Genomic DNA, 72,089 nt, shown 5'->3' on the forward strand with positions numbered 1-72,089 from the left:
GGTGGGGAGGCTTGCATGCCTCAGCGATACAGATGGCCATACCGTAGGTGCAACCACAACGGAGGGGTATCTGTTGAGAGGCCAGACAAACGTGTGGTTCCTGAAGAGGGGCAGCAGCCTTTTCAGTAGTTGCAGGGGCACCAGTCTGGATGATTGACTGAGCTGGTCTTCTAACACTAACCAAAACGGCCTTGCTGTGCTGGTACTGCGAACGGCTGAAAGCAAGGAGAAACTAAAGCCATAATTTTTCCCGAGGGCATGCAGCTTTACTGTATGGTTAGATGATGATGGCGTCCTCTTGGGTAAAATATTCCGGAGGTAAAATAGTCTCCCATTCGGATCTCCGGGCGGGGACTACTCAAGAGGACGTCGTTAACAGGAGAAAGAAAACTGGCGTTCTACGGATCGGAGCGTGGAATGTCACATCCCTAATCGGGCAGGTAGGTTAGAAAATTTAAAAAGGGAAATGGGTAGGTTAAAGTTAGATATAGTGGGAATTAGTGAAGTTCGGTGGCAGGAGGAACAAGACTTTTGGTCAGGTGAATACAGGATTATAAATACAAAATCAGATAGAGGTAATGCAGGAGTAGGTTTGATAATGAATAAAAAAATAGGAATGCGGGTAAGCTACTACAAACAGCATAGTGAACGCATTATTGTGGCTAAGATAGACACGAAGCCCATGCCTACTACAGTAGTACAAGTTTATATGCCAACTAGCTCTGCAGAGGATGAAGAAATGGATGAGATGTATGATGAGATAAAAGAAATTATTCAGGTAGTGAAGGGAGACGAAAATTTAATAGTCATGGGTGACTGGAATTCGAGAGTAGGAAAATGAAGAGAAGGAAACATAGTAGGTGAATATGGATTGGGGTTAAGAAATGAAAGAGGAAGCCGCCTGGTAGAATTTTGCACAGAGCATAACTTAATTATAGCTAACACTTTGTTCAAGAATCGTAAAAGAAGGTTGTATACATGGAAGAATCCTGGAGATACTAGTAGGTATCAGAGATTTAGGAACCAGGTTTTAATTGTGAGACATTTCCAGAGGCAGATGTGGACTCTGACCACAATCTATTGGTTATGAACTGTAGATTAAAACTGAAGAAACTGCAAAAATGTGGCAATTTAAGGAGATGGGAGCTGGATAAACTGACTAGAGGTTGTACAGAGTTTTACGGAAAGCATAAGGGAACAATTGACAGGAATGGGGGAAAGAAATACAGTAGAAGAAGAATGGGTAGCTCTGAGGGATGAAGTAGTGAAGGCAGCAGAGGATCAAGTAGGTAAAAAGACGAGGGCTAGTAGAAATCCTTGGGTAACAGAAGAGATATTGAATTTAATTGATCAAAGGAGAAAATATATCAATGCAGTAAATGAAACAGGTAAAAAGGAATACAAACGTCTCAAAAATGAGATCGACAGGAAGTGGAAAACGGAGAAAGCAGAGATGGCTAGATGAAAAATGTAAGGGTGTAGACGCTTATCTCACTAGGGGCAATATAGATACTGTTTACAGGAAAATTAAAGAGACCTTTGGAGAAAAGAGAGCCACTTGTATGAATATCAAGAGCTTAGATGGAAACCCAGTTCTAAGCAAAGAAGGGAAAGCAGAAACGTGGAAGGAGTATATTGGGTGTCTATACAAGGGCGATGTACTTCAGGACAATATTATAGAAATGGAAGAGGAGGTAGATGAAGATGAAATGGGAGATATGATACTGCGTGAAGAGTTTGACAGAGGACTGAAAGACCTGAGTCGAAACAAGGCCCCAGGAGTAGACAACGTTCCATTAGAACTACTGACAGCCTTGGGAGAGCCAGTCCTGACAAAACTCTAGCATCTGGTGAGCAAGATGTATGAGACAGGCGAAATACCCTCAGACTGCAAGAAGAATTTAATAATTCCAATGCCAAAGATAGCAGGTGTTGACAGATGTGAAAATTACCGAACTATCAGTTTAATAAGTCACAGCTGCAAAATACTAACGCGAATTCTTTACAGACGAATGGAAAAACTGATAGAAGCCGACCTTGGGGAAGATCAGTTTGGATTCCGTAGAAATGTTGGAACACGTGAGGCAATACTGGCCCTATGACTTATCTTAGAAGCTAGATTAAGGAAAGGCAAACCTACGTTTCTAGCATTTGTAGACTTAGAAAAAACCTTTTGACGATGTTGATTGGAATACTCTCTTTCAAATTTTGAAGGTGGCAGGGGTAAAATACAGGGAGCGAAAGGCTATTTACAATTTGTACAGAAAGCAGATTGCAGTTATAAGAGTCGAGGAGTATGAATGGGAAGCAGTGGTTGGGAAGGGAGTGAGACAGGGTTGTAGCCTATCCCCGATGTTATTCAATCTGTATATTGAGCAAGCAATAAAGGAAACAAAAGAAAAGTTCAGAGTACGTATTAAAATCCATGGAGAAGAAATAAAAACGTTGAGGTTCGCCGATGACATTGTAATTCTGTCAGAGGCAGCAAAGGACTTGGAAGAGCAGTTGAACGGAATGGACAGTGTCTTGAAAGGAGGGTATAAGATGATATCAACAAAAGCAAAACGAGGATAATGGAATGTAGTTGAACTAAGTCGGGTGATGCTGAGGGAATTACATTAGCAAATGAGACACTTAAAGTAGTAAAGGAGTTTTGCTACTTGGGGAGCAAAATAACTGATGATGGTCGAAGTAGAGAGGATATAAAAGGTAGACTAGCAATGGCAAGGAAAGCGTTTCTGAAGAAGAGAAATTTGTTAACATCGAGTATAGATTTAAGTGTCAGGAAGTCGTTTCTGAAAGTATTTGTATGGAGTGTAGCCATGTATGGGAGTGAAACATGGATGATAAATAGTTTAGACAAGAAGAGAATAGAAGTTTTCGAAATGTGGCGCTACAGAAGAATGCTGAAGATTAAATGGGTAGATCACATAACTAATGAGGAGGTATTGAATAGAATTGGAGAGAAGGGAAATTTGTGGCACAACTTGACTATTGGAAACATTTTCCTGTTTAGGTGATTGGAGGCATCTGTTGCTAAAGAAAAGAACATGAAACACTTCTTGGGGTCATTTAAAACTTCCAGAAAATCGTTCACACTTTTTGGAGCCAATACGTTCATTATCATCATTTCAGCTTTAGTTCGCCCGCAAGATATTTTCTTTGACACATTAGATTTACTGAACACGGTTTTCGAAAGTTTGATAGCACAGTCCAAGCTCCTATAGCTTAGATTGCGTTGCACTGTGTGATAGATTAATGAAAGTTCACCAGCAATGGTTTTCACATCTTCGTTTGTTAAGCCTTTGCTCAGGGCTTGAGGGATGAAGAACGTAGTTATTTTGGATGAAGTAATTACATCATTTGCCTTGCATTTGTGACCTACAAGCAAATACAAGATGTTAACTCAGAAAGTTATATATATAATTTATTACCGTACCTGAAGTATTCATGTGCTGTAAACAATCGTTCTTGCCGCCATGCGCGATGCTAAACTCCAGTTTGCAAATTGAGCAGTTTGCTTTATAAGCATTTGATCGTGCTGGTCCAATCCAGGAATATAAAGCTTCCCATTTCGTAAGAAATGTACACTTTTTTTGTGGCGTTTTAGCTTCGTCTTCGCTGCCCATCATAAAATCTTGAAGAAGTTAACGACGATTCACAGTAAGCACTGGCACAGAAACAAAGTCACATCTAACCGCCAAGCCTCGGTCGATCATTCCAAAGGTATTCGATAGACATAATGTCGACATCTATGGTCGAAGGTCGATATAGAATCGGGAGGAGATAAGTGTTTAACGTCCCGTCGACAACGAAGTCATTAGAGACGGAGCGCAGGCTTGGGTGAGGGAAGGATGGGGAAGGAAATCGGCCATGCCCTTTGAAAGGAACCATCCCGGCATTTGCCTAAAGCGATTTAGGGAAATCACGGAAAACCTAAATCAGGATGGCCGGAGACGGGATTGAACCGTCGTCCTCGCGAATGATATAGAATCAGTGGCTCTGCTGTCTACGAACGAATCCTGACTGTGCGTGCATAATTTAAATGATTGAAAAATATTTTTACATACCGTTACGTGATAAGATAAATAAAGTTAAAAACGGGAGATAAACGGCCACTGAGCCTGAAAATACGGGAGCCGGGAGATTATGAAAAAATGTCTCTAAATACGGGAGATCCCGGGCAATACGGGAGAGTTGGTCACCCTAAGTGTGTTAGCACTAGCAACAGAGACGTTCAGTTGAGCAGCGAGGTGTTCGACTGTGAACTGTCGATCACTTCGAACGAGAGTGTCCGCACCTTCCAACGTTGCAGGAGTCACAGCTGTGTGCGGACAGCCGGCACGCGAAAAACCGGAGAGATCTGCACGGTCTTGTTACGGTAATGACAGACGCCTCACCCAGTGACTCACGTGCTTTGTTCACTGCCAGATCTCCGTAGGCGTTCTGAAGCGCGTATGAGTGTCTGCGATGTTCTGGTTTTCGCCAAAAGAAACCCAAAAACAGCTATGTGCTTGGAACGCACCTCTGTTACAGACGTCTTTTTGAAGGCTACGTATTGGCCGCCAGCTATCGGAACTTCACGAAACTTTCTCAAAGACGGGATGTTAACTCCTAATGATAGTTTTTTTTTTTTTTTTCGATAGAGTCAGAGGTAAAACAGAAACAGCTGTTCGCCAATCGCTTGCGTCAGGCTTTCTGGGTAAATCAAACGGCTCGTTATGCCAGTGTTGATCCGCCGCAAGGACGAACTCATTGTGGTGGCCGGGCGCGCTCTCTGCAGCAGAAGCGTCCAGAAGTGCAGGCTGGGCCAAGGCCGCGGCTGCAGCTGGCCCGAACCTTCCGCTGGCTTTTTCCCCGCCGGGCGCCCACACTTCTTGCGGGCTAATGTAGTGTAATGTAAGCGATACGGCCGCACCAGACGGCGGGCTTTTCGCTGACACGAGGACACTTCTCAGAAGGCGTCCTCCGCAATGTGACACTGGACGACCTCTTCGCTCTCAGTATTTCGCCCTGACAAACGATATGATTTTCCCCTTTCCGAAAACCGTGATACAACCTTCCGTCTAAAGTTTCCTCCAATATACTGCATACTTAACTTACTTAATTTCTTTGACCCCTATGTGGGCATAGGGTATCCAGGAGACCTCGCTATCCGTCTGTCTTTGGCCATTTGCCTCGATTCTGCCCAGGCCTTGCCAACTCCTTTTGCTTCCCCTTCCACTGTCCTCTTCCATGTGCCCCTTGGACTTCCTCTCTTCCTTGTTCCCTGGGGATTCCATTCCAATGCTATTTTCCCGATGGCTCCCTCTGGTTTTCTCAAGGTGTGCTCCAACCAACCCCACTTTCTCGTAACTGGTCTTCTATAGGTATCTGGTTTGTTATTCCGCAGAGCTCCTCATTACATATTTTTTCTGGCCACCAGATATTCATGATGCGTCGAAGACACCTATTTATGAAGCTTTGTAACTGGGATGTTACCTTTTTATCCATTTTCCAGCTTTCACTGGCGTACAGAAGGACAGCCTTCACATTTGTATTCAAAATACGGATTTTTGTTTTGTACGTGATATTTCTATTTTTCCATATTGGATACAATAATGCGGTTTTCCACGTCATCTCCAGCTCCACCATCTTCCGTCACTATACTACCCAGGTACAGGAATGAGTTGGCAGTCTCCACCCGCTGCTCACCTATTAACAGTGGCACCTCCATGTTCCCTGAATTTACTCTCATTTCCTTTATTTTGCCTGAATTTATCTTGAGGCCAGCAGTCTCTGCTTCTTCTTTCAGCAAATTTAATTTAGCTTGCATATCAGTCAGCCTTTGAGCTAATAAAAGTATATTGTCTGCAAAATCGAAATCCTCCAGACGTTCATGGATCCCCCAATTGATTCCTCGTCTCCTGCCTGCTGTGACTCTTCTCATAACAGAGTCTAGAACAAGTGGGAAAAGTGTTGGTGATAAAATGCAACCCTGCCGGACTCCAGTTGTTACTTTTATGGGCTCTGTCATATTTCCCTTGTAGAGTATGCAACATTTGTATAGATCTTTTATGATGTTTAAGATCTTCTGTGGCATGCCATACTTCCGCAACACCTGCCAGAGCACTTTGATTTTCAAAAGGCCTTCGATTCCGTGAAACATAATGAATGCCAGGTACATGGTTGCTTGGAATTCTCTGCTTTGCTCTAAAATGATCCTAAGCAATATACTGCATAATAAGTATAAAATGAAACATAGGAACATACACTCTAACACAAAAAAGACGCACCACGAAGGTGTTATGCAAATTGGTCACGAATTAGTATTCATATAGATAGAGAGAATATAAAATGTAGACTGGCAATGGCAAGGAAAGCGTTTCTGAAGAAGAGAAATTTGTTAACATCAAGTATAGATTTAAGTGTCAGGAAGTCGTTTCTGAAAGTATTTGTATGGACTTAGCCACGTATGAAAGCGAAACGTGGACGATCAATAGTTTGGACAAGAAGAGAATGGAAGCTTTCGAAATGTGGTGCTACAGAAGAGTGCTGAAGATAAGATGGGTAGATCACATAACTAATGAGGAAGTATTGAATAAAATTGGGGACACGAGAAATTTGTGGCACAACTTGACTAGAAGAAGGGATCGTTTGGCAGGACATATTCTGAGGCATCACGGGATAATCAATTTAGTATTGGAGAGCAGCGTGGAGGGTAAAAATCGTAGAGGGAAACCAAGAGATGAATACACTAAACAGATTCAGAAGGATATAGGTTGCAGTAGGTACTGGGAGGTGAAGAAGCTTGCACAGGATAGAGGTGCATGGAGAGCTGCATCAAACCAGTCTCTGGACTGAAGACCACAACAACAACTTCAAGTGCTGGGATTAAAAAGGGCATAAGGTAGAGATGCAGTCTTTCTCTTCGACTGTTCAACTTGTGTATCGAAGAAGTAATAACAGACCTAAAAGAAAGATCCAGAAGTGACATTAAAATTCAGGATGAGTGATAAGAATCTGTGACGATATTGCTGTTTTCACTGAAAATGAGAAATAATTACAGGACTTGTTCAGTGGAATTGTCTGAACACAGAATATGGATTGAGAGTGAACTAAAGAAAAACGAAACTAATAAACTGAACTGAGATTAGCAATAAATTTATCATAGCTAAAGAACTAAACTAGACGATGTGATGGTATTCTGTTGCTTTGGAAACAAAATAGCACATGATAGTAAGAAGGATGTAAGGAATAGACTAGAAGAGGCAAAGAGAGAACTGCTGGTCAAAAAGGAATCCACTACAATCAAACATAGACCTTTCGAATTTGGCCAACTACAGACTTTATAGAACTTAACTCTTCTTGGCCCCTTCTTTTGCCCTTTCTTTCACACCTTCTCGGGTATGTTTGTGTGAACCTGCTTTTTAATGGTTTCTCTTCAAATTATTTTATGCTGTTGGCTTTGTTTCTGCATTTCTTCTGTTTTGGATCAGCTCTATTGTAATACCACTCTCTTGTGAGTCTCTTTTGACCTCTCCTAACCTCTTAAAGATGGACTTTAATAATGTCATGTCACAAAATATTTTTACTCAGTCGGTTTCCGCCGATTCTTACTAGGCGTCCATAAAATACTTGTATCAATCGTCGTTTCCGCTTTATGTTCGTGATAAGTCTCATTACTTGATTACTTGTTTTCCGGGATCCCCAGAATTTTCTGTAGAATCTTAGAATCTTTTTTTTTTTTTTTTTTTTTTTTTTTTTTTTTTTTTTTTTTTTTTTTTTGTCAAGTGATTCCAACTGTCCCCTGTTAGACTAACTAGATCACGCACAGAGCATTTACATTCTTCCCATGTTCCCATGCTCCACACACGCATATGTAGAGAAATATCCCTAATGCAAGGAAGGAGAAGTATCCTATTTCATGCACGTCACATGATTATCAGAGCATAAATGTATCTGCAGAATATTCACCACTGAAGATTACGTGAATGGTAAATTGTGTTTAACAACGTCCATGTAAACTGACAAATGTACCATCATTCAAAGAACACCTCGTCTGGCATCGAACAGTGTCAGCTACACCTTCCATACGAGGTCCGGATTATCTGCAAATTCTTTCAGCTGCTCATAGCGAGACGTTGCCAAAAGACGAAGCTTTCGCCGAGCAGCTGTCCCCTCCGCACACAAGGAAGTTATTCAGTTACTAGTCTGCGTTTTTGTGCGACACATTGCTCTTGGCACCCTGTGGGCTGTGTTCTTATCGCCTAGTAATATTAGACACTGCAAAACAAGTAACTCAGCCTGCAGGAGCAAGGAAAGACGCAAGAGAAGCCTATAACAGAAGTTTCTGGTACTTTGTCGGCTAAGATACAACTGAAAAAGAAACTTAAGAAGGATACAGCTGCGCTCATCTTCACAGCGACCGAAATAAGCTTCCTTTTTCTCCCCGGCCACTGCCTACAAGAAATTACTCAACAACAGAAGTGGGGATGGTCCTCACATAATCAGGAAGCGATCAGATGTAGGTTTTTTTCGTTACGAAATGAGAATATTATTTTAGACAGCAGTAATTATAGCATAAACAAGAATCTACTTATTTGTATCGCTGTCACGTAGTTTCCCTCAACAGAGCAACATAAGCTGAGCTAAAAAATTCTCCTGTTCGACGTACTCTGTTTTCAAGCAGAAATATAGCAACAAGACTGTCGAGAAATAACGTTTCGTTTATTACGACAAATATCTCACCGATTCTTTTTTTTTTCTTTTTTGCTAGATGACATCTTACTGACTTCTCAGCTGGTATTACTGTTCTCAATCCAGCATTGAACGTGAAACGGGGGAAGAATTACAGGATGTTTGAATGGAATGGACAGAGTGATTGGCATAGATTATGGACTGAACGTAAGCCAAAGAAAGATGAAAATAATGAGGAGCAGTAAAAATGAGTTTAAAGATAAAGTCAACGTAAAAATTGTGGACCATGGAGTAGACGAAGCGAAGTTCTGCTTCCTTGGAAGCAAAATGACGCATGACGGTCGGAGCAAGGTGGTAAAAGAACGGACCCGCCAAGTTACAGACCAATATCCTTAACTTCTGTTTGCTGCAGAATCCTTGAACATATCCTCATTTCAAATACAATAAACTTTCTTGAGACTGAGAAGCTTATGTTCACGAATTAGCATGGTTTTAGAAGGCATCGACCTTGCGAAACTCAGGTTCCCCTTTTCTCACATGATATACTGTGAAATATGGACGAAGGGCAACAGGCAGTTTCCATACTTCTAGATTTCCGGAAAGTATTTGACACGATGATCCACCGTTGGCTGTTAACGAAGGAATAAGTTCACAGATATGTGAGTGGCTCGAAGACTTCTTAAATAATAGAACCCAATATGTTGTCCTCGACGGTGAAAGTTCGTCAGAGACATGACTATCGTCAGGAGAGCCTCAGGGAAGTGTGATAGGACCACTATTGTTCTCTACATATATAAATGATTTGGCGAACAGGGTGGGCAGCAATCTGCGGTTGTTTGCTGATGCTGCCGTGGTGTACGGTAAGCTGTCAAAGTTGAGTGACTGTAGGAAGATACAAGACGACTTAGACAATATTTCCAGTTTGTGTGATGAATGGCAGCGCAAGTTGATGCGGATGAGCAGAAACATCAAACCTGTAATGTTCGGATACAATATTGCTAGTGTCCTGTTTGACAATCACGCCGTTTAAATGCGTAACGTTGCAAAGCGATGTGAGATGGAACGAGCATGTGAGAACTGAGGTAGGGACGGCGAATGGTCGACTTCGGTTTATTGGGAGAATTTTAGGGAAAAGTGGTTCACCTGTAACGGAAACTGCATGTAGGACACTGGTGCGACCTGTTCTTGAGTACTGCCCGAGTGTTTGGGATCCGTACCAGGTCGAATTGAAAGAGACACCGAAACAATTCAGAGGCGGGCTCACCTGTAACGGAAACTGCATGTAGGACACTGGTGCGACCTGTTCTTGAGTACTGCCCGAGTGTTTGGGATCCGTACCAGGTCGAATTGAAAGAGACACCGAAACAATTCAGAGGCGGGGTGCTAGATTTGTTTCCGGTAGGCTTCAACAAAATAAGTCTTACGGAGATGCTTCAGAAACTCAAATGGCAATCACTGGAGGGAGGAGAAACACTATTGAAAAAATTTAGAACGGCTTTTGAAGCCGATTGCCGAACGATTGTACAACCACCAACATACACTCCTAGAAATTGAAATAAGAACACCGTGAATTCATTGTCCCAGGAAGGGGAAACTTTATTGACACATTCCTGGGGTCAGATACATCACATGATCACACTGACAGAACCACAGGCACATAGACACAGGCAACAGAGCATGCACAATGGCGGCACTAGTACAGTGTATATCCACCTTTCGCAGCAATGCAGGCTGCTATTCGCCCATGGAGACGATCGTAGAGATGCTGGATGTAGTCCTGTGGAACGGCTTGCCATGCCATTTCCACCTGGCGCCTCAGTTGGACCAGCGTTCGAGCTGGACGTGCAGACCGCGTGAGACGACGCATCATCCAGTCCCAAACATGCTCAATGGGGGACAGATCCGGAGATCTTGCTGGCCAGGGTAGTTGACTTACACCTTCTAGAGCACGTTGGGTGGCACGGGATACATGCGGACGTGCATTGTCCTGTTGGAACAGCAAGTTCCCTTGCCGGTCTAGGAATGGTAGAACGATGGGTTCGATGACGGTTTGGATGTACCGTGCACTATTCAGTGTCCCCTCGACGATCACCAGTGCTGTACGGCCAGTGTAGGAGATTGCTCCCCACACCATGATGCCGGGTGTTGGCCCTGTGTGCCTCGGTCGTATGCAGTCCTGATTGTGGCGCTCACCTGCACGGCGCCAAACATGCATACGACCATCATTGGCACCAAGGCAGATGCGACTCTCATCGCTGAAGACGACACGTCTCCATTCGTCCCTCCATTCACGCCTGTCGCGACACCACTGGAGGCGGGCTGCACGATGTTGGGGCGTGAGCGGAAGACGGCCTAACGGTGTGTGGGACCGTAGCCCAGCTTCATGGAGACGGTTGCGAATGGTCCTCGCCGATACCCCAGGAGCAACAGTGTCCCTAATTTGCTGTGAAGTGGCGGTGCGGTCCCCTACGGCACTGCGTAGGATCCTACGGTCTTGGCGTGCATCCGTGCGTCGCTGCGGTCCGGTCCCAGGTCGACGGGCACGTGCACCTTCCGCCGACCACTGGCGACAACATCGATGTACTGTGGAGACCTCACGCCCCACGTGTTGAGCAATTCGGCGGTACGTCCACCCGGCCTCCCGCATGCCCACTATACGCCCTCACTCAAAGTCCGTCAACTGCACATACGGTTCACGTCGACGCTGTCGCGGCATGCTACCAGTGTTAAAGACTGCGATGGAGCTCCGTATCCCACGGCAAACTGGCTGACACTGACGGCGGCGGTGCACAAATGCTGCGCAGCTAGCGCCATTCGACGGCCAACACCGCGGTTCCTGGTGTGTCCGCTGTGCCGTGCGTGTGATCATTGCTTGTACAGCCCTCTCGCAGTGTCCGGAGCAAGTATGGTGGGTCTGACACACCGGTGTCAATGTGTTCTTTTTTCCATTTCCAGGAGTGTACATTGCGCCTAAGAACCACGAAGATAAGATACGAGATATTAGGGCTCATAAGGAGGCATATAATTAGTCGATTTTCCCTCGCTCTATTTGGGACAGGAAAGTAGTGGTGTAGGGTACTCTCCGTCACGCACCGTAATGTGGCTTGTGGAGTATCTATGTAGATGTGGATGTCGATGTAGCTATGAGAAACACAACTGCAAAAGCAAACAGAGCACACCTCGCTAAAGGAAGGAATATAGCGCTTAGTATGAGGAACGATTGAACAATTTTAATGAGGTGTGCTTCTTATCTATTTCCATGCTTCAGTGTCTCGACACTGAAGTATATTGTTGCCAATGTTCCTCTTCTTCTTTGCAAATTCTCCAGACAGATTTCGGAAACGCAAAAAATTGCTTGACGCACATATTGCTTTCATTTTACTGTGGAATATAATCACATTCAGGTAATTTTCAGTGCTGTTACTGTGTATGCGCCAAATGCACTTAGCGTGAAAATATAAATATGGCAAGAAGACAGCCCCCTAGCATCGAATTGAGTTGCTGTTACGAGCCTTGCTTGCACACAGCAACTATACAGATCTGTCACAAGGGCCAAAAAGGGTAAGGCAACGGCTGTGGTGTAGATACATGGCAACGCAGATTATCAGCGATTTACAAAGATCTGTTGGCGACGGCCTTGCCGCAATGGAAACACCGGTTCCCTTCAGATCATCGAAGTTAAGAGCTGTCGGCCGTCCAGGCCGCCATGCGCTGTTGCCATTTTTCGGGGTGCACTCGGCCTCGTGATGCCAACTGAGGAGCTACTCGACAGAATAGTAGCGGCTCCGGTCAAAGAAAACCATCATAACGACCGGGAGAGCGGTGTGCTGACCACACGCCCCTCCTATCCACATCCTCACGTGAGGATGACACGGCGGTCGGATGGTCCCGATGGGCCACTTGTGGCCTGAAGATGGAGTGCAGTGCCGTAGGGGACCGCACCGCCACTTCACAGCAAATTAGGGACACTGTTGCTCCTGGGGTATTGGTAGTGGAGTATGAAGTCTGTACGTGGAAATCAGTGTTCACTTGCATTCATCTGTCTTGTCAGTAGGATATACACCTATCCTACTGACAAGACGAATAAATGCAAGTGAGTGATGAAGAACATCACTTCTATCACGTCGGGTTCGGTTCTTCTTGGCGGTGACTGTTGATGAGCCCTGCGACACTCACTGAGATACTGTTCTGAGGTACCATTCTGAGGTGCTAACCGTTGAGTGAAGCCGTTTGTCCTCTTACGTTCATGCTTCGAGGATGAATGTCCACTTTGGAACTACTTGTGTGACGTAAAGCAGATGCGTAACGTATCCCATGCCAAGTGCACCTTCGCTAGCAAGCATTACCTTCATTTTGACCAGTAAAAGTTCTGTATTAAAATCCTTTTCTGTTTCTATTGCTGAATGAAATTGGAAGTTGAAGCTTCTACGTTATTTAATTCTGAAACAGCTGAGTAAAACAGAACGTACTGAGCCTACTTTCTCTTTACTTATTCTTATCATGTCAACACTGACCCACAATATTCTAGTGCAACGCAATCTGATTGCTCAAAAAAAGTATAACCTGACTTCAAATAATTAATTCAAAAGAATGGCCCTGACTAAAAAGAAATCCTAATAATAACCTACACATTTCATTAAGCACTTACCTCACAAAAATCTTCATTACGCAAACGATGGCAATACAGCTAGCATCAATACTGCCAGCTAAATAAAAGATTCTAACTACTAATAGGCATGTGGTTAGCATAGGAAAGATTTTGTTGCAAACCAAATAATGTATTTCTTTTACCTTAATAATGTGACATCCAGTTCAGACACGAGTATAAATCGCCATTGACATCTAGTACAAAGGTATATTATCATGAATAATATTCAATCTCCAAGTCGAACGTGTACAGATCGTTAGCCTATGCTAACACTTCAGACCTCTACCCTCCATCAATGCCAACTACTCACATCTAACATCAATCACTGCTGGCTGTTCACCTCCAACTGCCCAACAGTATTTCCATCACTGCTGGCGACTAACTTCCAAGAAAGAGTCTAGCCAGCCACAGAGTCTCTTGCAAAGAAAGTGCAGTCAGAGACCCAATGCAAAGCGCTACACAGCGCTACCAACACAGAACCATCCCACTTACACAGCCCCCCCTGCTCCCCAAAAAAAAATTTGCTAATTATTTTGGGCAGTGGCCAGGATCAATTTGTTAAAATTTTTTATATTAACAATCTCAAATAGATCAAATGCACACAATTATTAATAGCAAAAATTGTACTCACAGTCTTTAAAGACAGTCCTAATCATTTATCAGAGTGATAGTCTATGACAGTTTTATGCATAAAGTCTGAGCAGTAAAAGAAAATGGACACACAAGTAGTGGATCTCCATGCAGTCTTGAAGAATTGTTGTCCTCCCAACGGAAACACACTGCTGACTCTTGACATGAAGATTGGCAATAGACTACAACAGAGCAAACCCACAGCAGAGTCAGTCGAAGTCTTGAAGAATATTGGTAGAATTAGGTCACCAAAGAGCAGACCTACAGTATTTCTTGTAGAGATTATGGTAGTAGTGGGCCACCAAGGGTGCAGACCCACTGTAGTCCTTGTAGAGATGGCCAGCAGCCATCCATTGCGAGTGTGCGGGTGCACAATCACAATTGAATAGTCTTGCAGATAATAAAGCAAGTCCATAAACCACCACTTGTGCACTCACTATTTTTTTTGCAATGTCCTTAGAACCAGCAATGCTGTTAACGAATCCCTTGCTGAATTATCAACACATGTACAAATGCTAACACATTCATTTAGCCTCGAAATTTTACACATACAGTATGACCAACAGAAATGTGTTCCGTAAAATGAATCCCTACTATTTACTTAATTTGAAGAACTGGTGTCCAAACCATTTACAATTTTACAGCATAAGAATGCATTACAAAGGTACAGTAAACATCATTAAAGAACATGATAATACAAATAACATTTATAGTAATATAGGCTTTACAAAGGAATAGAAATAAGCACATACATGAGTAGGCCAGGAATTGTGACATAAGTAAATAAATGAAAAATGATAACTTGACACATGAGCATTAAAAGAAAACTGAAAGGAATAAATAATCTAAACATCTTTTCAAAGTAAAGAATATTTTAGATTTGAGGATAACAGTATTCCTCATCATAGTAAATGCAGCTTAGTACTAGAAGGGAAAAATTCAATCAATCCTATCAGGTAAATACACAGAGACAGGAAGAACACAGATGCACAGGTTACATATAAACACATAGTGGGATAACACAAAAGGAAAGGACGTGGTTTGTTTTCAGTATAACATCTGGTACTGCAGTACATGTGATACATCATTTCCAATCAAAACTTCATTTACCCACAGGTCTTTTCTTCTTATTTCAACATATGTTCCCACAAGGAAAAATCCTATCTAAGCACGCTTTCTGTATTTACTTTCACATATTTCTTACCTCATCATTTATTTTCCTTTATCTTACCTCTTAATTTGTTCCCAAGAAAATCCTACCTAAACCTGTTGTCCCTAACCCTAATTAACAATTCATTTTCTCTTTCAAAATAACTATTCCTCAATATACAATACTCTTTTGGCCAATATTTTCTTTTCTTATAGCTTCTCAATACATTTCTTCCCAATTCATCACAACTCATTCTCTTATATAGTCTATCCCCTCTTAAGCTAACTTAAATCTACTGAGCTCAGATACATAAACTAGAGAACGAGGCTATGCATCAGCACAAAACAGTTAACACAAACAGCAGTGACAAAAAAATGCAAATTGGCAAATCATGCAGCATTATATCTAAATTAGCGAAGCAAATGCAATATTACAACTAATACAAGGCAATATGCAGCAAACAAGAAAAATAAATCAGTGGTAAAACTGGCTTATAAGAGTAGTACAAAGTAAAACTCAGTAGGACAATGCCTGGCAAATAGCAGCAGCAAATGCAGTAACTCATACCTAAACATGACAAAGCATAAGCTGCCTGCCTCACCTAAATGGGCGTTAGTGTTAAAATCCCAGGCTGACCCTTGGAAACTTCTGAGCGCCATTCCCTGTCTGTTACACAGTAACTTCTGTTTGACTTTTAGTCATTTGGTTGATGTGTGGCCTTCAGCCGGGTTATAATTTTACAAGAAACCTTTTAAGGCCTTAAGCTTTTAAATTATTGTGTTGATGTGTGGCCTTCAGCTGAGTTTTAATATGTCTTAAATCAATGTTCCTTTATTAAACATGAAATGTTTTAAGATAAGGCCTTCTGCAATTTAAATTGAAATTCTTCTTTCTAGGCCTAAGCCGGTAAATTATTGTGATTCTTGAGTTTCTCCCGGCGTATTTGATAATCAAAATATCCACGGGTATGCTGCCGGTCTATAGTGTCCAACGGGCACCTACATATTTGTTGGCCAAATACCTGACGGGAATATTAAGTCCTTATGTGGGTAAATGCCCTCATCACATCCGTAATTCCGTGGATTTTGTTAAACGCCTTGATAGCTTCAGGTTGGATGAGTCAGATATCATGGTGAGTTTTGATGTCGTTTCCTTGTTTACGAGGGTACCCCTGCGAGAGTCACTAGAATTGATTAGTCAGAAGTTTGATGAGAAGACCACTGAACTTTTTAGGCATGTCTTGACTTCCACGTATTTTCTTTTTAATGGAGAATACTACGAACAAACGGAGGGAGTCGCCATGGGTAGCCCACTCTCACCGGTGGTAGCGAATTTGTACATGGAGAACTTCGAGGAGGAAGCCCTGTCGTCATCCGTATGGAAACCTACTTGCTTTTTCCGTTACGTGGACGACACGTTCGTCATCTGGCCACATGGTATGGATAAACTCCTTGACTTCCTTACACATCTAAACTCCATACACCCCAACATCAAATTCACTATGGAGACTGAAACGGAGGGTAAATTACCTTTCCTTGACGTCTTGGTCAAGAGAAGGGCTGACGGCACCCTAGGTCACGGGGTGTATCGGAAGGCTACGCACACTGATCTGTATTTGCATGCAGACAGCTGCCACCACCCTTCACAGAGGAATGGGGTACTTAAAACTCTAGTACATAGGGCGCGCACTATCTCTGACGCAGAGAGTCTACCCCAGGAATTGGAACATCTGAGAACTGTGTTTAGAAAAAATGGGTACTCAGAGTGGCAGATTCAACGTGCTCTCCGCCCACCCACTGCAGCACAACCTGTTGAGATGGATGAAGTCACGAGGGAGGAGGTAGGCATTGCATTTATTCCATACACAGGCGCACTCTCGGGGAAAATCGCCCGCATTCTGAAGAAACACCGGGTCGGAACTGTGTTTTGTCCTCCAAATAAAACTCGTGCACTGGTGGGGAGCGCCAAAGATGACCTCGGTTTGAGGAAGGCCGGCGTGTACCAGATTCCGTGTCAATGTGGCAAGTCGTATATTGGTCAGACGATGCGTACCGTCGAGGATCGATGCCGTGAACACCAGAGGCACACTCGACTGATGTATCCGAGCAAGTCGGCGGTCGCTGAACATTGTTTGTCGGAAAATCACGCCATGGAGTATGACCGCACGAGGATTCTGGTACAGACGTCGAGATACTGGGACAGCGTTGTTAGAGAGGCCATCGAAATTCGCACCAATGACGACCTCATAAACCGGGACTGTGGCTATAATCTTAGCAAGGCTTGGGAACCAGCGATCGGGTTAATCAAGAGTAAATCGAGCAGACGTATAGTTGTGACGACCACGGCGGACAGAGCCATCACACCGACGTCATCTCAGACGCCGTCGCAATCTGTTCCACCGCGCGACCGTGGCGCTGGGCGCGGACGGCGGAGGGAGCGCGCCGCGGGCGGAGGGTATTTAAATCGGCCGCCGCCGCGACCAAACCCAGTTCCCTCTGAGCAGCCATAGCGTACGGATCTCCGTGCCGGCACGTTCACAGGAGCTCAGTCCGTCAGTTTACCTGATGATGGCGACATGTTTGATCGCCGAAATATTAAAAAAAAGTGCCCGTTGGACACTATAGACCGGCAGCATACCCGTGGATATTTTGATTATCGGTAAATTATTGATTAATGGCCAGCCTTCACCAAGTTCCATGAAAATTAAATTGCTAAAGCCTGCAGCCTGTTTAGACTGAAGATATAAAAACTATTTTTTGGGCTTAAAAGATGAAACCTCCAGAAGAAACTTGTATTTTAATTTCTTGCTTAGGCCTTGCGCCTTGGATTTTGAATGTGGTCTTCAGCCGATCTAAAGTTAATCAAAGAATATCGATTAAAACTTTTTTGCATCCTTGTATAATATTGGGTGTGGACAAATAAAGTTTGTATGAAGCGTGCAACTAACAGGAACTCATTTTGGCCCCTTTCGACAACCTAATCCGCTCTGCCCTGCTAGCCCAGGCATTTAAAACATGCTGTCAGAATGAAACATTGTTGTGCACTATTAATAAATTTATTACACACAAAATACCTAATCTTGACTGTTGTGACCAAGTGCTGTCAAAACTGAAATCTGACAGATATTTTTACGTAAGCTGGCTTAACAGTCTCTCTCAAGATCTATGGAGTAGAAGGAGTTGCCTATCAAAAAGTCTTCCAAGCTCTGTTTAAACCATGCTTTATCTGAAACCAAGTTTTTAATGGTTGCTGGCAATTTATTGAAAATGTGTCTTCCTGAATATTGGACCCCTTTATGGACCAAGGTAAGTGATTTTGGGTCTTTATGTAGATTGTTCTTATTCCTAGTTTTGATACTATTTATTGAGCTATTGGTTGGAAATAGAGATGTATTATTTGCAACAAATTTCATTAAGGAATAAATATACTGAGAAGCAGTGGTTAGAATATAAAGTTCCTTGAACAGGTTTCTACACAATGTTCTTGAATTTACACCACAAATGATTCTTATCACATGCTTATGAACCCTAAAAACTTTTGCTCGGTTTCGTGAGGTGCCCCAGAGAATGATCCCATATGACATAATAGAATGAAAGTAAGCAAAGTATGCACGTTTTTTTATATTTATACCTCCTACATTTGACATCATTCTCATGGCAAATACAGACTTATTTAGGCGCTTAAGCAATTCTGTGGTATGCCCTTCCCAACTAAATTTATTAACAAGTTGTAATCCCAAAAATTTAACTCTGTCAACCTAATCAATCTGCATGTCTACATATGTTGTACACATGCCAGAAGAAAATCTCTTACAGGTTCTGAACCACATATAGTGGGTCTCCTCAAAATTTAATGACAGTGGATTAGCTTTAAGCCACTTATTAATGTCAGTGAAAATTTGATTAGCAGCTGTTTCTAAATCTTTACTAGACTTGCTACTTATTCCAATGTTTGTATCACATGCAAACAAAACAAACTTAGCATCTGGCAATGTAACAGATGAGAGGTCATTAATGCGCACAAGAAAAAGCAATGGACCCAAGATGGAATCTTGAGGAACACCACATGTAATTAATTTCCAGTCAGATGAAGACTGACTGGTTACTGCACAGGTATTTCGCGACGACACCCTAACTTTCTTGTTAGATGGATCTCAAACCATTTCACAGCATTACTAGTGACACCATAATTTTCTAATTAACTTAAGAGAATGCTGTGGTTCACACAGTCAAACCCTTTTGACAGGTCACAGAAAAGGCAGTAGCCTCTAATTTATTGTCTAATGAATTAAGGTCATTCTCACAGTAAGTGTAAATAGCTTTTTCTACATCAGAACCCTTAAGAAATCCAAACTGTGACTTGGACAATGTACTATTTGCAGTCAGATGCTTAAGGAGACGCTTGAACACAACCTTCTCAAATATTTTTGAGAAAGCCGGTAAAAGTGAAATTGGTCGATAGTTTGATGGTATCTATTTACCCCCCTTCTTGTAAAGAGGCTTGACTTCAGTATATTTTAGCCAGTCTCTTAATGTTCTGCTTGTTAAAGATTGATTATACAAATAACTTTAGGTAGAACTCATCTTGCATGAGCACTCTTTGATTAACTTCATTGATATGTCATGGAATACATAGATTTTAAGGATTTTGTGATGGATGCTACTTATTTGGGAGACATGAGTGTCATTTCCATTTTACTGAAGTTATTTTTAAAGACTGGTCTCAGACACTCCATGGCACCGTTCACCGATAACCCCAAGCTGTCAGTAACAGAAATGAAGTACTTGTGTAAGAGGTTTGCGGCACTACATGTACTTGTTACCAAAGTCTCATTTATTTTTAGAGCTATTCGTTCCTCTTCCTGTTTGCCCCCACCTGTCTCTGTCTTCACTATATCCCACACAGTTTTTATTTTGTTGCCTGATGTAATTACATTTTTCTCATAATAAATCTGCTTCGATTTCTGTATTACTTGCTTCAATATTTTGCTGTATTCTTTGTAATGCATTACAATTCTAGCATCAGAGCTGTTCCTAGATAGTAGATACTGTCTCCTTTTTGTCCCACTTGATATCTTTGTTCCTTGTGTAATCCACAGTTTATTTTTGACTTCTGTGTGATTTGAGTTACCTTTATGAGAAAACAATTTTCAAAAGTGGAGGTAACTTTATTAATGAATGCTTTGTATTGTCCATTTGAGTCAGAAGTATTGTAAATATCTATCCAGTCTGTCTTTAAGCAATTTCCTGAATTTCTCAATTTTTGTCTTACTTATTACCGTCCTGTACTCAGATTTAATAGATTTTTATCCTGACAAGTTTTAACATTTAACACAAGATGCTGCACGTCATGATCAGATAGCCCATTTACTGTTGGTTTTGTGATATGACTTTCTTCCCTAGATTTGTCTACAAAGATATTATCAGTAGCAGTCTTAGAGCATTTACATATCCTAGTAGCAAAGTTCACAGTAGGAACTAAATTGAGTGATAGTGTTACTGGCTGCAATAATTGTTCACTTACAGAGCTTTTCAATAAATCCACATTAAAATCACCAGCAACCACTATTTCCTTGGTTTTTTTACCATGAGATGGGACAGCAGAGCATCCAAATTTTTTATGAAGAGGTTAAAATTTCATGAAGGTGATCTGTATATACCTACTATTATAAAGGACTTATTATGCAATACTACTTCTGTTGCACAAGCTTCTAAGTGCTGCTCTGAACAAAATTTATTAATATCAATATTCTTGAAATCAAAACAGTTTCTGACAAATATGGCAACTCCTAGTTTCTCCATATTTTCTTTACAGAAATAAGAAGCTAACTTGAATCCTGTAACACTTAACATATCTATACCAGTGGTCACATGATGTTCAGAGAGGCAGATTATATCGACTGATTTGCGCAACTCTAATTCTTCAACACAAATAAGCAACTCATTAAGCTTACTCCTCGGACACTCTGGTGCAATAATGATAACTGATTTTGTGCACTGGCTGAATTATGACTGGATGAACCTAATTTTCCTAAGAGTTTTTTAGTATCTCTAGTTTCAATCAGAGGCTGTTTGCATGAATGGTGTACATTAACATTTTCTTTCTGGCTGCCTGTTTTATCAATGTGAATGTCATTTTCAGCTTGTCTCTGAACATCTTTTGTTTCTGCCCTGCCTACCCTAAAAACTGTTGATCTGTCACTTGTAACCACTGGTACTTTACCACTAGTGACAGTGCCCCCCGCCCTTAAGTTATTTGCTATTAGCCCAGACAGAGGTGAAGGCCATGCTTAGTATAGTCCCGTCTGCTGACAGAGTCAACAGAAACCACACCGATATGAGACCCCATATCTGATCCAAGAAGCCATTCCACCTCTAAATTAACTGTCCTAACAGGAGAGTTTAAATGAGGCTGGTCGTGGCACCTCAGAACAGACAAGACCAACACCAGTATGTCTCTTTGCTGAAACTATCTTTACCAGGTCACTTTCAATTGAATAAATAGAGTTCCTATCTATGCTGTCGCCCACCCCACCCACTATTACCACGATGTCTTACTTTGTGAAGTCTTTACAAAGTGAACCTACCTCCTCCACCATCTGACCTAGACTTGCACTAGGTTTAAAAAAAACTTGTGAGCTGGTAACCTGACACTAGTTCATCATGCAACAATTGGCCAACACCTCTACCACGTGAACTACCTAACAACAAAACTTTCTTCTTCTTCACAGCTTTTTCTGACTTCTTTTCAAACAATTTTTGAAAGTTTGTTGTGTCCTGTCTACTCCTACATCTACTTGCGGCTCATCAGTTTCGAACTTCGACAACAGATCAAACCTGTTTTCCACATTCACAACCACACTGTCTACGAAAGTCTTATTCCTATTTCTTCTATAACCTGTTGTCACTTCCCACCTCTCTTTTCCCTTCTCCCTTCTGAACCATTCCAGGTCTTGTTTCGCTTTATCTAGTTCTGCCTGAAGGGCAGCAATCTTCTCCTCCTGTTCCACTATCTTCCTATCTCTACAGCAAATCCTATACAACCAATGAGCCTTGTTTATTTCCCGAATTCCCACGCCGCTACAATCACCCACATGTAAGAAACTGCAACAACCCTCACACCACACCCCAGAACAAACAATCCTATGGCAAATATACACTTCTCACTCATGGCAAACAAATTTTAGCTTTGGTCTGAGTTAAAACAAGAATAATTTTGTAGACTACTCAATTAATATATTAAATTTCTTAGAAAGTGTAGGCCTAAAGTTCGGTTATTAATTCAAAACAAAAACGATATAACCTGTATTGTTTATGTGACGAAACAAAAAGTAAACATAGAACTGGGCCTACACCATATAAACTTTTTGCTTCGGCTACTTACTAGAGAAGAATACACTAATAACACAAACTTTACTTTAATGAAATAATCACGTAACTTACAGTATATCTTAACGTAAACAAATCGTAGTCCAAAATTCGCGCCTACAAAATGTTTTCTTTTTTTCAGGAAATGCGCAAAAAAATGTGAAACGTTCAATTGCTACCTTACAATCTCTATTAATTTACTTAATTATGATGTGATATTGCCTTAATTAATTGTTATTATTCAATTAAACACTTATCTTTACGAGAGCTGTGAATATACACAGCTCACCAACCAAAGATGCCTTCATTTCCTTTCATTTATTATCATTCTTTGCATCATTTACATGATATAGGAATTGTCATAATACTGTCCGGAATATGCACAGCAGAATATTACAAATTTCTATCAAACACATAAAATTAACATTGTATAATATGTTGAAAATGAAAACACTGAATTAATGGGTTGTTCTTTTACATGCTCTTTTAACATGTACTGTATGTGATGACTTTATATATATTTAGTACATTTTAGAAGACACATATTACACGTAATTTAGAGATAAAAGAGTATAAACGAGGCATAGAACTGACAACGAGAACAACATGGTACTCAGAACACAACTATCAGTTAGCGATTTAAGGATTCAAAATATTCCTCTATGCTACAGAAACATTTATTTATCAGATACTTTTTTTGTGCTGATTTAAATTTTTCTTCTTTTTCTGTTCCCATGATGCAGAGTGGCAGAGCAGTATAAGGCTTTATTTCATAGTGGCTCACATGTTTTTCAGTTTTTGTTTTTCTTGTTCTTTCTACATGCTGAGCCTTACAGACACGTGTATTGTAGTCATGAAGATCTGAATTTACACGTAAACTACTCAAGTGTGTTCTTGTAAGCAGTATGCTTTTTAATATGTACAAAGATGATACTGTAAGTATGTTTAGCTGCATGAACAAGGGCTTGCAGTGTGTTTGTGGAGAGCTGTGTGTAATAATTCTAATGGCCCTTTTCCGTAGTTTAAAAACCTCTCTCAAGCGACAATCAGTTGCACCCCAGAATGTTATTCCATAGGATATATAATAATGGAAATAAACCATATACACTAATGTTGCACACTCTGCGCTGCAAACTCTAGAAATTATTCTCGGTGCAAAACATGCTGAATTGAGATGCTACACTCAGTTGCAACGACCTGCATTCTGGACAGGCCTTCTGTAAAAATCGATGGTTAATATTACAAAATTATTCACCATCTTATTGAAAGTATCCATACGCCCCTATGTATTGGGGAGCTGAGCGCCAGATGTCATGAGAGCCGGACCCGACGTTATAAAAAGAGGCGGGGAGTACTGTGTTGTCAGCAGAGTAGCAGTAACAGCAGGGTGTGTCGGTCAAGAGAGCTCTGTGACTATTCATGGCTGTTTCCTGAGTAACAGATCTATCAGGGACTTTTCAACCCTTCTAAAGCTGCCCAAGTCGACTTTTGGTGATGTAGTCGCAGCTGTGAAGTGGAAAAGCGAAGGAACGACCACAGCTAAACAAAGACCAGGCACACACGTCATGTACTGACGGACTGGTTGTACAAATCAGCATGCAGAAGGAATCATTGTGAGTTCCAGAGTATACCATCAGCCAGCTAGGACAATGACTACGCTTGCGTGGTTAAAAAGAATGAGATACAGGGGTCGAGCAGATCCTCATAAGTCACACATTTCTGTAATCAATGGTAAGCGACGCTTGAGCTTGTAAGAGGTCCGCGATCCTTTACGTAAAGATTTTTTTTAATTTTTTTATTTACTCGTCAAGTTCCGTAGGACAAAATTGAGGAGCAAATTTCCAAGATCATGGAACGTGTCAGTACATGCAATACAACATAAACGTAATAACAGACAAAAATAAATGTTCTTGAAGCTTAAAAAAGTCAGTCCATAAGTTTAAGTAAACACTATCAGCAATACAATAAAAATCAGCTTAATTTTTCAAGGAACTCGTCGACAGAATGGAAGGAGTGATCCATGAGGAAACTCTTCAGTTTCGATTTGAAAGCGCGTGGATTACTGCTAAGATTTTTTAATTCGAGTGGCAGCTTATTGAAAATGGATGCAGCAGTATACTGCACACCTTTTTACACAAGAGTTAAGGAAGTCCGATCCAAATGCAGGTTTGATTTCTGCCGAGTATTAACCGAGTGGAAGTTGTTTATTCTTGGCAATAAACCAATATTGGTAACAAGAAACGACAATAACGAATATACATATTGGAAGGCCAATGTCAAAATACCCAGACCCGTGAACAGAGGTCGACAAGAGGTTCGTGAACTCACACCACTTATTGCCCGAACCGCCCGTTTCTGAGCCAAAAATATCCTTTTAGAATGGGAAGAGTTACTCCAAAATATAATACCATACGACAATAGCGAATGAAAATAAGCAAAGTAGACTAATTTTCGTGTCGAACGATCACTCACTTCTGATACCGCTCGAATAGTAAAAATGGCAGTATTAAGTCTTTGAACAAGATCCTGAACGTGGGCTTTCCACGACAGCTTACTATCTATCTGAACACCTAGAAATTTGAACTGTTCACTTCCACTAATCATAAGCCAGTTCTGTAAAATTAAAATGTCAGGTTTTGTTGAATTGTGTGTTAGAAACTGTTAAAACTGAGTCTTACTGTGATTTAGCGTTACTCTATTTTCTACAAGCCAAACTGATGTCATGTACTGCACTATTTGAAACCGAGCCAATGTTGCACACAACATCCTTTACTACCAAGCTAGTGTCATCAGCAAACAGAAATATTTTAGAGTTACCCGTAATACTAGAGGGCATATCATATATATATATAAATAAGGAACAGGAGTGGCCCCAACACTGATCCCTGCGGCACCCCCCACTTCACAGTACCCCATTCAGACCCCACATCACAGCCGTTATCAACATTGTGAATAATGACCTTTCGCTGCCTGTTGCTAAAGTAAGAGTTGAACCAATTGTGAGCTACTCCCCATATTCCGTAATGGTCCAACTTCTGGAGCAATATTTTGTGATCAAAACAATCAAATGCCTTAGGTAAATCAAAAAAATATGCCAAGCGTTCGAAACCTTTTGTTTAACCCATCCAGTACCTCACAGAGAAAATAGAATATGGCATTTTCAGTTGTTAAACGACTTCTAAAGCCGAACTGTACATTTGATAGCAAATCGTGTGATATAAAATGACCAATTATCCTCACATACATAGCCTTTTCAATAACTTTTGCAAACACTGATGGCATAGAAATTCATTCTTCTGTTAGTAGGATCAGATATTTGCTGTTCGTCCCCGTCCCCGAAACTGACAAGGAGGTACAACACGGACACAGACTACACACTATTGTAATTCTTAGGACAGAGTTTGCGAGAAGTTCGAAGGCAGTCATCTGTCTCGGCCGTAAGTAGCAACTTCACCACTATCAGCGGCTGCTACAGCGTTTGGGGAAACCCTGGTGCTACAGTTTAAAGGCGCAAAAAGCAGTGCGTAGGCAGTGTGGGTGTAGTGGTGCGCCTCAGTGGCTGTCATTAGCAGTTTCGTTGACACGGACTTTTTTCCAGCCGTTCTTGGAAGGCCGCGTGGCTGTTAGCAGAGACCTCTGCAGGAACCCCAACAGAGCGGCCACTTCGGTAAACTACGTACGCAGTGATAGACGAGCAGTCAGCTCATACGTGTTATCTCAGCGTTCCATCATGCCATCGGCAATACATGACTGCATGGACACAGCTGGTGTGTGTTGATAGTATTCTCCAACAGTTGAGCAAATAACTAGTCCGACCTAGCTAAACTACCTTTCAAGGAATAAAAGAATACTTCCTCAACAGAGCGTCGGAAGGCTTACACAGCAGTTACGAGATATTTGGCACAAAACTGTGGCCTAAATATGCAATTACAATAGTTCTGGAACCGAAGACACACATTTTAAAAATCTAAAAAGAAAATAAAAACCTAAAAATACCTTGCACAACAACAGAACAGTAAAGAGGGAATGCGTTACGAATGGCAGCAGGACACACTGTACTGTCATTGTCACATGCGGTGTGCTCTCTATGAGATATTTCTAAATTTCGTTGAGTCAGTCTCACACTTTCATACTGCCTGACAATAAAAGTGAAGGATGTCTATGTAACTTCGTGCACGTACACATCATCAGCTGGCATGTAAATGTTTAGAATTGTAGTTCTCTTTGGTAGTTAAACAAGCACTACAGTACATTAGTGTGGTTCGTGTTTAATGTCGTTACCGGGTCTAGTAAGGTATACAAGGTGCGCAAACACCGTCAGATGTTTTCTTCGAGAAAGGCCTAATTTATAACCAGACTGCCCAACAAGTGACTACTAGCATAACACTCCGCTCCTACGCACAAGCAAGTAAGACTTAAACCCCTCCACCAAGCCCCCCCCCCCCTTCCCAACAAGACCTACCATGGAAGCACACCCAAACGGGCTCACCTCAAACCTGATATCTGTAAATGCAGGAGGCATCAGGAATAAAAAACCTTTGCTAAATGACTCCATAACTAGATATTACATAGACATCGCGGGTATAGCCTAGACCTGGACTAAAACGTCACACAGCTTCAACCTGAACAAAGACTACGACAACTACGCAAAACGACAGCCAGGCGGCAGAAGGGGAGTCGCAAAACTTGCGAAAAAATCTCTCGCAACACAAGAAACCCGGTCCCCATACAATTCGAAAACGCAAGAGTCAGTCATGATCACCGTCCCAAGACCCAGACGTAGCCAGCTACTTACAGTTTGCCTCTATGTCTTCCCTGACGCTGAAATTCCGAGACTTCCTCCGATACGTCGCTACCTTCCAGGAATCCATTCTTACAGGAGACCTTAATGCCAGGCACGAACTGCTCGGGAATACAGGGAAAAAAAAAGAAATGGTGAAGCACTACTTAACTTTTTGACCACAGAAAATATGAGAAGAATACCGATGATGACATACAGTTTTCTAGGGCATGGCGGCAACTCGCAGTCCCAGCTTGACAGACACCATCACCACGGCGACAGCAAGAGACAGTATGACGAACGAATACCTCCCCACCCTTTCCGGCACAACCGCAATTAATCCTCCACCACTTTCAAGACTCTCCCGAGCAATACGACTATACTCCGAAGCAGACTGGACTAAATGCCAACAGACAATAAACAACGAACTATGGCACCACTGACCATTACTAACGACTCAGAGCTAGACCTCATAAACGATAGAATTGTGGACTCGATAAAAACAGTCATACGAAGGCCATCCCTACCAAGACCATTGAACTCTGGAAGCCTCATCCACCTCCTGACATACTACTACTCATCACAGGTAACAGCACACAGAAACTGTTAGGACAAACAACCCAGAACTCAAGCACCTATCGAACAGACTGAAAGCTAAAATAAAACGACTAGTCTCGGAACATCGACAAAACCAGTGGGACGACACATGCAAACAACTTGACCACAGACAGGCACGCAAGCTCTGGACGAAATTCAAAACACTTACATGACAAAACACTGACAGAAAGCACAAACTGACAATCGAGAGCCGGCCGAAGTGGCCGTGCGGTTCTAGGCGCTGCAGTCTGGAACCGCGAGACCGCTACGGTCGCAGGTTCGAATCCTGCCTCGGGCATGGATGTGTGTGATGTCCTTAGGTTAGTTAGGTTTAACTAGTTCTAAGTTCTAGGGGACTAATGACTTCAGAAGTTGAGTCCCATAGTGCTCAGAGCCATTTGAACCATTTTTTGACAATCGAGAGTACACCCACCACTAACGCCAAAGGATCATGGAGGCACTCAAAGACGTTCCAGTCAATGCCCACAGCTCCCTCAAGACAAACGTTTCGACAAACAATTTCGACAGACAGTCGCAGACGAACTCCACCTTCTCCTCAACATGCTCACCGTGCTCTCCGAAAACGACCACGAATTACGCAAGGACATCACTGAAAAAGAGGTAGAAGACGTCACCAAGTCTGGTAAGAACTCTGCCGCACGTGAAAATGGTATTCAGAGAATTCACCTCAGGAGATGCACCCTCATGACAATAATCCCTTACTGACATTACTACGATACACCAACCGGGAAAACAGAAAACAGACCCTAAATCCTACCGCCCCAGATCCTTGATGGACGTGCTCATAAAAACCTTCTAAAGAATAGTTACCGACAGACTAACCAACTACACAGACAAACTACAAATAATCCCCTATTTCCAATCAGGTTTCAGAAAAAGCACTCTACAAATGACCCTCTACTAAGATTAACCATAGACATAATAAGACATCAGACACTGGAACAAAGCACACTTGCGGTCTTCCTAGACATCGAGAGTGCATTTGAGCAGATTTGGCATAAAAGACTATTATACAAATTAATAAAATTAGGATTTCCACCCAAGACGGAAAGTCTCCAAAATCCCTACTACAAGCGAGACAATCTCAGGTATAAGTAAAAGACGAAACATCCTCCCCTCCTCCCTACAAGCAGGAGTAGCGCAGGGTGGAATAATCTGCTATACTCATTGCACACCAGAGACATAACGACGACCACCAGACCTAACGAACAAGTTCAACTCTACGCGGACGACATTGCCTACTGGAATTCAGGTCCGTCAGCAACCACCATCAACTGGGAAACAATGACATATAAGACAAAACTGCAAGAGTGGATACAGAAATGGGGTATAAAACCAAACCCGAACAAAACGCAACTAATACTGTTCGAACACCGTAACGTACCCAGAAAGACGAGAAACACCCAGAAAACATCACACTCATGCTGTTGGAACCAGACTAAACATGACCGACAAAGCGGAATACCTAGGGCTGACTCTAGATATATACTTAAACCTGGACGAACTCATCAAACAAACATTAAACAAAGCCAGGCAACGTCACTCCCTAATAAGACTGGTTCAGGGGAAATTCCACGGTTGCAATGATAAAACAGTGATAAATACATACAAAACATTTGTACGTCCCCTTTTCGAGTATGCGACTGCTACCCTAGTCTGTAAGTCAGAAACAAAGACTGAAAGATTTTAACAGACTGAAAGACGCATGTTAGAAAGCCTACTAAGACTCCCACAATAACACGAAAACGATGAAGCGAAAGTCACGAGGCTCGCAACTCTCTGCGCACCGATGGTAGGCGCTATTAACACCTCAGCCTGACCTCACACAGATGATCACAAACAAACGAAAACACAAAACAAACACAAATTCAAATGCACTTTCCCCCTCGAACAATCACACACAACACACCCACACACAACACACAAGCATGAACTTTCAGTACAGATTTGATCGTAGCACATGAAACACAAACACTACTGCACGTCCTGGCTGTGGATCCGGGCCCCTAGCAGCGCGGAGTGGCCGTGCGGTTTGAGGCGCCATGTCACGGATTGCGCGGCCCCTCCCCCCGGATGTTCGAGTCCTCCCTCGGGCATGGGTGTGTGTGTTGTTCTTAGCATCAGTTAGTTTAACTAGTGTGTACGTCTAGGGACCGATGAGCTCAGCGGTTTGGTCCTTTAGGAGTTCACACACATTTGAACATTTGATCCGGACCCCGATCCACCATTAGGTCCCGCCTGACTGTAAACAAGAATTTCTCTTGTTAATGAATGATCCTCAGTCCCACGAACCTGTATACTCAGTCCAACTCTACATCACACAACAAAAACTTCCCAGACATAAAGATATCCTATACAGGAGTCTAAAACTCAAAGAAATTGTGAAGCTTTAGGTTACAACAAACGCAAATCCGGACATTCACATTTTAATAACTTTTTTACATTTTATACGATTAAAACTCCTACTTTCAATGTAAATTGGTATTTCTTATTGTACTATATATATCTTCATATTCACAAAAATGCTAATCACTGGACAACTAAATATACCAACGTTCATCTATTTTTATTGTACCATATTATTAATCATGAAAACCTGAAAACAATATGTGAAAATACATATCAAGAATTGTAAAATATAAATTTAGATGTTAGTTTTAGTTGTAAGAAAACTGTCAATAAAGAAAATTAAAACCAATAAAATATGTTAAGCTAATATTTTTCATGTACTGTATATATCTTCATATTCACGAAAGTGCTAATCACTGCACAACTAAATATACCTATGTTCACCTATTTTTATTGTAATATATTAATCATGAAAACCCGAATACAATATGCAAAAATACATATCAAGAATTGTAAAATATAAATTTAGATGTAATTTTTAGTTGTAAGAAAACTGTCAATAAAGAAAATTAAAATCAATAAAATATGTTAAGCTAAGGCCCAATATAGCTAGACGCTCTCAAGTGGCCCACCCATCACCCATCAGGTACAGGAATGAAGAGTTTAAAAAAAAGTCAGTTGTTGAGTGTTCACTGCGAATGGCACAGAGAGGCCACGTACACGTGTGAGATGGCGTTGTCAGCACCTGATAGAGTTTGAAATGGTCCTCATTGCAGCTCTCCATTTGACCAGCTGCTTGAATGGCGTAATATCCAGATTTCTGGGTCATTCGAATGTTGGACTTCATGATGACGCGAGGGCAGACATACTCATCATCAAAGTTCTAGTCGACCATGACTGTTCACTACAAGGGAGGATCGCCTTATTGTGTACCTAGCACATTGTAACCTCTTCACATTTGCGCAGAACAAGTAATAGATTCCTTGCAACACTCTGTGTCAATCTGCACCGATGGTTGCAGACTAGCAGCAACCAGACTGGGAATTACCAACCCACACACAGACTTAATACCACAACACAAAGGCTGCGTTTGACACAGAACCCTTAGCAGGAAGCATGAACTGGCGATGAATGGCGTCGCATTGTCTTCAGCATCGAATTGCAGTTCTGCTCTAACCTGTGTGACCATCATATGGCAGCTAACTTGGAAGAGGTCCTATTCTTCCATTGTTTTGCATCATGGTATGGGGAGGAGGGGGTGGGCGCCACCAGGTATGACTTCCGTTCACTGCTGGCAGTGATTGAGAGAACTCTGACGGTATCACGGCATACCATGGGCATCCTACAAGGTGGAATCCAAAATTTTCGGGACTGGTGCTGCATCTGGAAAGTAGTAGTATTAGATCTTTGCACCACTAGGTGGCGAGAGCTGCATATCTGAGGAGTCAGTGTGCGGACTGGCATTCAGCTGGGAGGACGTGTTGCGTGCCCATAGTGATTTCTGTAATACTCTGTGTTTGGTGTGTAGCGATTTTATGATGGATCCGCAAACAGAACAGCACGTGTTTATCAAATTCTCGGGAAAAGTGCTATAGAGACCCTTGCAATAATTCAACAAGTGTTTGGGGGACAGAGCATGAGCCGTACACGTGTGTTTGAGTGGCATGCTCGGTTCAGGGCCAGCTGTGCTGACGTCGAAGATGATGCTCACACTGGAAGACCCATTAGCCGTACAAAGCCAGACATTGTTGCCAAACTTCAATTGGTTCGAGCGGATCGACGTCGAACCATTCAAGACCTTATGTATGAAGTGGGTATTGGTCATGGGACATGTCAACGAATGTTGACTGATGAATTGGGCATGCATCGTGTTGCCGCAAAATTTGTGCCAAAGATGTTGACTGCCGATCAGAAGGCACAGCGTGTTGAAGTGTGCACGGATCTTCGTCAGACCGCATCTGATGATCCAACCGTCTTGTCACAGGTTATCACTGGCTACGAGAGTTGGATTTACGGTTATGACACAGAGACAAAGGAACAATCGTCCCAGTAGAAGAGCCTTGGCTCTCCAAGACCCAAAAAAGCGAGACAGGTGAAGAGCAAAGTGAAGAGCATGATCATCGTTTTCTTTGACCGCACAAAGAATTCGTCCCATCCAACCAAACAGTGAATTCTGCATACTATTATGACTTTTTGCGACGGCTCCGTGAAAACGTGCGGTGACGACGTCCCGAACTTTGGCGTCAAGGGAACTGGCTGCTGCATCACAACATGCCGTGTCACACGTCCTTGCTCACCACGACCTTTTTGGCGAAAAACAACATGGCGGTTGTACCCCACCCACTGCACTCGCCAGATTTGGCATCTTGCGACTTCGCGCTATGACCCAAAACTGAAACTCAAGTTGAAAGGCCGTCGGTTCGACACTCTAGAGAGAATTCAAAAAGCATCGCTGGCTGTGATAAACACCCTCAAAGAACAGGATTTGCAGAAAACGTTTGACCAGTGGCAGAAGCTCTGGGACCACTGTGTGCGTGCGGATGGGAACTACTTCGAGGGTGATGGTGACCATTAGTCCAAAGGTAAGGTTTTCATCAAATAGCAGCACCAGCCCCGAAAATTTTGGATAGCACCTCGTACTCTGAGGTGACAAGTCGTTGCAGCAACTCGAAGTGGCATGGACTCGATAAGTCATTGGAAGCACCTGCAGAAATATTCAGTCATTCTGCTTCTATAGCCGTCCATGATTGCGAAAGTGTTGCCGGAGTAGGATTTTGCCCACGAAGTGACCTATCGATTAAGTCCCATAAATGTTCACTGGAATTCATATCGGGCGATCTAGGTCGTCAAATAATTCGCTCGAATTATCCAGAATGTTCTTCGAACCAATCGCGAACAAATGTGGCCCAGTGACACAGTGCATTGTCATCCATAAAAGGTACACCGTTCTTTGGGAACATGACGTCCATGAGTAGCTGGAAATGGTCTCCAACAATCATTCGGCGTTCAGATTCTGTTAATTCCGGTCCTGCGGCCATAATGACGTCGGAAGTCTTTTCGCATGAATCGCCTGAGTACAAGGGACAGGTCCCTCAATGCACTGCCCTTTTATACCCTGTGTACGCTATACGAGGGGCGTTTGAAAAGTTCGTGCAAAGTCCGTGAGATAGCACCACCGGTGTGTATCGAGGTCATGTTTAGTTAGTAGCATCTTTGGAACGAACGCACACCAAGTTTCAGCCATATTGGTCTATTTCTTCGTGTCTGGCATTCGTTTGAATCAAGGAAGTCGAGTGATTGTCAAAAAATGGACGAAAAAGGATTTCGTGTGGTGATTAAATATTACTTTATGAAAGGCAAAACGCCTCAGGAGACTAAAGAGAAGCCTGATAAACATTACAGTGACTCTGCACCTTCGATTAGAACAGTTTATAAGTGGTTTCAAACTTTTCAGTGTAGCCTTTTGGGCACAAGTGATGCTGAACGTTCTGGACGCCCTATGGAGGTTACAACACAATTGATAAAATCCTTGATATGGTGATGAATGACAGAAGAGTTAAGGTGCGTGAGATTGCTAGTGCTGTGGGCATTTCGAATGAATGGGTACGTACTATTTTGCGTAAACATTTTGACATGAGAAAGCTATCCGCAAGATGGGTTCCGTGATTGCTCACGCTTGACCAAAAACAGAATCCTGTGAAGTGTTGTAAGGATGGTTTTCAGCTGTTCAGGAAGAATCCGCAGGACTTTAAGCGTCGTTTCGTCACTGGGGATGAAACATGGATACATTGCTAACATTGCTATACTCCTGAGATAAAACAACAATCTAAACAATGGGTTACCAAGAGAGAATCTGCACCAAAAAAGTCGAAGACCATTCCTTCGGCCAAAAAGGTTATGGCGACTGTCTTTTGGGATTCGCAAGGGATAATCTTTATCGACTATCTGGAAAAGGGTAAAACTAATACAGGTGCATATTATTCATCGTTATTGAACCGTTTGAAAACCGAGCTGCAAGTAAAACGCCGTCGAATGGACCGCAAAGAAGTCCTTTTCCATCACGTCAATGCACCAGCACACACCTCAGCAGTTGTGGTCGCAAAATTATTGTAAATAGGATCCCATCTCGTTTCACATCTCCCTATTCTCCAGACTTGGCTCCCTCAGACTACTATTTGTTCCCCAATTTGAAGAAATGGCTGGCAGGACAAAGATTTTATTCAAACGAGGAGGTGATTGCAGCAACTAATAGCTATTTTGCAGACTTGGACAATTCCTAATATTCGGAAGGGATCAACAAATTAGAACAGCGTTGGATGAAGTGTATAAGTCTAAAAGGAGACTATCTCGGATAGTAAAAAAGGTTTACCCCAAACACGTAAGTAGTTTTTATTTTTGCACAGACTTATCAAACGCCCCTAGTACTATAGCCATTTGTATCTGTGCATATCGCTTCCCGTGATTTTTTTCACCCCAACGTACGCCCTCTCGCGGTATATCTCAGCTTGCCTCTGGAGGGGATAGAACGGCTTTATGGCACCCTTTGAAGCCGAATCACTCATGCATCCGGGCCAAAGGGGAAAGTCATACTGAAAAATTCTTTGTAAATTTGACTCGATATTGTAATCACAGAAATAACATCACGTACCATCTCAATCTGTGTAGTTTCAATTTCGATGCATACTTCCCTCCTGGGTGCATACCCTTTTTGTCAGGCAAAGAGCGAAAACCACTTAACCCTTTTTCTCTCTCTTCTTTTTTTTTTTTTTTTTTTTTTTTTTTTTTTTTTTTTTTTTTTTTTTTTTTTTTTTTTTTTTTGGAAACCAGAATTTCAATCCTCTTCATAACAAAGAGATCGGAGTTTTCCATAATTTCTTTACATGACTTCTTCCAAATTGGTCACAGCTCTTTCGTTGTTTAATTGTGTCTGTTATGAGAGACATGGATCGCAGAAGGACTTGGCCCTGACTTTGCTAAAGTAATTGTCGCAAATGTTAGAAGCTTATACATAAAATTTAAATCATTGTGGCCGGTCTGGTTTTTGAAACCTGTCCGTTCGGATGAGGCCTCAGATCTTTAAGAACTGCGTCCCCTCACTCGATATAAGCAGCGGGATCCTCCGGCACTCAGTTCTTCTGTTCTCGAACAGGTGGGCTGTTCCCATCACCCGGTGCAATGGCCTGCACTCACGGGACGTGGGAGCTGGCCGACCCAGCGATCTCGTGTGATCCGCCGCGTCCTATAATGTAAGTACCACTCACCAGTACCTTGTTTCCGGCTTCATTACGCTGCACATCACGACAGCGAAATGTTACAGTCAGATAGAAGATAAGGTCATTATTTTAACAACTTCCACAGAGACAAACAAGGAAACACTCTTCTGACAATCCATCCGTCAGTAAAAAGGCAAAGCTCTTTAATACGTGTTGTCCGCTGCACAGTTTATAGTTAAGTTCACCGCACAGGAATTCCGCCCCATTCGGATAATTCCTTCGTGATCTGTCGGCTTTTTTTTTATATTTTTGTCTTAGAGTGTAATATTGAGAAAGTGGTTCCCGATGGAAAAATCATAAACTATGCATTATCAAAATATCCACGGGTATGCTGCCGGTCTATAGTGCCCGTTGGACACTATAGACCGGCAGCATACCCGTGGATATTTTGATAATCAAATACGCCGGGAGAAACTCAAGAATCACATAAACTATGCAAGTTACGAAGGTGCTGCAGAACGTTTTTGAATAATTTATGATATTATTTTAGAGATTAAAATTAAGGCAGATGCCGACATGTGACATCATTCCTGTACGGCCAGTTTAACAATTGATAAGCTAAATTGCAAAATGAATTATTACCGGAAGAATGGCAAGACTGGAAGAAGCCGACCTCAGGAAGATTAGTTTCGGTTCTGGAGAAATGTGAGGATACGTAAGGAGATACTGACACTACTAGTATTCCTAGAAGGTTGAAAAAAGGCAGATAAACTTTTATAGGATTTGTACGTTTAGAGAAGGCTTTTGACAATTTGGGCTGGAATCCATTATTTGGAATCCCGAAGGGAGCAGAAGTATAAAATGGGAAGCAGAACATTATCTAAAACTTGTACAGAAAAGCAGTAGATGACTTTTGTTGTGAGAGCGGAAAAACAAATAATGATCGAAGCAGAAAGGAAGTAAAGTGCAACAGCAAGATAAGCGGTGGTGGAAAACGTAAGTATCTATTGTCATTTGCTTTATGAAGTTCTTTCTGAAGGTGCTTGTCTGGATTGTTGCCTTGTAGGATGTGAAACATGGACAGTAAACAGATCAGGGACGTGGAAAATCAAATTGTTTGAGTTGTGGTATTACAGTGCGGAGAGTCTTGGCTGCATTCACGCTCTTCTCTCGCTGCGCTCCGGACGGCACACGAATAGTGGAAAGTCCACTTCTCCGATTTGTAAAAACTCACGGCGTTATACAAGTCTACGCCATATCGTTTATATGCACTTATTTTTTCCTTGAAAGCTTTAGTTTCCTTGTGAAAAAGGAAAAAGACTACTTTTTGTTCCGTAACGTTTCTCAATCGATATTAAAAAATCTGAATTTTGTACACATGGTAGTGTAGCCTCATTTTTTTTTAGTGTTATGACCGGTTTGATGCGGTCCGCCACGAATTCCTCTCCTCTGTCAACCTCTTCACCTCAGAGTAGCAATTGCAAGCTATGTTCTCAATTATTTGCTGGATGTATTCCAATATGAGGAGAAACAGAAGTGAGAACAGTGTGAAACTTAACATCAGGATCAATGGTCACGGAGTAGATTAAGTCAAGGAATTCTGCTACCTAGGCAGCAAAATAACCGGTGACTTATAAGGCAAGGAGTACATAAAAAAGCAGACTAGCACTGACAAAAAGGGCGTTCCTGGCGAAGAGAATTCTACTAGTATCCAACGGCCTTAATTTGAGGAAGAAATTTTTGAGAATGTATGTTTGCAACACAACAGTGTATGGTAGTGAAACGTGGACTGTTGGAAAACCGTATAAGAAGAGAATCGAAGCATACTTTAGCTAGGAAGTCAACATGTGTGCAATTTCCGTATTTATTGTATCACCGTCAAGTCCGTCCGCCCCGGTAGCTGAGTGGTCAGCGTGACAGACTGTCAATCCTAAGGGCCCGGGTTCGATTCCCGGCTGGGTCGGAAATTTTCTCCGCTCAGGAACTGGGTGTTGTGTTGTCCTAATCATCATCATTTCATCCCCATCGACGCGCAGGTCGCCGAAGTGGCGTCAAATCGAAAGACCTGCACCAGGCGAACGGTCTACCCGACGGGAGGCCCTAGCCACACGACATTTCCGTTACCGTAAAGTCCAAAGAGAGGGTATACTGAAATTGCGAAACCCTTCTGGAATGGCAGCAGGCATTGCGTTTTTGCACAACGTTTGTTAGAACAAACCTCTAGGAAAGGTTTTAGTGAGTTCCCTCCTGTCTTTGAAAATTAAGGCTATAGCCATTTCGAAGAGGTGCCTTGTCATCCTTATGAACCCTTGAGATTAAAACATCAAAGGTGTCATTGATAAGTTCAATTAAATTCCGTCCCTGTTCTTTGTTTAGCAGATATTTAACACTTTGTGCAAGCAGTGTGCAAAGAGCTGTGCTGAAATTCGTACATTCTTCCGAGCTCGTCCTCTTACTTCAACACGAGCCCACATGATGTGATATAGGATGCTTCAATCCTTGCTCTGTCTTGCTAACAGATTCCAAGACTGTGATGTTGAGCAGAGTTACTCCGTCATCTAAATAATGGTTTCTAGGCAATTAAGCAGTTGCTGGACTTCACAGAAAACCCACACTCTTCTCGCTCAATCGATAGGATTTGGAAAGTAGGTTTTTGTTGTGGAAACTTCAAGCTCCTTCCAGCCCATTTGATTCTTGCCTCCCAAATTACGAATTACTCCTGCAGTTTGTGTTCCAGCTGCTTTCAACTGCTTTATTGTGCTTAGCAGTAACTAACTAGCCAACGGCTCTGCCGCAGTATTAAGGGGAGCCGGAGGTGTACAAATCCAAAAAATTACGATTTTTTTTTGCTGCCGAAAATCAATTGGAACATTCCTCTTTAATGTAAACTTTGAATTATTGTTCTACTCGCCCTAGAAGTGGAGTTATTACCATTTTCCCCCACGCCTGCAGAGGAAATGGGCGGCCGCTGAATGCATCTAACACCCTCTCGTGACTTCCTGGCGAACTGCTTGGGATTTTCTCGGCCTGTTACGCATACAGCGCCTTATGTTACGCATACAGCGAGTGTGCAAGGGTTGGCTACATTGTTTTCTGTGACAAATATTACCCGTATTTCCTTACAGCTTACTCCTATTTTCCTCAGAATTTCGAACATCTTGCTCCATTTAATATTGTCGTACACTTTTGTTCTGGTTACGATGCCACGTTTTAGTAATCGTGTACATAAGAAGAGGAAGAACGTAGGGAAAAGAAAATTAACACTTATGCCACGTTGCGACACTACAATGAATAAGAGCGCGGAACATCGTCTCTTTGCATTCCTCACCATCGTCCTTCAGAATGTTCATCCTTTTCAGCGCCCGTACACCATCCAACAGATCTCCCTCGCCGCCCGTTCCGTTTTCCGACTCAAAATGTACGCCACCTACTGCAACAACCAGGCCCATTTCACCTTCTCCCGTCTTGACACCCTCGTTTAAATCCCTGTCATGGCGCGACGGCACCGTATCCTTTTCAACAACATCCGCTCCCTTCCCGCCAACAAGAACCTCTTCCTGCACACCCTTGCCACCCACCGTGTGGATGCCTTCCTCCTCAATGAAACCTTCCTCCAACCCCACCACACCGTCTACACTTCGCCCTACCTCCTCCACCGCTCCGATAATCCCCTCCCGATTCCGCGTGGCGGAGTTGCCATTGGTCACCACCGCCAGATCCCCGTTCGGCTCCAACCTCTCCTTCCCGACCCCACCGAACACCTGATCCTTAGTCTCTTCTTCCCCGGCCTTACCGTTACCTGCGCCACCATCTATGTCCGCCCTAACGCCCCTATTCCCTTCGACTTCCTCTCCCACATTGACCGTACCTTCTCCTCCTACGTGATCGCCGCCGACCTCAACATCCATAGTCGTTCCGCCGCCCAGTTACGGCGGTGGCATCGGTTCCTTTCCTCCCTTCAAGGCGACCTCATCCCCATCCCCCAGCACACCCGTCCCGAATCCAACTCCACTCCCAATGTTATCCTTTCCTCCCCCAACCTCCTTGGCCGCATAACGGTGGATGTCCTGGAGCCTATTGGTAGTGACCATCTCCCTGTCCTCCTTACCGTTTCAGACGGTCGTCGCCCCCGCCCTGACCCTCGTAATGACCCTCCCCCTAAGTACACCCATGACTATTCCCGTGCCAACTGGAATGCCTACCGGGATACCCTTTCCACCCAGGTCGATCGCCACCCCTTCACCTACCACCACCCTGACGATGTAACCCATGCCGCCTCCTTTCTCCAGCAGACCTTGTCTGAGGCCATGGAGGCCCACGTCCCTACTGTCGCCGTCCACCCCCACCGTCCTACCTTACCCCCACAGGCTGTCCTCCTCCTCCGTGAGTCCCGCCGTCTCTACCGTGCCTTCCTCCGCACGCGTGACCCGGACACACTACGACGCCACCGGCAACTCCAGCGACACATTCGTAATTTGCTTGCGGCTAAGAAACGCCGGGACTGGCGACAGACATGCACCCGTTTAAATGCTACCCTACCTATCAACTCGTCCAAGTTCTGGTCAGCCTTCCGTCGCCTTACCGGAACTAAACCCTCCCCCTACTATCCTCTTCTCCATGATGATCACCCCTTCCCTGACTCCCTTAGTAAGGCCAATCACTTTGCCTCTTACCTCTCCGATGTCTTTTCCATCCCCGATGATCCCCAGTTCGATTACTCCCTCTTCCCGGATGTCCGCAATCGAACTGACACCTCTGTCCCTCCCCTCGCTCCTGGTTTCCAGTACTTGGACAACATTGCACACACGGAACTCAGTGCCGCGATCACTACACAGGATCTCATTGCTACACTCCGCACAAAACGCAACACTGCTCCTGGTCACGATCGTGTCACCTACCGTCACCTTCGTGAAGCTCCTGTCTCTTTCCTCTCCATCCTGGCCAGGCTCTACAATGTAGTCCTATCCACCGGTTACTACCCCAAACTGTGGAAAACCTCCCATATTCTGATGTTCCTTAAACCTGGCAAACCGCCGTCCGCCATCTCCTCCTACCGTCCCATCAGCCTTACCTCGGTCTTCAGCAATGTCCTGGAATCTATCCCCACCCGCCGCATCCACCAGCATCTCTGCCAGCACCACCTCCCTCCCGTTACCCAGTGTGGCTTTCGGCCGTCTTTCTCTTCCGACGATCTTCTCCTTCACTTCACTCATCTCCTTTCCGACCAGCTTAATTCCCATTGCTCCGCAATCTTCCTCTCCCTGGACCTCGAACGAGCTTACGACCGCGTATGGCATTCCGGTCTCCTCTTCAAGCTCCAAACCTTCGCCCTTCCCATTAACTACGTCCGTCTGATCGGCTCCTTTCTCTCCCACCGTCCTTCCTACGTCACCATCCATAACACCGACTCCTACACCTTATTCCCCTCCGCCGGTGTGCCCCCAGGCTCCGTCCTCTCCCCCCTTCTGTACCTTTTGTATATGGCGGACATGCCGCCGCCGTCACCCCCCGTCCACCTCCTCCAGTTTGCCGATGACACCGCCTTCCTTGCCCTTGCCCCCTGCCTGCAGCGCTCCCAACACCTTCTCCAATCCCATCTTGACCGGTTCACCGCTTGGTGCAACCAGTGGTTGCTCAAGGTCAATCCCTCCAAAACTCAGGCGATCATTGTAGGCAAAACCACCCCTTCCTTCCGCCTCCTTGATTTCTATCTCACCATCTATGGCCATCCTATCGCCCTCACTCCCACCCTTAAGTACCTTGGCGTCAACCTCGACCGTTGCCTCTCCTGGACTCCCCATCTCTGGACAATCCAAGCCAAGGCACGCTCCCGACTCCGTCTCCTCAAGCTCCTTTCTGGCCGTACGTGGGGCCTGGACCCGTCCACCATCCTCCACACCTATAAATCCCTCATCCGCCCTATCCTTTGTTACGCCCATCTGGCCTGGATCTCCGCCCCCTCCCCCCTACCTTTTATAAATTCCTCCAAATCCTTGAACGCCATGCTCTCCGCCTCGCCTATCGCATCTGTCTCCCCTACCTCATGCGGATCCTGTATGATCTCATCCCCTTCCCCCACCTCCTCCTCTTCCTTGAAAGGATGCGGATCCTGTACACCTCCCGCAAACTCGATCCTCCTCATCCGCTTGTCTCACCCTTCCTCTCCCACCCCCGCCCGCTGCCACGCCTTTATTCCCACGTCCCACCCGGTCTCCATCTCTCCACCCTCCTCACCCTCTCCCAAGGTGGCTTCCGCCAGCTCCACATCCCTGTTGATGTCCTCCTCCCCTCCATCTACCCCTCCTATCAACTTTGATCCTCCCCCCCACTTCCTGTGTCCTTTCCTTTAGGCACCCTCCCTCCCCTCTCTTTCCTTTTCCCCAATCCCCTCCCTCCTTCCCTCTTCCCCCGGGCTTCCCCTCCACCTTCCTCCCTTCCCCCTATCTCCCCTGCCCATGGCATCTGCTCTCCCCTCTCCCTCTCCCACCCCCTCCTCCTCCTCTCTTGGCAGGTCCCCGGGCTCATACACGGTTAGTGAACATTCGCGCGCCGGAGATCAACGCCTCGTTTTCTGTGTGTGCCGTCGTTTTGTGCTAAGTGCTTCAGTGTTATTCGTTTTGTGCACCTACGTTCACGTGTGACAATTTTCGTCTCTGTCTGTGTCCAAGTGTCTGAACAATTTTATCTTGGACTCTACGCCCGTGAACGGCACCTTGTATTTTAAAAAGTGTTTGTCTCCGTTTATATGTCCACCATGTTTTTTTCTCTAAATGTCTTCATTTGTATATTTGTGTTTCTCTGCGGCCAAAGAGCGGCGTAGTATGCTGCTGCAGGCCTGCCTGTAATACAGGTTTCAAAATAACAATAAAGAAAAAAAATCTCTTTGCTGTTTACTGTTTCGAATTAGTTCACTGTTGCGCCTGTTGTTGGTAGTATTATACTTCTTGTGTAAAGCGGGTAACATGCAGTATGTACAAGAATCAGGAGAGAACAATAAAACCCATTTTTCATGACTTTGCACAGCCAGAATTGTTACACAAATGTCTACACGGAAAGACGCAGAATCCTAATGAGAGCATAAACAATTTGATTTGGAAAGTGATTCCTAAAAGGGTGTTTGTAAGCATAAAAACACTGCACTTTGGCATTTATGATGCAATAGCAACCTACAACCAAGGGAACAGTGTGAAGTGTGAAGTTCTGAAGGCATTAGGATTTACAGCTGGGGTGAACACTGTACGAGCACTAAGAAATATTGACAGAGAAAGGATAAGAGGAGCAGAAAGAAGAGAAAGGTATATGAAGTGTGATGGAACAACAGGCCAGAAAAGAAGACAGAAGAGGAAGGTTTTGGAGGATGAAGAAGAAGACCCAGATAATCCATCCTATAGTGCAGGAATGTATTGAGAAACTCTGATAGCCATTTCCCGTAAATTAGAATTTTTCGAATATAAAGAACATTTTCTCAAAATCCACTCAAGCTAGAGAGATGAAATTTTTATACAGCACTCCTAGTGGTCTAACTTACATTGTAACACAGCCATTTGGCAATATGTTCAGTAGTTTCTTTTCAGTTTAATTATAAAGCAATTATTTGTAAAAAAATTTGGGTCATTAATAAAAAAATAATTGGAAGGAAACTAGAAAAGATACTCCAAAATCCCTCTGTCATAACTGCAATACTAAACGACTCTATATGTAAAAAAAAATTTCAAATTTTTCTATTTGGTAGTTTATTCAAAAATGTTCCTCAAACTTAGTGATTTTAACATGGGCAGCATAGGCACCTCCGGTTCCCGCCAGATCACCGAAGTTAAGCGCTGTCGGGCTGGGTTAGCACTTGTATGGGCGACCATACGGTCTACCGAGCGCTGTTGGCAAGCGGGGTGCACTCAGCGCTTGTGAGGCAAACTGAGGAGCTACTTGACTGAGAAGTAGTGGCTCCGGGCTCGGAAACTGACATACGGCCGGGAGAGCCCCTCCATATCCGCATCCAGGGACGCCTATGGTCTGAGGATGACACGGCGGCCGGTCGGTACTGTTGGGCCTTCACGGCATGTTCGGGAGGAGTTTTAGTTGTTTAGTAACTAACTAGTTACGTTACTGTCGAAATCAAAATATACAAGCTGTTTCCATGATGACAAAAATGGTTCAAATGGTTCTGAGTACTATGGGACTCAACTGCTGAGGTCATTAGTCCCCTAGAACTTAGAACTAGTTAAACCTAACTAACCTAAGGACATCACAAACATCCATGTCCGAGGCAGGATTCGAACCTGCGACCGTAGCGGTCTTGCGGTTCCAGACTGCAGCGCCTTTAACCGCACGGCCACTTCGGCCGGCTTCCATGATGACAACAAACGACGAACCACGACCACCATAACGTTTTATTTGGCCCTAAAATTACATCATCTATAGCACACTCGATGATCTATATTCATCCCATCAAAACATAGAACTGACATTTTCTCTAGAGGTTTGAATATTTCTGTCTTAGCATAAGATTTGTCATTACTTTCAGAATTCCGGGTCTGCACTTGTTTGGCCCGTTTCTCAATTGTTGACGGGCAAGGAAAAGAGATCATTTCTCTTAGAGCGTGTCACCCAGTTGCACTGTAGTTCTCTAGCTTTCGGAAATTGCTGATAAGCCACATCAGCAGTTTTTATGAAGCAGTTTTGCAGTCATCAGCACCGCAGTTATTTCTACTTTTGCTCATAGTGCTTCAAAACAGCCAGCAACAAGAGTAGGTAACAAGCAACTGCATCCTGTTTATTTCAACAGTGAAGTTTGGAAATTTACTTGCATCAACAATCCACGTGTATTGTTCCCGCCTCTCGCTTTCCATAGTCCTATTGACGTCACGCCGTTTCCCCTGCAGTCTGCGCGGGAAGACAATATGGAAGGCCCTGGGTTTCATTCGCCATTGTCGTGCCATACCGGCGAGCAGCTATGTAGCAGCATAAACACACCCTTAGACCGCCCAAGTGGAGCGGAACCGAGCAAGGGAAGGAGCAGGTGTGGGAGTCTATGTTCTCATGTTTTGTGCCTCTGCGAAAGCAGAACTGACATAATGGTCATGGGAACCGCCAATCCCTTCTGGTGTCGTTGGGGTCGTACTTCAACGCCAGCATGAATCAGGACAGATGTCTTTACTCGTTTCAAAAGAAGAAAAGAAAACAACGAGCAACGCACAAGCAAGGCAAAGTGCAGAACACAAATCATTCGCTAACGGCTACAGCGCAATTGTTTGCTGAGGTTCGCAATATCGTAAACAAAGCCCCATAATCCCGCAAGTGGTCTAACAGCGCGCAAATTGAATAGTGCCTCAGCGGCCATTGTGACAGTAAACGTATGCACCTGCACATCTCTCGCGGATTAAGTTTTCTCTCACTGACAAAATTTTTGGTTTGTAAGTCACTCACTAACTCCTTTTAAGTTTCTGTCCTTGTCTTTCGCACTTCTCTCTCTTCACATACAGTTGTTTTCGTATGCTCCTAGTCATGCAATCCTTTCCTAACATTTTAGGCCTACTGCACTTTTTCCATGCCCTTGGCCTCTTTTGTAATGCATAAATGCGGTCATTGTCGACGCCACTGGTACTTCTCGTGCGTTAGGTTGCCATTTATTGTTCAATCGTGGTAATCGAACTAGTTGCTTTACATGACTTTTTCTGTTTGTGTTTGTGTAAAACAGAAATACTGCTCCACATTACTGAAAGACTGAAGTGAGGAACAAAAATAGTCTTCTGCTAATTAGTTGGTTGCTTTTCTCATGACTTGTGATAAGGAATGTGCCACAAGTACAATGTGAATGAAACTGCCTTCGAAATCTTTCGATCAACAGTAAATATTTCTTGAGGGTATTTTTGTTCTGTTCTTGCAACTACAAATATGCGTGTTTTTCTTTTTTCATCAGACGCGTTTCGTTTTATTGAGTTAAAGCATCATCAGTGGTCTGTAACTAAGTTATTTACATTTTGATTTGCTTTAAGATCGAGAAACATGTCGTTAACAGTGTGTTGTTTTGTACTTACGGTGACTTTCGCTTGATTTCTCTCTTACATCAAGCGAAAATCACAGTAAGTACAAACCAACATATTGTTAACGAACTGTTTTTCGATCTTAACGCAAATGAAAATGCAAATAACTTAATTACAGAACACTGATGATACTTTACCTCAATAAAGCGAAACGCGTCTGGTGAAAAAAGAAACACACTTTTTTGTAGTTGCAAGGACAGTACAAAAATACCCTCAAGAATTGTACAGCGACTACGGACAATATGGCCACACAAATGAAGAATTCAGCAATAAATATGGCGAAGAGTTCTCGGGCTTCCAGCCGGGTGGCGGTGTCTTCAAACTGCGACGTTTCGACGAGTGACATACTCATCATCTTCTGGCGTTCGCCAGAAGATGATGAGTATGTCACTCGTCGAAACGTCGCAGTTTGAAGACACCGCCACCCAGCTGGAAGCCCGAGAACTCTTCGCCAGCTGTATACGCCGGGAAAGCATACATTCACATTTAGCAATAAATAGTTTTCTTTCGATCGAAAACCTTGTCTCGAGACAGCTCTTTGAAACGCTGTGGAACTCCTTTTTTTCACGTATATTAGATTGTGTAGACAGTATCATTGCGACTAACAAATACTATACATATGCCTAAGGTGACCATATTTTCTAGACTCAAATTCGGGACATTAACATATTTCCTAGGCCCAAATCCGGGAAACATTAAAAATTTTGCAAAATAGGCTATATTTATTTATTTATTATATGAGAAGAAGGTTTCAATTAAATGTAATAAATACAAAATATCAATTAAATTTGTTACAAAAAAGCACATTTACATTTTATTAATACCTTGTAAGATGAATGAGTGTGATCAGGGCAACTGTATCTATCAGTGCTGTGAATTTTCTTTATCAAGTCTGTATTTTCAACAATATATGAAAAAACTCGACACAAGTTTCATCATAATTTATTCTACTTACTAACGTTGCTTTCATGGTTTCTACAGCCAACTGTGTTTTGTCACTTGTCCATATATTGTTCATGTGGGAAAATACCCTTTCAGTAGCAGCATTAGTGCCAGGAAGGCACTAGCTTGAGTACATCTGAGATTGGCGCATGATTCTGACTGAAATGAGAAATCATCTCAACCCATCTTTGACCTGGAACAGTGTTGTTAGCAGTCCATTCAATGATTTTCTCAGTGGTTACAAACTGTTTGACACTGACATACTCATCATACATTACATTTTCTGAAAACTGAACATATGGCACAGTTTCGCTAACTAAAGAAGAAGTTCTTTCAATGTCATCCCACACAGGTATTTGATTCAAGGTAACCCAATTGTAGCAGTCAAAGTTATGGAAACTTTTTCCAGTCCACTTTTTTAAGTAGGATAGAGCAGTTTCATAGAAAAATAATGCAGCACCATGAAAACTCTTTACCTCCGCTGGAAGCAGACCTACCTCTGTTTCAAGAGTTTCCAGAATTGTTTTAACTCTTGAGGGAAGGAACTGGTCTTCAATTTTGGACTGCAATGTAGTTTTCAACTTACTAATACAATCAGCCACTTCAAATATAGTGACTGTCTGTCCTTCACCTTTTTTAACTGCTTCATGAAATGATGAAGCCTGACTGTGAACAAAGTATAGCCATACTTCAGACAAAGGGTTTCGAAAGAAGTTTTGAAGTAACAATAGACACTTTTTTCAGATTGGAAGTATGATTTTAGTGGTTTAAACATTTTGATGACTCGCTCAACAGCAGGCAACAGTGGTAACCATCTTGTTTGATCATAACCCAAAATCATTGCAAAATCTGTTTCAACAAAGCTGCAAAAGTCCTTCAGAGTTTCAACTCTCACAGTGTATGATTTGAAATACAGAAATAATTTGGAAACTACCATTTTTATATCTACAGGCAAAATATCAGTAGCTGCTCGAACAGTATTATGCAGTATATGAGCAGCACAACCAACCCCTATCAGTCTACGACCGAGTTCCACTTGTAGTTTAGTAAAAACATTATTCTGACCTTTTCTTTCAGCACCTCCAAAACTGCAATTAGTGTTATCAGCACACAGTCCGACAACTTTTTCTTCTAGGCTGTTTTTCCTGAGGCAGTCTGTTAAATAGCCACTCACAATATTAGACGTTTCCCCAGACAACGATTTTAATTGTAATAATCTTACTTTTACACCATTTATGTAATCAAAATATCTGACGAGGATAGGAAAGACGTTAATCTCTTTGTGGTTAGATGCATCAGTCAGAAGTGAAATAAATGTCGCTTATTCTAAATCACGTCGCAACAATCTAATGCACGAGGAGCTAACACATTCACAATTATTGCCTCTGTTTTTGTACGTGCACAAGCAAATTTAGGCTCTAATGTCGCTTGAAGAAGCTTCGATGTACAGTCCATAGATCTGAAAGTATGGTAGTGCTGAATTGTATGATACGCAAAAACGCCCTCGGTTGCAGCTAACCTCTCCTCCTGACCACGAAGTTTCTCTGACTTTAATGTTGCACTAGACGCTGCTGCAGAGACTGCTCTTTTATGTTTGCCACTTCTTAAATGTAGTTGTATACTGTGACTTAGTGATAAACTAGAAGCACATGTGTTGCACCTCACTTTTTCTTTAGAGTCCGAAGAACTAATGTCACTGATGAATGGAAGTTCTTTCTGCAATTGTTCATTGAAGGAGCACTTGCGCTTCTTTGAGCTCTTTCTTGCGAAGAAGTATTGTTATTGTTATTGACGAGCAAGAACAACTAAACTTATCAAACGTAATATACCATAACACGACGTAACACAAAATTCAATCTGATATAATATGGCGCACACAGATGACAAATGGTAGTATTCTAGAGACCAGCATACACTGCGTTGGCGACGCCAAAGTCAACGAGAGCGTATATTACTGTTCGTCTGTTCGAGTTACTTTGTATTTCGCCTGCATGTTTGCCATAAAACCTCCTCTGCCTCTTCCATGGCTATCAGAAAATATGCAGATTTCTTCCTTCTTCTGTTCGAGTTACGGTTAGAAACGTTTCGACCGCGCGAATGAGTTCGAGTGCGAGTTTTTCCCAGTTGCCGTGGTCTCCGACTGCCCATTAGCTGTCCGAGCTGCGGCCAACACGTGTTTGCTCAGTAGAAACAGTTTGATAACGGTTTCGACAATTTGTCGTACCCTCTTGTCAAACAATTTCCCACCATAACTAATAATAAAATATACCGATACGCCTACCACAGTAGTACAAGTTTATATGACAACTAGCTCTGCAGATGACGAAGAAATTGAAGAAACGTGTGATGAAATAAAAGAAATTATTCAGATAGTGAAGGGAGACGAAAATTCAATAGTCATGGGTGACTGGAATTCGTCAGTAGGAAAAGGGAGAGAAGGAAACGTAGTAGGTGAATATGGATTGGGGGTAAGAAACGAAAGAGGAAGCCGCCTCGTAGAATTTTGCACAGAGCACAACTTCATCATAGCTAAAACTTGGTTCAAGAATCATAAAAGAAGATTGTATACATGGAAGAACCCTGGAGATACTAAAAGCTATCAGATAGATTGTATAATGGTAAGACAGAGATTTCGGAACCAGGTTTCAAATTGTAAGGCATTTCCTGGGGCAGATGTGGACTCTGACCAAAATCTATTGGTTATGAACTGTAGATTAATACTGAAGAAACTGCAAAAATGTGGGAATTTAAGGAGATGGGACCTGGATAAACTGAAAGACCCAGAGGTTCTACTGAGTTTCAGGGAGAGCATAAGGGAACAATTGACAGGAATGGGGTAAAGAAATACAACCGAAGAAGAATGGGTAGATTTGAGGAATGAAATAGTGAAGGCAGCAGAGGATCAAGTAGGTAAAAAGACGAGGGCTAGTAGAAATCCTTGGGTAACAGAAGAGATAATTTAATTGATGAAAGGAGAAAATACAAAGACGCAGTAAGTGAAGCAGGCAAAAAGGAATAGAAACGTCTCAAAAATGAGATCGACAGGAAGTGCAAAATGGCTAAGCAGGCATCGCTAGAGGACAAATGTAAGGCTGTAGAGGCTTATCTCACTAGGGGTAAGAGAGATACTGCCTACAGGAAAATTAAAGAAACCTTTGGAGAAAAGAGAACCACTTGTATGAATATCAAGAGCTCAGATGGAAACCCAGTTCTAAGCAAAGAAGGGAAAGCAGAAAGGTGGAAGGAGTATATAGGGGGTCTATACAAGGGCGATGCACTTGAGGACAATATTTTGGAAATGGAAGAGGATGTAGATGATGATAAAATGGGAGATATGATACTGCGTGAAGAGTTTTACAGAGCACTGAAAGACCTCAGTCGAAACAAAGCCCCGGGAGTAGACAACATTCCATTAGAACTACTGACAGCCTTGGGAGAGCCAGTCCTGACAAAACTCTACTATCTCGTGAGCAAGATGTATGAGACAGGCGAAATACCCTCAGACTTCAAGAAGAATATAATAATTCCACTCCCAAAGAAAGCAGGTGTTGACAGATGTGAAAATTACCGAACTATCAGTTTAATAAGTCACAGCTGCAAAATACTAACGCGAATTCTTTACAGACGAATGGAAAAACTAGTAGAAGCCGACCTCGGGGAAGATCAGTTTGGAGTCCGTAGAAATATCGGAACACGTGAGGCAATACTGACCCTAGGACTTAACGTAGAAGCTAGATTAAGGAAAGGCAAACCTACGTTTCTAGCATTTGTAGACATTTTTAGACTTAGAGAAAGCTTTTGACAATGTTGACTGGTATACTCTCTTTCAAATTCTGAAGGTGGCAGGGGTAAAATACAGGGAGCGAAAAGCTACTTACAATTTGTACAGAAACCAGGTGGCAGTTATAAGAGTCGAGGGGCACGAAAGGCGAGCAGTGGTTGGGAAAGGAGTGAGACAGGGTTGTAGCCTCTCCCCGATGTTATTCAATCTCTATACTGAGCAAGCAGTGAAGGAAACAAAAGACAAATTCGGAGTAGGTACTAAAATCCATGGAGAAGAAATAAAAACTTTGCCGATGAAATTGTAATTCTGTCAGAGACAGCAAAGGACTTGGGAGAGCAGTTGAACGGAATGGACAGGGTCTTGAAAGAAGGATATATGATGAACATAAACAAAAGCAAAACGAGGATAATGGAATATAGTCGAATTAAGTCGGGTGATACTGAGGGAATTAGATTAGGAATTGAGACACTTAAAGTAGTAAAGGAGTTTTGCTATTTAGGGAGCAAAATAACTAATGATGCTCGAAGTAGAGAGGGTATAAAATGTAGACTGGCAACGGCAAGGAAAGCATTTCTGAGGAAGAGAAATTTGTTAACATCGAGTATAGATTTAAGCGTCAGGAAGTCGTTTCTGAAAGTATTTGTATGGCGTGTAGCCATGTATGGGAGTGAAACATGGACGATAAATAGTTTGGACAAGAAGACAATAGAAGCTTTCGAAATGTGGTGCTACAGAAGAATGCTGAAGATTAGATGGGTAGATCACATAACTAATGAGGAAGTATTGAATAGGATTGGGGAGAAGAGTTTGTGGCACAACTTGACTAGAAGAAGGGATCGGTTGGTAGGACATATTCTGAGGTATCAAGGGATCACCAGTTTAGTATTGGAGGGCACCGTGGAGGGTAAAAATCGTAGAGGGAGACCAAGAGATGAAAACATTAAACAGATTCAGAAGGATGTAGGTTGTAGTAGGTACTGGGAGATGAAGGAGCTTGCACAGGATAGAGTAGCTTGGAGAGCTGCATCGAACCAGTCTCAGAATTGACGACCACAACAACACAGGTGAAATGAATGTCTAATTCGGGACAAATTGAGTCATGATTGTTAATTTCGGGACAAACAGGTGTCCCAAATTACCTTTAAAAAAATTCGGGACAAACACACAAAAATCGGGACTGTCTCGAAAAAAATGGGACGGATGGTCACCTTACGTATGCCCTAATATAGGTAAGAGGATGAACCAGAACTCCACCGACAAAACCAAAACTACAAGCAATGTGTAGTAAACATGGGCTCTGAAATGCATACCTTGAGAGCTATGAGCACTGGTGTGAAAAACATCTTTTCTACCTAACAAGCGCTCATAGTTATTAAGGTCTGCGTTTTAGAGCCCATGTTTACTACCGTCTCTGAAAATATGAAAAGTAAAGCGAAGATGAACAAGAGCTGATTGGTCTTCAGGTCTGCGTTTTAAGCGTCCATGTTTACTCGACTTTTTTATCTTGTTCTCCGCCAAAATACCATCTCTCAATGTTTGGTGGTGGAGTTCTGGTTCACTTATATACTGTCCAGCCACATTGATGTGGTCACCTGTCAAAAGCTTGGATAACCACCTTCTACAGCGCAGACCGCTGCAAGACGTGCTGTAAGAGAGTCGATAAGGTTCGGGAAGGTACCGACGGGTTTGTGGACCCATTCTGACTCCAGCGCCGTGGCCAGCTGTGCTAGGTTTCTCGGTTGAGAATCCATGGCGCCAGTAGCCCGAAGGAGGTGGTTTCATAGATTCTCGATTGGAATTCTGGGAGTATGGTATCCAGCGTAGTAGGGCAAACTCACCTTGGTGTTCTTCAAACCACGCACGTGCACTGTGAGCTGTGTGAGACGTTGCATTGGCCTGCTGGTAGAAGCCACCGTGTCGAGGGAAAATGGACTGCATGTAGGGGTGGACATAGTCCCCAAGTACGGGTGCATACTTGTGTTGATGCATTGCGCCTTCCATAACGACGAGATTACCAAGGAAAGGCCACGAAAACATTCCCCAGGCCATAGCGCTCCCTCCCTCATTGTAGGATATTTGCTTTCAGATGTTTCACGTATTACACACCAAAGGCCGTATATCTGCAAAGGCCACCTGTCGTCGTACAATGAACGTCCAGTGGCGGTAGTGGCGTGCAAATTCCATACGTCGGCAATGAACAGCAGTCATTGTGGTTGCATGAACCAGACGAATGCTGTGAGGGCCCATAGGCACCAACGTTCGCTCAACGATCTGTGAGAAGACACTGTTAGTAGCCCCTTTGGTTCATGCGGAAGGTCAGTCTCTCAACAATTGGACGTCTATTCGCCCATACACATCTTCGCAGCCGTCATTCACCTCTGTCATCTATTGCCCGTGGTGTGCCACTGCTGCGTCGGGGCCGGTTTCGGATAGCGCTGTTTTGTAATACACGGTATAATTTAACCACGACTGCACGCAAACGGTTTTCAAACTTAGCCGGTTCGGAAATGTTTCCACCCTTGGCTCGAAAGCCAGTGATCATGACCTTATGGACGTCAGATACACTGCACCCTTTCCGCATTATGACAACGACACACTTTATATACTCTCCACTGTCACAGCTACCACCTGCCGCCTGTGAGTAGTTACTACACGTTGACATTGACTGTGACTGGAACGTGTATAAAGTTCGATCTATGTTGTTACGAGCCAGACTACATGTCTACTTACCCGACCCTTACCATCCAGCCGCGACTGCAGTGCCTTCTTTACAATGTCTGTGACCGTGAACTTTTCGTTTATTCTTGTTCTACATTCGCTTTTAATAATAGCTGATACGGCCTTTGTTACAAAATAGCAAAGAGATAATGCAATTGATTTCATATTTAATATGCGATAGGCGCAAACAAATTTATTTATTATGATATGATCTACATTGATACATAGTTTTTGGATTAGGGCGAAACGAAATTAACAGCACAACTAGCCTAAACGAAGGAGGTCATTGTTAGGTTACGTCCACACACATCAAATAGTACTCAGTTTGGTTATGGAAGGCTCTGTGTGTGTGAGAGGGTGGGGGTGGGGGGGGGGCAGGGGGAGAAAACGGGATAAAAATTGTCGAGGGAAATCAAGTACTGACTCCAAGAAGCAGGTTCAATTAGAATAGGAAACAGGTTAAATTATAATCCAGTCGGTAACAGATGAGAAAACATACATCTACAGATACACACAACTAAACGTGAAACACCTTGGTATAATGGTGTAAAGACATTGAAGAACCAAAGAAACTGCTGCACCTGTCTAATATCGCGTAGAGCCCCCGCGAGCACACAGAAATGCCGCAACACGACGTGTCATGGACTCGACTAATGTCTGAAGTAGTGCTGGAGGGAATTGACACCATTAATCCTGCAGGACTGATCATAAATCCGCAAGAGTACGAGGGAGTGGAGGTCCATTCTGAACAGCACGTTGCAAGGCATCCCAGATATACTCAATAATGTTCATGTCTGGGGAGTCTGGTGGCCAGCGAAAGTGTTTAAACTCGTATGAGTGTACCTGGAGCCAATCTGTAGCAATTCTGAACATGTGGTGTGTTGCATTATTGTGCTAGATTTGCCCAAATCCGTCGGAATGTACAATGGACATAAATGGATGCTTACATATACGTGTCACCTGTCAGAGTCGTATCTAGGCGTATCAAGGGTCCCATATCACTCCAACTGCACACGCCCCACACCATTACAGGACCTCCACCAGCTTGAACAGTCCCCCATTGACATGCAGGGCCCATGATTCATGACGTTGTCTCCATAGCCGTACACGTCCATCCCCTCGATACAATTTGAAACGAGACTCGTCTGACCAGGCAACGTGTTTCTAGTCAACAACAGTCTAACGTTGGTGTTGATGAGCCCAGGCGAGGCGTAAATCTTTGTGTCGTGCAGTCATCAAGGGTACACGAGTGGGCCTTCGGTTCCGAAGGCCCATATCGATGATGTTTCGTCGAATTGTTCGCACGCTGACACTTTGTTGATGCCCCAGCACTGAAATCTGGAGCTATTTGCCGAAGGCTTGCACTTCTGTCACGTTGGTCGATTCTCTTCAGTCGTCGTTTGTCCCGTTCTTGCAGGATCCTTTTCAGGCCACAGCGATATCGAAGATTTGAAGTTTTACTGGATTCCTGATATCCACGGTACACTCGTGAAATGGTTGTACGGCAAAATATCCACTTCATCGCTACCTCGGAGATGCTGTCACATCGCTCGTGCGCCTACTATAAGACGACGTTCACGAATTCACCTACATCTTGATAAGCTGCCATTGGAACAGCAGTAATCGATCTAACAAGTGTGCCAGACACTTGTTGTCTTATATAGGCGTTGCCAACAGCAGCGCTGTATTCTGTCTGTTTACATATCTACGTATTTGAATAAGCATGCCTGTATCACTTTCTTTAGCGTTTCAGCGTAATACCTTTAGCACTAAGAAAAGGTTAAGGCGACTGGACTATGTGATTCCCATCTGTGCCGAAGACATAACATAAACATTCTGCTTCAGAGACTCATTTGCAGTGGCCATACGGCAAATTTGAAATCTTTTAGCACAAATATTGCTCTCGGACATCCTGACACACAGATACAATCGTTTGATGTTTGCCACAGTAAAATAAAATCATGTGGTGGAAGGTAACTTCGTCAACCATCACGAAAAAGACACAGTCGCAGACTTCAAGCTGTTGTGGATCTAGATACTCCAAACAAACCCATGACGGTAAAAAAAAAAAAAAAAAAAAAAGGAAACATGCTGAGCAAGGTCTTTAACAAACCAGAAGCAAGATAAAATCCAAAGAATTTTCCAAATAGAGGAAGGAAGGTCGTTTATTGCTGCAAGAAAATTTTTTATGATATTTACATCACGCAGCCACACCGAAGAAGTTAGTCTGAACACAATTTCTGTTATATGTAAAAAAATTTCACAAATGAAATGAAAAAAGCTGATGAGGTTACTGTCGGATAGGACATTCCAGTAGGATGCCAAGAGATGGAAGATGAAGTCAGCGGATCCGTAACCCTATCCCGGCCAACGACTGTTCGTGCTGAACATGTGCCCCCGGAGTATGTAGCGTGTGTGCGGTTCCAATGCATCGTGCGAAGTGTTTCCCAGTGCCTCACGGCAGAATGCGTGTGTCAGTGAGAATGCAAATCTTTGCATATTGTCTTCTTTTCAGCAATACTGAGTGACAAATAATAAATAAATATACTATACAAACGTTCAACTACTACATCATTTTCTCACATGTTTACAAAATGTACACATCTACATCTATACCCCGCAAGCCACCTTCCGGTGGATGGAGGGTACTTTATGTACCATTGTCACTTAACCCCTTTCCTGTTCCAGCCGCGAATAGTTCGCTAGAAGAACGATTGCTTGTAAGCCTCCGTGTGGGCTCGTGTGTCTCTGATTTTATCTTCATGGTCTTTCCGCGAGATTTACGTAGGAGGAAGCATTATATTTGTTGACTCTTTTAAGAACGCACGCTGCCGGAACGTTAGCAGTAAACCGTACTATGATGCAAAACACCTATCTTGCAACGTCTGCCCCAGGAGTTGCCTGATGAGCTCTGTGACGCTTTCGTGATTACTAAATGAATCTGTAACGGAACGGGCTGCTCTTCTTATGTATTCCCTGATCAGTCCGATTTGGTACGGATCCAGTACTGATGAGTAATATTCAAGTGTTGGTCGAACGACTGTTTTGCAAGCTACCCGTTTAGTTAATGGGCTACATTTACTGAGGATTCTTCCAATGAATCTCAATCTGGGACCTACTTACTCACTGTTAATTTTATGTGGTAATTCGATTTCAAATCTCTCTGTGCCCAAACTCCTAGATATTTTATGGAAGTAACCATTTCAGTTATCTCTGTGGGCTTACTCGTACATATTTTATGGAAGTAACTGCTTCCAGTGATGGTTTTGGAGTTTTGTAATCATACGCTAAAGGGTCTTTTCGTGTATGTCTTCGCAATAAGTTACACTTGTTTGCGATGAAAGTCGATTGGCACTCCGTGCACAAAACGTCTATACTCTGCGGGTCTTGTAGTGTCGCGACTTCTCTGTATACAACAGCAACATCCTTGAAATGTCTCATGGAACTTCCGACATTATCTACTACATTATTTATAGGTATTGTCAAAAGTAATGCTCCTCTAACACACCCGTGTTGCACGGAGGAAGTTACCTTTGCGTCTCTCCATTTAGAGTGATACGCTGTGTTCTGTTTGCTAGAAACTCTTCAACATAATCGCACACTTGGTATGATGTCCCGTACGCTCGCGTTTTGTTCATTAGGCAGCAGTGCGGAACTGTATCGGACTGCTTTCGGAAGTCAAGGAACACTGCACCTACGTGGACGCCAATTTCTACTGATTTCTGTGTGTCGTGGACGAACGTAGCGAGCTGAATTTCACACAATCGTTGTTTTCGGACCCATATTGGTTCCGACAGATGAGATTTTTCGGCCTCCATGAATTTCAAGTGTTGTGGTCTTCAGGTCTAAGATTGATTTGATGCAGCTCTCCATCCTCTTCATCTCCGAATAACTACATCAACTTACATCCTTCTGAACCTGCTTACTGTACTCATCTCTCGGTCTCCCTCTACAATTTTTACGTCCCATATTTACCTCCAATTCTAAATTTATGATCCCTTGCTGTCAATCGATCCCGTCTTCTAGTCAGGTTGTGTCATAAATTTCTTTTCTACCCTCTTCATCATTCTTCTCTTCCGTCACTTTTCAAAACTTTCTATTCTTCTCTTGCCCAGACTGTTTATTGTCCATGTTTCACTTCCATACAAGGCTATAGCCACACAAATACTTTCAGAAAAGACTTCCTGACACTAAAATTAATATTCAATTTTAACAAACTTCTCTTCTTCAGAAACGCTTTCCTTGCCATTGCCAGTCTACATTTTGATTCCTCTCTGCTTCGGCCATCATCATTTAATTTGTTGTCCATATAGCAAATCTCATCTGCTACTTTCAGAGTCTCGTTTCCTAATCGAATTCCCACACCATCATCTGATTTAATTTGACTACATACCATTATGCTTGTTTTGCTTTTGTTGATGTTCATTTTACATCTTCCTTCTCCCTCAGCTTGAATTCCCATTCAAAATTTATCTTTGGTTTTCCTTATTGCTTGTTCAATGTTCAGACTGAATAACATCGGTGACAGGCTACATGCCTGTCTCACTTCCCTCTCAGCCACTGCTTCCCTTTCATGCTCCTTGTCTCCTTTGGTTTTTTGTACACTTTGTAAATATCATTTCGCTCTCTGTATTTTACCCCTGCTGCCTTAAAATTTAAAAGAGAGCTATTCCAGTCAACATTGTGAAAACGTTTCTCTGAGTCAATAAATGCAATAAAAGCGGGTTTGCCTTTCCTTCACTTATCTCCTCAGATAAGTCTAAGGTTAGTACTAACTCCCTTGTAGTTACATTTCTCCGAAATCCAATCTGATCTGCCCAAAGGTCGGCTTCTACCATTTTCTCCATTCTTCTGAAAAGTATTCGTATTAGTATTAAACTGATAGTTCGATGACATTCACACCTGTCAGCAACTGCTTTCTTTGGGATTGGAATTATTTTATTCTTCTTGAAATCCGAGGGAATGTCGCCCGTTTCATACATGTAGCTCACTACATGGAAGAGCTTTGCCATGGCTGGTTCTCCCAAAGCTATCTCCAGTTCTGACGTTATCCTTGCAATATCAAATCTCCCGTCTCATCTTCATCTACGTCCTCTTCCAGCTCTACACTGAAGAGCCAAAGAAACTGGTACACCTGCCTATTATCGTGTAAGACCCCCGCCAGCACGCAGAAGTGCTGCAACACGACGTGGCATGGACTCGATTAATGTCTGAAGTAGCTCTGGAGGGAACTGACACCATTAGTCCTGCAGGGCTGCCCATAAATCCGTAAGAATACGAGAGGGTGGGGATCTCTTCTGAACAGCACGTTGCAAGGCATCCCAGATATGCTCAATAATGTTCATGTCTGAGGAGTTCGGTGGCCAGCGGAAGTGTTTAAACTCATAAGAGTGTTCCTGGAGCCACTCCGTAGCAATTATAGACGTGCGGGGCGTCGCATTGTCTGGTGGAATTGCGCAAGTCCGTCGGAATGCACAATGGACATGAATTGATGCAGGTGATCAGACAGGATGGTTACGTACGTGTCACCTGTCAGAGTCGTATCTAGACGTCTCAGCGATCCCACATCACTCCAACTGCACACGCCCCACACCATTACAGAGCCGCCACCAGCTTGAACAGTCCCCTGCTGACATGGAGGGTCCATCCATTCATGAGGTTGTCTCCATACTCGTACACGTCCATCCGCTCGATACAATTTGAAACGAGACTCGTCCGACCAGGCAACATGTTTCCAGTCATCAACAGTCCAATGCAGGTGTTGACCGGCCCAGGTGAGGCGTAAAGTCTTGTGTAGTGCAGTCATCAAGGGCACACGAGTGGGTCTACGCCTCCGAAAGCCCATATCGACGAACCTGATATTCATGGTACACTCGTGGAATGGTCGTTCGCGAAAATCCCCACTTCATCACTACCTCGGAGATGCACCACTTTCAAACTCAATTAAATCTTTATAACTTGCCATTGTAGCAGCAGTAACCGATCTAACAACTGCGTCAGACAATTGTCTTGTATAGGCGTTGCCGACCGCAGCGCCGTATTCTATGTGTTTACATTTGAATACGCATGCCTATACCAGTTCTTTGGCGCTTCAGTGTATATTGCCTTCAAGTTAATTTCCCTTGTATACTATGTACTGACAATCCAGGGACTCCTAAGATACGACTTGGCAAACAAATGGTAATGAGATGGGGAGCTATTAATATCAATGGGGGCTACTCTGGGAAGAAGGTAGAGCTGGCAGAGGCTGCAAGTAAGATGGTGCTGGACGTTTTAGCTCTTAGTGACATTCGGGTAAGGGGTGATAAAGAAGAGGAAGTGGGAGAATACAAGGTCTACCTGTCAGGAGTCAAAGCAGGAATAGCACAATGGGGTGTAGGGCTTTACGTCAGGAAAGAAATGGAACCCAGCGTAGTTGCAATAAGGTATGTAAACGAACGACTGATGTGGATAGATTTGACAGTGTCTAGTAAGAAAATTAGGATTGTGTCAGTATATTCGCATTGTGAAGGGACAGATCAAGATAAGATGGATAGTTTTTATGAGGCACTCAGTGATGTAGTTGTTAGAGTAAAGGACAAGGACAGTGTTCTGCTCATGGGTGATTTTAACGCCAGGATTGGAAATCGAACAGAAGGGTATGAAAAGGTTATGTGTAAATTTGGAGAGGATATGGAGGCCAACAGGAACGGGAAACAACTCTTGGATTTCTGTGCCAGTATGGGCTTAGTAATCACAAACTCCTTTTTTAAACATAAGAACATTCACCGGTATACTTGGGAAGGCAGGGGAACCAGATCTGTCATTGACTATATAATAACAGATCAGGAATTCAGGAAGGCTGTGAGGGACACACGTGTATTCAGGGAATTCTTAGATGACACTGATCATTATTTAATCTGCAGTGAAATTGGGATTGTGAGGCCGAAAGTGCAGGAGGTCAGGTCCATATGTAGGAGGATAAGAGTGGAGAAACTTCAGGATAAGGAAATCAGGCACAAGTACATAACAGCGATCTCAGAAAGGTACCAGTTAGTTGAATGTAGTCAATTACAGTCATTGGAAAAGGAATGGACAAGGTACAGGGACACAGTACTAGAAGTGGCTAAAGAATGTCTTGGAATAGTAGTGTGTAAAAGTAGGAAGAAGCAAACAGCTTGGTGGAATGATACAGTCAAGGCAGCCTGTAAAAGGAAAAAGAAGGCGTATCAAAAATGGCTACATACCAGAACCCAGGTAGACAGAGAAAGTTATGTTGAAGAAAGAAACAAAGCCAAACAGATAATTGCAGCATCCAAGAAGAAATCGTGGGAAGACTTTGGAAACAGGTTGGAGACTATGGGTCAAGCTGCTGGAAAACCATTCTGGAGTGTAATTAGCAGTCTTCGAAAGGGAGGTAAGAAGGAAATGACAAGTATTTTGGACAGGTCAGGAAAACTGCTGGTGAACCGTGTGGATGCCTTGGGCAGATGGAGGGAATATTTTGAAGAGTTGCTCAATGCAGGTGAAAATGCGATCAGTAATGTTTCAGATTTCGAGGTAGAATGGGATAGGAATGATGATGGAAATAGGATCACATTTGAGGAAGTGGAAAAAATGGTCAATAGATTGCAGTGCAATAAAGCGGCTGGGGTGGATGAAATTAAGTCGGAACTCATCAAATACAGTGGAGGGTCAGGTCTTAAATTGCTACATAGGATAATTGAAATGGCCTGGGAGTCGGGACAGGTTCCTAATCACACCAGTCTTTAAACATGGAAACAGAAAAGATTGTAACAACTACAGAGGTATCTCTTTAATCAGCGTTGTGGGTAAAATCTTCTCAGGTATTGTTGAAAGGAAAGTGCGAGTATTAGTTGAGGACCAATTGGATGAAAATCAGTGTGGGTTTAGACCTCTTAGAGGTTGTCAGGACCATATCTTTAGCTTACGGCAAATAATGGAGAAGTGTTATGAGTGGAACAGGGAATTGTATCTATGCTTTATAGATCTAGAAAAGGCATATGACCGGGTTCCTAGGAGGAAGTTATTGTCTGTTCTACAAGATTATGGAATAGGAGGCAAACTTTTGCAAGCAATTAAAGGTCTTTACATGGATACTCAGGCAGCAGTTAGAGTTGACGGTAAATTGAGTTCATGGTTCAGAGTAGTTTCAGGGGTAAGACAAGGCTGCAACCTGTCTCCACTGTTGTTCATATTATTTATGGATCATATGTTGAAAACAATAGACTGGCTGGGTGAGATTAAGATATGTGAACACAAAATAAGCAGTCTTGCATATGCGGATGACTTAGTTGTGATGGCAGATTCGGTTGAAAGCTTGCAAAGTAATATTTCAGAGCTAGATCAGAAATGTAAGGACTACGGTATGAAGATTAGCATCTCCAAAACGAAAGTAATGTCAGTGGGAAAGAAATATAAACGGACTGAGTGCCAAATAGGAGGAACAAAGTTAGAACAGGTGGACGGTTTCAAGTACTTAGGGTGCATATTCTCACAGGATGGCAACATAGTGAAAGAACTGGAAGCGAGGTGTAGCAAAGCTAATGCAGTGAGCACTCAGCTACGATCTACTCTCTTCTGCAAGAAGGAAGTCAGTACCAAGACTAAGTTATCTGTGCACCGTTCAATCTTTCCACCAACTTTGTTGTATGGGAGCGAAAGCTGGGTAGATTCAGGTTACCTTATCAACAAGGTTGAGGTTACGGATATGAAAATAGCTAGGATGATTGCAGGTACTAGCAGATGGGAACAATGGCAGGAGGGTGTCCACAATGAGGAAATCAAAGAAAAACTGGGAATGAACTCTATAGATGTAGCAGTCAGGGCGAACAGGCTTAGATGGTGGGGTCATGTTACACGCATGGGAGAAGCAAGGTTACCCAAGAGACTCATGGATTCAGCAGTAGAGGGTAGGAGGAGTCGGGGCAGACCGAGGAGAAGGTACCTGGATTCGGTTAAGAATGATTTTGAAGTAATAGGTTTAACATCAGAAGAGGCACCAATGTTAGCACTGAATAGGGGATCATGGAGGAACTGTATAAGGGGGGCTATGCTCCAGACTGAACGCTGAAAGGCATAATCAGTCTTAAATGATGATGATGATGATGATACTATGTACTCCTTCCACCTTTCAGCTTCTCCTTCTTCACTTAGTATACGGTTTCCATCTGAGCTCGTGATATTCGCACAGCTGCTTTCTTATCTTCTTGTAGAAATAGTAAACAGCCAATCAGTTGCAAATTAGAAGGTTTATTAAAACCCCGTTACCATGGTTTCAAAGTTTATAAAAACATCCTCTTCATGACGTAATATAGACGACTGGATTACATGTTGTGGCAGAGGTACGTTAAAAATAGCCGAAAAACGTCAGTTACATACAAAATTCCACCTCCGTAATAAATTAAAGATTCAAAATAGGGTGAATTATGCTGCCACAAAAATTTTTGGTCATCTGCCAAATAGAATTAAAAGCTTGACAGATAGCCAACCAACATTTAAAGAGAAATTAAAAGAATTTCTGAATCACAGCTCCTTTTACTCAACAGATGAATTTTTAGATATGAAGTAGCAACTGAAAAAACAAATGTATAATGAAAACTTATGTTAAACTGACATGTTCCACATCATTACGAAATGGCGTATTCATGATCTATGGAACAAGTATTAATGTAATGTAATGTAGGAGCACGGTTGTTGTCAGCTGTTAATCGGTGAGGAAGTACTGCATGACAACAATCATGTTGCGCATGTTTTAATTTGGGATGGAGGGGAAATTTTACTTATTTTAACGTAGCTCTGCCACAACATATAATCCAGTTGTTTTATTTCACTCTGTAGATGTTTTTATAAGCGTTGAAACCATGGTAAAGGGGTTTTAATAAACCCTGAAACGTCCGTACGTTATTTGATTTTCAAACTGCTGAGCAAAACTGAACGTACTCAGACATTCACTAAAGTGACACACAATATTTTTAGCGCAACGCAATCTGACTTTCAGTAATCCCTACAAAAGAATGGCCCTGACTAACAATAACCTATACCTTTCATGAATTCTTACCTCACAAAAATCTTCGTTACTCGAACTACGGCAATACAGTGAGCGCCAATACTGCCAACTAAATAAAAGATTCTAACTACTGGAGGCACTAACTACTGATAGACACAGTTAGCAAATGAAAGATTTTGATAGAGAACGAACAACGTATTTACCTTAAAAGTGTTCAAAAGTCATTACTGTCTCTGATGGACACACGTCCAGATCATTCGCTCTCAAAACTCCGCCATTTTTCTCCCCACATCCACCACTGCTGGCTGCTCACCTCCAACTGCGCAACGCTACGCGCTGTTAACATCCAGCTGACCAACACTACAATAGCAAACAACAATGCAAACCAGCTACAGACTGCACACAGCACAGCCAGTGATTTTCATACAGAGCGCTACGTGGCGTTACCAATAAAAAAAAAAACCTAAACAGCCTACTTACAACCTTACAAATTGTAACTGATTAGCTGTTTACTATTTCTACAAGAAGATTTCATTGTACGGTTGCTGTTCCAGTCATACACAAAATTTTAAAATGCTTCTTTTTTTTCCAAGAGTCTCTTTAATTTTCCTGTGGGCTCTATCTATCTTTTCCCTAGTGAAACGTGGTTACAAAACCTTACATTTGGCCTCTAGCCTTTCCTGATAGCCATTTGTAATTTCTGTCAATCTTATTTTTTAGAGTTTCTCTTTCGTTTCACCTGCTTCATTTGCTGCATTTTTTAATTTTTTTCTGTGCATCATTTAAATTCAGTATCTACTGTGGTAGCCAAGGGCTCTACTAGGCATTGTCTTTTTACCTATTTGATCTTCTGCCGCAGAGAATGTCATAATACACGTGCATAAAACATGTTTCGAAACTCTAGAAATGACGGACATCAGTGATGTAGGCCTATAGTTTTGTGCGTTTGTTCGACATTGTAATTACACACAACATCAAAAGTCGTAGTCATGCAATGTTGTCTGCGTATACAATTACACAGGTTCTACATCTACATCTACATCTACATTTATACTCCGCAAGCCACCCAACGGTGTGTGGCGGAGGGCACTTTAAGTGCCACTGTCATTACCTCCTGTTTCTGTTCCACTCACGTATGGTTCGCGGGAAGAACGACTGCCGGAAAGCCTCCGTGCGCGCTGGAATCTCTCTAATTTTACATTCGTGATCTCCTCGGAAGGTATAAGTAGGGGGAAGCAATATATTCGATACCTCATCCAGAAACGCACCCTCTCGAAACCTGGACAGCAAGCTACACCGCGATGCAGAGCGCCTCTCTTGAAGAGTCTGCCACTTGAGTTTGCTAAACATCTCCGTAACGCTATCACGCTTGTCAAATAACCCTGTGACGAAACGCGCCGCTCTTCTTTGGATCTTCTCTATCACCTCTGTCAACCCGACCTGGTACGGATCCCACACTGATGAGCAATCCCAAGTATAGGCCGATGAGTGTTTTGTAAGCCACCTCCTTTGGTGATGGACATTTTCTAAGGACTCTCCCAATGAATCTCAACTTGGTACCCGCCTTACCAACAATTAATTTTATATGATCATTCCACTTTACATCGTTCCGTACGCATACTCCCAGATATTTTACAGAAGTAACTGCCACCAGTGTTTGTCCCGCTATCATGTAGTCATACAATAAAGGATCCTTCTTTCTATGTATTCGCAATACGTTACATTTGTCTGTGTTAAGGGTCAGTTGCCACTCCCTGCACCAACTGCCTATCCGCTACAAATCTTTCTGCATTTGTACGTATTGTTTCGATTTTCTCGATGTTATTGTGTTGATATATTTTGTGATGAGATAACGTGTTCATGTACTTATGTGTGTTATGAACTGTATGCCAATGGGATACATAACGTGCGGCTGGTCCCGGCGGAGGTTCGAGTCCTCCTTCGGGCATGGGTGTGTGTGTTTGTCCATAGGATAATTTAGGTTAAGTAGTGTGTAAGCTTACGGACTGATGACCTTAGCAATTAAGTCCCATAAGATTTCACACATTTTTGATACACAACGTATTTTGCATTTTCTTGTGTATGTAAACAATGAACTGCTACAAAAATGTACGGAAACAAGAACAAACAAGTGGATGTAGGTTGCAGTAGTTACACAGAGCTGAAGAGGCATGCACCAGACAGACCAACGTGGCGAACTGCATCATGCCAGTTTTTAGTGTGAAGGCTGAAACAACAAATGAGAACGCTGCTTCTTAGTCGAGCATGCTGCTCCTTCAGCGGTATGAGCTGAGCGCTAACATCCGCGTTTACTGGCAGCGGAAGAGTAAAGCAGAGCTGACGCGGCGCTTCAGAGTTCTCGGAACAGGGGAGCCAGCTATCGCGGGAAACTGGGGTCGTGTGGCAGCTGACAGGAAAGACGGCACTTCACCCTTCCTCAGCAGGACGCCTGCCACCGCCACAAAACCGCAGCGCTCCGGCACTACACGAAGAACGAACGCTCGGCGAGATTATCTAAAACGGCCAATCAGAAGACCTTGAAAGGGTACAGTACCGCCCGACATTGAAAAAAGGTACAACATTCTTCGTTATTCTTGTCGGAACAACATATTTTTTGTAACAATAACTCAATTTCACTTAATACACCGAAGCCGGATACCAGTGTAGGAAAGAATGACATTTTATTTATTTAATTGATCACATGTGCACTCCCACAAAAAAATCCCTACATCCAATTTGGTGAGATCTGTGAAATGAATGAATGTATGTTCGTCTGCTAACCGCAGATAGTGAATGTGCAATATATGATCATCTTTGAGACGGTCCTTTGGTCACCTTTGGTGGAACCAAAGAGATGAAATTTACCTGAGCTTTGAGCGCCTGAAATGTAGCTGACCAATACGGTAGCATGGTCTTCCCCCACCTCGACGGGGGTGCGAGATGACCTGAAGAACAGCCATGTTTCAGCACTCTGGTGCTGGATCTTGTGTTGGTAAGACCTGTCTTAGGTGTGCTCCGTAAAGACAAAAGGGTGGAGATAATGGTATGCATGTGGAATACTTAAGAGTAGTTTGGAATAATAATTTCTCTATTTCAGGAACTTTTGTGGGGAGAATTAAATGTCAGGCAGGTAATATTAAGGAGATCGTAGTAATCTTCAGAACTGACCAACGGTCCCAATGAAACCACGTGTAGCAATAAGTTGAAATACTTCCGAGTGCTCAAGTTAAGCTGAATTACTGGCGTGTGTACTATAAGTTGGAAATATTTAAGAAATGGCGTGTGCAGGACTTAAATTAGAGTCGGGTACTTCCACGTGGTGAGTACTGTGTGAGTCTCAATCTGTGTATGAGACAAAGGATAAAGAGAAGTACTCATCCATGGTATCAGTTGAGGACTCGCGTGTGTGACGAATATGTTCTTAATATTACTTTGCGTGTTATGTTTCCGTGTGACGCTGGATTCAAACCCTAATACTCTGAGAGAGAAGTAAGGTGAGTCAGCCGTCTATCCAGCAACGCCACTTGGCTTGCATTGCACAGGAAGACGTGCACATATCCTCGAGAGTTCGTAGTAGGAAAGAAAAGTTACGAAGTGGGGCAGTGTCGTGTGAAACTGGGATGAATACTAATTGAAGTGGGAAAACTGAAAGTGAAGTGATTCTAACGTTGTGACTATTCTTTGTGATGTATGTTGCCAGTGTGATGTATTTCACGTAATTTAAGTATGTGTGGTTTGCATGGGAGAGTAGCAAGATAGGTTCAGAGACAGTGGGTCATGCATGTTCCTTTTTGTACCGCTCGGTCTGGAGGAAGTTTTCGTGATGATGGGTGTGATAGTCGAAGTGTGAGATATAGTAAAAGATCCACCATCCTGTCCTGAAAGTGCACTGTAGCGTTAAATAATTACGAGACCATAAGACAGAGAATCACCAATGTAAGCCCATGCCCACTGGGCGGAGTTTCTCATGTGTAATTATTGTATAAAATGTAATGTTGTGTTTAATCTTTGAATCATAATATAATTTATCGGAATAAAAAGGATAGTAAAAAGAATAAGATTGGTGGCCTTGTTCTTCGAGTAGTGTGTAGTCATGCTACCCAGAATTTATAATGTGTGCGCCATTCATATTCAGTGCGATGGCCACGTGTTGGTCAAAGCCGTTGGGTAAGAAAGAAAATATGGTTTGCCAGAGCGTAGTGAACAATCAGAGTTGTGTAAATTACTAATAGTCAGATGTGCGTTATCCGTTTCCGTTGGGTAATATCCAAACAGGAGAATAATTTGTAGCTTAATTGTGAGTACTAGAGCTGAGTGTGACACTCAGTCACTTGTGAGCTCTGCAACATCCATGTACTAATTTACATTTACATGACAAACCCTATTTTCAGGGCTATATTTTAAGTTGGACAAATGGATCTATGCAGATATTTGTAAAAACGACGATGATACTCAGTCCATACTAATGTAAAATTGCCACCTTCTGAAGAAGACAAATTTAAATTTGTTGAAACCTAGGTAAAGATTTCTTTATCCATTGCAACTGGTCGGCTGTTTATAATTTTATATTCCATGTTGTAACGCAGTACAGAGTGACAGCGACCATGGTTATACATGAACATAAGTACCAAATTTGTGTGTCCGAAAACATGGTTAATCAACATTATCAACATTATAATTAAGTACAAAATGTTACGTAACTTTCACATACGGTCTGAAGATGACAATCCAACCGAAATGGATCCATCACAATAGATACATCTTTAAATTACTATAGCAGCAATCTGAATTTAATTGCGTAATGTCTGTAAGAGATATCTTCTATGCTGTGGGCCCATTGGATCGTAACAATTCAAATACTTCATCACGAACTTCAAAAGGGAACTCACAACAGAGGGCCCATGGCGTGGGAACGACTTTCTGAAACCACCTACGCGATGGTGTAGGTTACGAGTTCAAGGTATCACACCTTGCAGATCTTAGCCCTGGTGGGCTCTCGTTTGCGAGTAAGCGACGAGAAAGGAAATGAGATTTTTTTGTAATTTGACTAGGACACTGAAACCAGCACTGATTTCAGAATGGTACCAAAGTCTCGCGGTTAAGTTATTTGGCTAGGTATACTGAAGCTCGTGGTTTCGAAACCCGTCTTGCGCAAAACTCGCCTTGCGCATCTTTTTTATTCAACGAAAGCAATCAATGTTTTTATTCAGTTAATTCGTTTAAATAATTTTTGTTTGATTTCTAATTCATCCTGCGTCATATTAGTCGTTGTGTTAACTTCTTGTTTGCTCTCATTTCCTTTTACTCCTTTTTCATTTGGAACATTTGTCCATGTGATTTTAAATACTCGTAAGTTTGTTTATCCGTCGTAATAGTTAAGCGTTTGAAAATATATCTAATAAAAAGCAAAGATGAAATAATCAATTTGCATTGGCTGTGCAGTTGTGTTACAAATTTGTTTCTTATTACATGATTTACATTGTTTTGCATAGCAATCTTCACACAAACATTGAAAACGTAAATTATTCTCGTACCATGGACAAAATACTCAAATGAAGATTTAAACGAAAGCAGGTCTTATAAATAAAACAAAATCAGAGCAAAATGAGTAATACAAATAACGATTGCAATAACATGAACGAAAATATAAAATGACAAAAACTAAAATGAAAAAATTAAACTAGCTGGTTGAATAAAAATAATGATCGCAGTAGTTCTGACAGAGATGAATCAAAAAAATTATCCCAGCAGGTTTCTAACCTACAACCTTGAGCCTACCAGCCAAGTAACTTATCCACCAGATGACAGTGCCGTTTTGAAATTAACGCTTTTCTCAATGCTCTAGTGGATCACAAAAAATACTGAAATTCTTTTTCAGTCTATTATTCACAGGCGAGAGCCACCACGGTGAATGGCTGCAGAGTATGGTACTGCAGGGTATAATACCGGGGCTCATAAACTACACCACCGCATTGTCGGTGCTAAAACATTACTTCATTAGGCATTATACACCAAAAAACGTGGAGGAGGAAAAGTCTTACTTTTGTCGAAAGCAAACTCTATTAATTTTTTGTAAATTACATAAAACATCGCTTTACCAGGAGTTCCGTGAGAATGGTCGTCATATAAGAACTTCAAGGATTGTAAAACGCCCTCAGCTCAGTGATTTAGTAATTATGTGGTAACGACATTTAAGAATAAAGTAGTTTTACCCGGAACTAGATGGGTGTAAGTAGCAATGGAAGAAAGTTAAGTTGCAATGAAACGTCCTGGTAGATTAAGAAAAAAACTGACCATTGCCTCAGGCAAGCTAGATTTTTACCAGCCATGCCACCCGAGAACATGTATTCCGTAATTTGGGACTGATACAGGAAGCCGAGTCTCCCGAGAAAAAAACATCCATAGGCCTTTTTCTTGCGCCACTTGGTTGAGGACAATACACTAGCGAGTCAGACTGTCACGTACGAAATAGGCGATTCAGACAAGGTGACCTTAAGAGGGCACCAAACTCCAGTGACTTTCAAGATGATATATTTTCCTCACAAGACTCCCTTAAAGCATAGGTTAATGGAATTAGGAGAGGCAGCATTTCTTGAGTTCCAAAACGTATTTCACTCAGTAACGCACCAACGCTTATAAACGAAAGTAAAATCATTTGGAGCATCAAACGAAAGTTTTGACTGCATTGAGGATTTCAAGACAAGGAGACAGCAGCATGTTATCTTGGATGAAGAGCGATTGTTCAGGCTTGCTCTGACGAAGTGTGTTGGTACCATTGCTGTTCACGTTGCATGTTAATGACCTGGCAGTCACTAACATCAAACTCTATACTGATAATAATCGATGATGAAGTGCTGTATCAAAGAAGTTGCACACGGTCAGGTCCTGATAAGATATCAAAAACTACGCAGAGATTGGCATTTTGCTTCAGATGTTCAGAAATGTAAAATTGTACACTTCACAGAAAATGGTCACATATCAGTGAGTCCCAAATAGAATCAGTCAAGTCATACGAATACCTGGTTGTAACTATTGGTGGAGAAATGAAATGGAATGTCCACATAGGCTCAGCCATAAGAAAAATAGTTAACCCTCTTCTATTCATTGGCAGAATATTGGATAAATGCAGTAGATCTACAAAGGAATTTCCTTACAAACCACTCGTGCGGCCCATCCTAGAATATAGCTTACTTGTGCGTGTTCCATACTAAACAAGACTAATGGGCGATATTGAATGGATGCAAAGAAGGGTAGCACGAACAGACACAGGTTTGTTTTACTCGCGGGGAAGCGTCACTGAGATGCTCAAGAACCTGCACTGACAGACGCTTGACGATATTTTTTAATCATCAGTCGTTCGACTTCAATAAGTCGCCCTGAGGATGACCGCAGCAAAGTCGGCCGAAACGTAGGCATTTTAGTTGTTTTAATATTTCATAATGACGCAGCCTAATACCCAAAATTATTTTATTCAAACTGACACTGGCCTATGAACTTATAATAGTCGTCTGACTGGTTTGATACGCTAATTATCCAACGAAAGTCTACTTACCAAGTATTGAGTAAAGAATGTACACTGCCGGAAAAAATGCAGTACGCTCAAGGGCTGTGTTCAGTGGCACGAGGGTTTAATGGGTGCGCACTGGGGGGTTATAGTGTTAGTGGTTAATTGAGACTAGAAATTTACTCTGTAGGAATCAGCATGGGTCTCGAAAAAGACGATCGTGTGGAACCCAGCTCGCGCTATTTGTTCACGAGACTCAGAGGACCATTGACACGGGTTCCCAGGTAGATGCCGTGTTTCTTGACTTGCGCAAGGCGTTCGATACAGTTCCCCACAGTCGTTTAATGAACAAAGTAAGAGCATATGGACTGTCAGACCAATTGTATGATTGGATTGAAGAGTTCCTAGATAACATAATGCAGCATGTCATTCTCAATGGAGAGAAGTCTTCCGAAGTAAGAGTGATTTCAGGTGTGCCGCAGGGGAGTGTCGTAGGACCGTTGCTATTCACAATATACATAAATGACCTTGTGGATAACATCGGAAGTTCGCTGAGGCTTTTTGCGGATGATGCTGTAGCATATCGAGAGGTTGTAACAATCGAAAATTGTACTGAAATGCAGGAGGATCTGCAATGAATTGACACATGGTGCAGGGAATGGCAATTGAATCTCAATGTAGAGAAGTGTAATGTGCTGCGAATACATAGAAAGAAAGATCCTTTACATTTAGCTACAATAGAGCAGGTCAGCAACTGGAAGCAGTTAATTCCATAAATTATCTGGAAGTAGGCATTAAGAGTGATTTAAAATGGAATGATCATATAAAGTTGATCGTCGGTAAAGCAGATGCCAGACTGAGATTCATTGGAAGAATCCTAAGGAAATGCAATCCGAAAACAAAGGAAGTAGGTTACAGTATACTTGTTAGCCCACTGCTTGAATATTACTCAGCAGTGTGGGATCCGTACCAGACAGGGTTGATAGAAGAGACAGAGATGATCCAACGGAGAGCAGCGCATTTCGTTGCAGGATCATTTAGTAATCGCTAAAGCGTTACGGAGATGATAGATAAACTCCAGTGGAAGATTTTGCAGGAGAGACGCTCAGTAGCTCGGTACAGGCTTTTGTTGAAGTTTCGAGAACATACCTTCACCGAGGAGTCAAGTAGTATATTGCTCCCTCCTACGTATATGTCGCGAAGAGACCATGAGGATAAAATCTGAGAGATTAGAGCCCACACAGAGGCATATCGACAATCTTTGTTTCCACGAACAATACGAGACTGGAATAGAAGGGAGAACTGATAGAGGTACACAAAGGACCCTCCGCCACACACCGTCGGGTGGCTTGCGGAGTATGGATGTAGATGTAGGTGTAGACAGTGCTCAGGAGGCTTGTCTAGGCACCCTCTGTTTTGGCTCTGCTTGCAGTACATGTGCTGAATTTGGAGTTGAACACTGTTCGCAACAGTCATTCTAGGGTACACTCAAGCCCCAATAACGAGTACGTACTCCTCTTGAACAGCTGCCGCCATTTGAATGAGGTCGCATTGTGGGCGTGCAGGTAGCTGAATGGACGTATCGACGGACTGCTGCACATGTTGGGCACAATGTATCAGTCGTGTGTCACTGCTTTCAACAGTGGTCTGTGGAACAT

Source organism: Schistocerca cancellata, chromosome 7 (assembly GCF_023864275.1).
Source record: "Schistocerca cancellata isolate TAMUIC-IGC-003103 chromosome 7, iqSchCanc2.1, whole genome shotgun sequence".
NCBI classification, from domain to species: Eukaryota; Metazoa; Arthropoda; class Insecta; order Orthoptera; family Acrididae; genus Schistocerca; species Schistocerca cancellata.